Raw genomic sequence first — 72,089 nt, 5'->3', positions numbered from 1 at the left:
TTTGCAAAGAAGTTATTTTGATTCTTTTTTTTACAAGATTTTACTGTAATTTTTTCCTGTTTGTTGAAAAAAGTTTTGTGATGTTTTTAGTTGCTTAATTTCTGTGTACTGGGAAACGACATAACACAGGTATGTGCTTAAGAAGATTCGATTGGCTCGACAAACGGAACGTTGCAGGAGATCAGCTCATCAAGAGGTACGTTGATAGTTGATGTCATTTATATTTTATATCAACTTGGTTAGAATGTTTGCTGATTGCTTCTTTTGATTCTGTTGTTTGGTACTTTTTTACCTTTTTGGCATCCTTAGCATTGATCTTTGAAATGTTGATGCTTCCTTGAGGTAATTCTGTTCGGTAATTGTTTGGAAATATCAATGTAATCACCGGATTTCTCACTTAGTTGGTCTTGAAAATGGGATTGATTCATCCTCTTTCATATGCTCGTGTGTATGAATATGATGCTTCAGTTATGCTGAAATGCAAGAGGGATCTTTTGGTTTGTGAATATGCAGATGGCCTTAATTGCTCGGTTACAACATCCATACATTGTTGAGTTCAAGGAAGCTTGGGTAGAGAAGGTAAGGGACATCGAGGCTTCTAATTTCTTGTTTAATTTTCCCACATATTGATCCAGTAAATATGAATTTAATACGTCATTTTTTCTACTTTACTCTAAATTTCCTAATGCTAATGCAGGGTTGCTATGTTTGCATAATTACTGGGTACTGTGAGGGAGGTGACATGTAAGTTTTACTCAGAATCATTAATCTGAAAAGTACTAAACAAAGTTTCATTGTCCATTTCTAAATGTTTACCTACAATAGCGCCGAGTTGATGAAAAGAGCCAATGGACAATACTTCCCTGAGGAGGTTTGAGTTCTTGAAGTTCTTTGGTTTTTATTTGCAATATTTTATGGTATACATTTATTTTGTTTTGATTATGTAGAACATTCTTTTTTTTCTGCTCGGTTTTTGTCTTCTCATTAAGTAGTTCAATAATGTTAAATTTTGTACAATGTACAGAAACTATTGAAGTGGTTCACTCAACTACTATTGGCAGTGGAATATCTGCATTCCAATTTTGTTCTACACCGGGACCTTAAAGTGGGGATCTGAATACCGGGGTTATTGTTTGTTTAAGTTCATGTAGTTTCTGAACTAATTCTGCTGACTGATCCTATTCCACTTTCTTGGCAGTGCTCTAACATCTTTCTTATGAAAGATCAAGATGTTCGACTCGGTGCGTGTCACTTTTGGTTTTTTTTATATTTGTATATCTTCATTCAGTGTTTGCTTCTGTATGAATTAATTGTTTTCTTACAATCCTTTCATTTGAGCAGGTGATTTTGGACTTGCTAAAACTTTGAAGGCAGATGATTTGGCTTCTTCGGTAAGTGCTTGGTTTTGTTTGGTTACATAAGGTGTTTTAGAAAAGGGCTTTGTAAATTATAAAAACACTTGAAATAGCTGATCGGGTAAACAAAAGTTGTAGCTTTTAGTGCATCTACTTCAATTTCTTGAAAAACATGAAGTGGTTTTCTACTATCATACCAAATGATAATATTGTTTCCCCACGTAAATAGTTGTGTTACAATAGGGTTTAAATTTTTTGACATTCTTATCGCTGTCTTGTTTTTTGTACGCAGGTTGTTGGAACTCCCAATTACATGTGCCCTGAACTTCTTGCAGATATTCCCTATGGTTTTAAATCTGATATATGGTCCCTTGGTACTCACACTTTTCATTTTTATGTTCTTTGACTAAGGATGGTGATCGTACTTGCTTTGTCTTGATAAACCTGAGATATGGCCATTGCTAAACACTTCGAAGTAGGAAAGTTCCTACATGTACTGTTACGAGAACACTGATCAAACAAGGAATCACAAAAAACAAAGAGAGTAATAAAACTCAGCCATGGAACAAGTCCTTTACAGTTTACAGGAAGAAAGAGTGAGAGACCAACAATCCTCTTGCCCCTAGCACAAGCTAAGCCTAACAACAAAATGATCCAGAATGCCCTCTTCCTAACAAATCCTTCTCTATTTATTCCCTCCCCCTTCCTAGATTATTCCAATAATTTGAGATATAGGGGCCTTGGGCCCTTCGACATATTTTGGTCTAGGCCCAATATATTTCGGTATGTAAGATGTGCACAAAGGTCATAGTTACTATTATAACAACAACACAAAAGTCTTTATCCCACTAATAATATATCTCAACATATTTTTACGTGTACAGTGCTGTGATGTTGTATTCTAGACTAATAATTCACAAGAATTTCAGCTTTTTGCCATTGTGTAGTGTATGTAAGGGTTAATGGCTGAATCACATATTGTTCAACTTACTCATTTATTCTGATGCTCGTTCTGTCATTCAGGCTGCTGTATTTATGAAATGGCTGCTCATCGTCCTGCATTCAAGGCCTTCGTAAGTTTTCCCATATTTGTTTATTTATGATTCTTTGCCACAAAGACCTAACTGAAGAAACACTTATGAGAAAATCATTGCTGTTGAAAACAAGTTACATATTTCACCTCTCTCTCATTCATTTTAAAACTTATGTTTTTGTTTGCTCTCTAGACACTTGGTGACACTTTTACTTGCATTTTGTTTTCCAGAAGTTCACATTAGTGACTAATTATTTAAGTATATTTTAATGCTCTTAACAAGTCCAATACATCTTTCAGGACATGGCAGGCTTAATAAGCAAGATTAACCGATCTTCAATCGGCCCTTTGCCTTCCTGTTACTCTCCAACTTTGTAAGTGTACTGAATCTTTCTATAGTGTGTTTGCTTTTGTTTACCTAATTACTCGGGTATTTTCTTTCATTGTGGCACGCCTTTTGTTTGGGCTTTCTTTTCTGTTTTTTTGAACTGGTCACATTGATTTACCCTTGAACGTCTAAAAATTTGATATCATTTGTACTATGACTCTATGAGAGCTATTTATTACTGAATAATTCGTCGTAAGAAACTACTGCCTATGACAAAATCTGAGTTTGTTTCATAATCATGCATATTTTGATGTATATGGAAATGATTAAAGAAATTATTGATACAACAGGAAAACACTTATCAAGAGCATGCTGAGAAAAAATCCCGAGCATCGGTTGAGTGTAAGAACTTCTAGAAACCAGTTCGAGTTTCATACACATTAGCATTATCCTTAATCCGCTTAACTCAAATTTCATCACATGTCAGGCATCTGAACTTCTGAAGCATCCATATCTACAGCCCTATGTTGCTCTGTACCGTCCATCCTGTAATCCCGAGAAACCTTTTGCCACACCTTGTGACAGTAGAAAGAACTTGGCTGAAAGTCAAATTAGCAACAGTTCTTGTAGTGATAGAGACAGCTTGATCTCGTGTGAAAGGAGTGTGCAGGGCATAATGGTCAATTGCGACCATAAAGCTACTGATACGGATTCGGCTTCTATTGATGATGATCGTGGCTTGAGTGATTGTATACAACAGGTGGAATTTTCATTTAAACCACCACGAATGATTAAAAACATTATGATGGCTCTAAAAGAAGGGAAAAACCGAGAAAATTGTTCTCCAATGAGAAGCAACTCTGTGAAAGTTAACCAAAGAACTCACATTGATGCGTCTCCTAGAATCAGTAGACTAGTCCCTGGCAACTCTGGTCTAAAGGCTAATGCACCTCCTGGGGCAGCAACAAGGGTGAATTCCGATTCTGCTAAACGAGCACAGGGAACTAATTCTTTGAAGCATCAGGTGGTAATCATGTCATTGTACTCCAAATGTGTGAGGCTTTTGCGGTTTTCTATTAAAACTCAGATGTGGTCTCTATAATATTTTCAAACCATTTATTTTTCTCAATTTTAGTCGTTGAATTTTGCAGTTACCTGTTACAGAATGTCCTCCGAAGACCAAAGCTCGACGTGAAGGGCTCCCACCTTCTGGACCAGTAAAATCTGCAGCAGAAGATGTAGTCTCTGTAAAGAATAGACTTAAAACCCCTCCTGGTCCGCATAGACAACCATCATTTCCTGCACGGATAAGGCAACTGGGATGTGACCCTCCTATTGTTGTTAATTATAATGAAAATATCGGCCTCAATGATGCTCCAGGACCTGAAGCTTCGAAAATTTTGCATACTCCAAGAGAAATTATGCAGCAACTTCAGAAAGAGAGCTGCAATTTTGCTTCATCTTCTGTGTCAATTCAAAGTCTTGAGATTTGTGATGTTTTGAAGACTCCTTTTCCAAGCTTGTCAAAACTGGCAACTCCGAGTCGTGGGCAAGCTATGGAGATTGAAGTTGTCGATTCTTTGTTGCCAGTAGAAAGGATTGAAAATTTCCAAACCACTCATCAGCAAGAAACTGAGATTGATAGCAATGAGTCTAGACCGAGCTGGTCGACTTCTTCCTCATCACACTCAGAGAGACTAGAAAATTCTTCCAAGAACGGCGATGGGAATAACTACAAATCTATAGTATGCTCCACAGGAACATTTGAAAAACACTCTGATCGTGAGAATACGAATTCCAATGTAACTATGGAAATCTCGTTGTCTAGCTCCAAAAATTTACTTGCAGGCAGAGAAGATGCTTCAACTATCAGTCCTAGCTGTATGGCTGATCGTTTGGCCTTGTCAAATGTCATTTCATCACCGAGTGGTGATGATAAGTTCATGGTGAAGGAACTAAATTCATCAAACCAGAAGAATTTGCTGCCAGGAAACGGAATTCTAGTGCAAAATGCAGTAAATGAAAAACAAACCGGTACTCATCTCCCCCCAGCTTTTGATGAAGTGATACATGTGATACGTCACAGTAGTTTCCGAGTTGGAACTGATCATACATTACATGAAAATGTCCAGAGCAACATGGATATAGGTAAGCTGATAAATGTGGTAAAAGATGAGTATGATACGAAAGATCCATCTTCTTCATCACCTTCAAAACCATCTATTTTTTCGGAGAAAGTGGCGTATCCTGAATATCATCAGATTCCTAATCCAAGTCTCTCTGAAGATCCAATCACCAAGGAAATAGACATGACTAACATGAATCAAGATTCTTTCGAACCATCAAAACTCAACTCTTTTCTGACACTGGAGGAACCACGAGCCAAGGAAACGTTAGATGTCAATTCTTTCAGGCAAAGAGCAGAAGCACTTGAAGGACTTCTAGAATTGTCTGCCGACTTGCTTCAGGAGAATCGACTTGAAGAACTTGCTGTTGTTTTGAAGCCTTTTGGAAGGGAAAAGGTCTCTCCGCGAGATACTGCTATCTGGCTGGCTAAAAGTCTTAAAGGGATGATGCTCGATGAGACAGGACGAAATTCTTGAATTCTGGTATTTGTCCTCCCTCTTTTCTCGTTCGACATCAAAGTTGGCGACTTGTATTATGTATGTACGATTTTCTTGATTCAATATTTTTGTAATTCTCAATGCAGTACCTGTATATAGCATGAAAATTCATTTCTTCTATGCCAAAATGTAAGAATACCATTAGAACTTGGTGAGATCAATGTCATGTTGAGATTCTTCGGAGTCTCAAGTTTAATTGTACTTTTGTACGTCTTGTTTGGCGCAAGTTTATCTAAGATTCATTAATTTGTCAATGCTTCTAAAAGTTTTGCTATTATTGCTATTAGTCTGCTTCATTTGTTCTTCCTTATGTAGAGTTATTTATTATCATCTTGTTCCAATCCAACTTACAATTAAGGGGTGGGCATCAGGCCGGGTTTCTCGGGTTCAGGTTTTTTTGGGTAGTGTACCCAAAAATCGGTTAGAATTTTTACTACCCAAACCCGACCTGAATAAATTCCCTACAAACTTTTGGGTACCCGAAAAAATTCGGATTGTTTCGAGTAACTGAAATTTTAGGCACAAAAAAAAAAATCCTCCATTACATGAAAACAACAAAAAACGTATGATTAAAAGCTGGGTAATATATATAATGTGGTCAATAATAGTCGGGTGCCATGTTATTTTCAAAAAAATATTGAATACATTATATTTAATTAATAATAAGTGTGGTACTAAATTAAAAAAACAAAAATAAAAAAATTGTTAGACACCTGTTACCGGATTGGGTATCCGAAAAAACGCGACACCAACATGAAATTAATAATTAGTTTTCTGATTTAACTTAATACATAATTTTATAAATCGAGTTCGGTCGGATAACCAATACCTAGGAAATACGCTCACCTGTTGATATCCAATTGATGGACCCACTACCCCTAGCCCATCCTTAGCCCAAATGAAAGGCAGGCCCATGACATGCTCATGTAGTCTCCTATAAATACCAGGTTTGAGCGTTCAATTCATATTTTCACTATATTACTTTTCTGCAGCACCCTTAGTTGTTCTCCCTTATATCCTCAGTCTCTAACTTGAGCGTCAGAGGAGCTACGTCGGAACACCTTCCCGGCCCTCTTCTAACGGTCTAGATCATGTTATTCCATGAAGAAAATAACTTTCAAGTCATTGTTTCGGCATACTTTGATTAACATGCTTTCTGCTCTTCTCAAAATTTCATCATCCATATCGATGCTTTTCATTGTTATCTATATTATATATAAAGATGGAGGTTTTTAGTGGTCTGATTTTGTGACACGAATTAGTTTTTATAAAAATATTTTATACATTTAGATAACTAATATTTTCATGTAATTTACCCAAATATAATTTAAAAATTAAAAAAATCACATATTATCACTATTAATTATATATTTAATATAATTTCATTATCGTTATCCAAATAATAATAAAAAATAACAAAACTTTATAAACCAACTCGATATATTAATGATCATGATTTATATACGTAAAAGTTATTATTTTACACATACATCGTGTGTACGTCGTTCGCTAGTGTGTATAATGCTTATTTATCTATTATTTAGCTATAGATAATTAAAAAATATATTAAGTAAAAATATGATTTAAATTGTAACAGTGCTTCCCAATTCTCCGTGCTTTTTACGTCGTCTTTCATGCTTTTCATCGGTGTTCTAAAACAAGTTGATTAAACATGATTAAGCATGAAACGTGAATAAAAGAACATTATTCGGGTAAAAGCGTTGAAAAAATAGTTAACCTAAGGTTGACAATATTATGCTTCAAAAAAAAGCGTGGAAAAGTGCGGAAGATATCGGTGTCACGCATCCATTTAAAGCATTGCAAGTTGTTACTCGGGAGAGGAAGTTGTTCTTCTCGCGAGAGAACAATCCACAATGTCGAAAGAAATTTGATTGAAGTGGGTCAAAATCGTATGGTGCCTATCAAACAAGATCTACTAATTGTGTTCATCATATAAGTGTCAATTAATATAAAAAAAAAAGTATTTGTATATTGAATACGTCATTTGTAAGATTGTAACGTTTAGTTATTAGTGGATTTGTTTGTTCTCTGGACATGACCGCATAGACGTAGGTCATATGACTGAACTACGCTAAATTTTGGTGTTTTTCATGATCTTTATTTCTTTCCTTATCATTCACATTGTCACGCTCCGATTCCGGACCCACGCCTGCGTGACTACACAATGAGTTCCTATAGCAACTACTTCGTATTCGTCATCGTTTTACAAAAATGATTAACTCAAGTTGCTATAGAAGTCCATTGTAGCACATTATAAACTTTTTTTAAATCTTTAATTTTTAAGATGTGGGACAATAGGTATCACAATCACCCCTCCTTCAGAACGCGACGTCCTCGTCGCGGCCTGACCACTCAATCCACCAACGTCGAGAATCTAGAGGTGGCTCCTACATGTTCAAGAGGTGGCTCCCATCATATAGTACTTTGTCCCGCAGGTTCAAGAGGTGGCTCCCATGCACGCAACACTTTGCCCCGCATAACACTTATTTCTCGATGTTCCGTGCCGGTGACCGGCTCCGATATCATTCTGTCACGCTCCGATCCCGGGCCCGTGCCTGCGTGACTACACAATAGGTCCCTATAGCAACTACTTCGTATTCGTCCTCTCTTTACGAAAATGATTAACTCAAATTGCTATAGAAGTCCATTGTAGCCTATTATAAACTTATTTTAAATATTTAATTTTTAAGATGTGGGACAAGAGATATTACACACATGAACCATATTTACTAAATCAGTAAATGAAAAGGAATATCGATCAATTGTGACTGGATGGACATCTCCAATCAAAAAAAACAAGGAAGAAAACAAGTTTCTCCTCGAAAAATGGAGCGCCAAATAAGAACATTTGGAGAATGCGAATCCAAAGGCGTAAAATGGTATACTTACAATAGATTGGATGTGACCTAATTCAAAATTATATCTACACGTGAATCAACTATAGATGTATGGAATATTCTCAATACAACCTATGAAGAAACTACGACAATCGAAGTTGCAAATTTCGGTCACTCTGTTTGAGGATCTCAAAATAAGAGACCAAATTGTGTGACATTGCGAACGGAGAATTTACACATGGTGCGAAATAGTCCAATGCAAAACTTGTTCGGAAGAAACTACTTTCGCTTCGAAGTCGATTTGATGTAAAAGTGGTGGTCATCGAAGAAGAAAATGATGTGGATTCGGTGAGGCTTGGCGATCTAATGAGGTCATTACTCACAATTGAATTAAAATTCAAATAGAAAAAGAAAGATAATGGGATCACTTTCACAAAATCACGAGGGAAGTTGTATCATTAGAAAATGATGAATAAATGCTTGATTCTTTTATCATAATTATAAAAAAATTTCAATTAAATATTTGTAGTGAATGAAAAAGCAAGCTAAATCTTTGAATGTCCCAAACAAAACTAGTTGTCAAACTTTCAGGAAAAAAAGAACATGATTGGAGGTGAAGAAAAATGAGAAACAAAGGAATTATATGCGGAGAATGTGGTGGATATAGACACTATTAGAATATTTCTATTACCCTAAGTTTTGATGATTGACAAAGTAACAATATCAAGATGTTACAGAACCAGCTGCTTGTTGTTTTTTAATTATAGATTTTCCGACAGTTGAATCGAGACTAACAGCTCAAGAAAACTCAAGTCGCATATCATCTGTTTTCTGACCTTGCACGCAATTCAAGTTGTCCAATGACTACTTTAAAATATGATTGCACAGTATCCTACTAACTCTCGAATAACAGAAAATTTCTTAAATCTTCTATGGTCTATCAACTTTTCAAAAGCTAGGAGCTAAAAGTTACAAAAGCAAATAAACATTAAATGAATACTTAATATTATGTACGGTGACAGAAAGCGACAAGACTATTCTGTTGGGTACCGGTACAGATGATTGTTGAAAAACATTTCCCGATCGTTAGAGATTTTCAACTCTAAATATGCAGACTCTATATTGATGAAAAAATTTAGTTGCATCACGACTACAAGCTTATATCTTTCAAGTCTACATTCATTAAAAATTTCTTATCAAACTTAAAAGATCACACTTCAAACTGCTTACTTATCACATGTATATAAGAACTTATTAGATCTTTCAAGGATCACTTTGTGCTACCCTACTAACTCAAGTCATTCAAGCTAACCGTTAGTTTTTGTGTTGTTGTCTGGTGAACCAAGCGTTCTTAAATACCCCTAGATTTTGTAAAGTGATAACTAAGAATTTCAACTTAGACATTGATACGTTCTAATTGAATAAGGTTGTTACAAGAAGTTGTAAAACAATGTCGTTTAGTGGATTCCTTCTTAACTGGAAGAAGAGGTGACATATGAGTATTTATCTCCAAACATTCATAAATATATGTTCCACTTACGTTACGCACTTTACATTATTGACTATCATTTAACTAACCGTTACTTGTTAATTGTTGTTTGCTTTGAATATATGCCTTAATATAAGTCAAACGGACAATTTCAACACTTAGTTATTTTTAGTGTTTGAGTGAAGCTAGTTGTTGAAGAATCTTTATTTTAACAGTCTAAAAATTGTTGGAACAGCTCAAGTTCAAAGAAAATATTTTAAAGATTTCATGCTTCAGATTTCTGTTGAGGTCTATCATATAGATGTACTCAAATTGGATCAATGGTCAATTTTTAGGAGCCTGATGGATGAACGAAGTGAAGGATGTACGTGAAATCAAAGTAGACGATAAAGTAGCTGAAAGACACGGAAATAAGGGCATCATTTCAAAGATTTTGCCTAGACAAGAACAAGGGGTATGAAATGAATTTTCTTGAACTCTGATAACTATATATTTAAAGTGACATCTTTTAACAAGATTACTATATTTTAAAAGAGGAACATAATGATTTGAAGATTCGTATGCAGGCACATTTGGTTGCACAAGATGATGATATGTGATATGTTATCACTGACGGTACAATAAAGATACTTAAATCCAATAAAGTTATGGCAGTGTCTGAGGATGTCCCGCAAATGGTTGAGAAACACCGGTCAAAATGGATTGCAAAAGATAAAGAGAAAGATAACTTGGACAATTACAAGACCCTTGACAAGAACATTTTCAGCAAGATGAAGACATGTTCAAATCAAAATTTTGATCACATCAAACTCCAGCCACCAAATTTAACTCATTGAATTTGACTATCTCAACAAAAATAAGGAAACTGATATTTGTATGTCTCTCAATAGTTTAGGGATAAAACTAATCGTGAGTTCACAACTCATTGTGATTCGGGTAAACATATTTACCTTATACGGGCTTACCTTAACTAGCCTTATTCTATGTATCAACGCATTGATCATAAAAATATCGAAATTCATTTCCACCCATTGAATCATAATAAGAGCGTCTAGAATCATTGCCTCGTGATTCTGTAGATATCACTGATATTTCCTACAAGAGCCAATCAATTTTGGTTAGGAAACAATAGAGTCTCTACATCACATATATCCCAACCGAATCTGCAATCATGGGCTCATTGAGGGTTGCAAATGAATTCAATAATGATGTAATATATCTTTGAGCAAACATAGTTTTGTCGCATGTGTAACTAGGAAAACCCTTTAAACTAATGAACATATAATACTCATGTCAGAAATTGCATACGCTATTATCTCATCAGATCACATAGGATATCTAAGCTCGTAGACGAGCGAAGAATTCCCACCTACAATGCATTGGAACCTACATATGTTGTAAATACACCCAATCTCACCACGAATTACCCTCATGGGTCGGCCCTGACATGTAGAGCTTCAGTGTTGTACCGGGTCATAAGGACTAATGGTGTATAACCACAACCATACAAGATGCATAGATAAAGATCTTGAATATACTATAGTACATGAATATGAGGTCTCACATATGATGGTGAACATGAAACACATATGTTAATTAATGTATATTCTAAATTGTATTCCTAGTCAATTGTGGCACTCAAATGAAGGATAAAGGTCGCTCGAACTCGAGACTAGAATTTTTGATGTCGTGTACCACTTTTTATTGGTAGGGACATATAGATGTTCAAATATATAGATGTGTGCTAACATGACGAGTTCATTAAATAACCCCTCCGACGAGCTTTCCAAGTTTTTACCATTAATCGAATGGATAAGTTTGTGGTCATATTTATACACTATTAATCCTTATGACTTGGGACAACATTGAGGCTCTACATTCTAGGTTTGCACTTTGACTCGTTTTTTACTTCGTAAAGGTCATCAGGTGGCGAGGTTGTGTGTAGTTGAGATACATGTAGGATCAAGTTCATTGTATTCGGGGATTCACCGCTTGCTTACGCGAGTTGTACGATATGTGATATGATGAGATAACAGCGATTGAGATCTCTGGCCAGAGTATGATATGTGCTTTAGGTTAAAGGAGTTGCGTAATTTCACATGTGATGCCACTATGTATATTAAAAATATGTCAAATGATTATCAAATTCATGTTCAACCGTCGATGAGTCAATGTTTGCATACTAGATCCAGATATATGAGATAAATGGGTTGCACGTACGCTAATTATAACTTATTAGTTCTTGCAAACATTATCATTGATACTTAGGGAATTATGAGACAATGCTACTAGGTGCTCTTATCATGATTCAATGGGTGTAATAAAAAATGAGCTATGACATTTTTATGATCAATGGGTTGACGCATAGAATGATTCTTATTAGAGTAAGCATATATAAAACCCACATCTGGCTATATCTCTATATCATTGAAGGTAACACAAGTACTAGTTTCCCTTGTTCCCATTGAGATAATCTAAATTCAAGGAGTTTAATTTAGTGACTGGAATTTGATGCGATCAACGTTTTAACTTATAAAGTATTTTATGCAATGTTTTCATAACCGGACCAGTTTAACTTGAAAAGGATTCAACCGGCTGCAATGTTTTCATAACTAGATCGATGATCGAACCGGTTTACCTTGAAAAATGGTTCAACTGCGGGCTAGTTGAACCGATGGTCGGACTAGAAAACCGTTATATTATATAAAATAATAATATGTTGGAACATTTTATGTTCGCAATCTTGATTTTGATGTTAACGAAACTTGTTATTTTGTTTCTAATGAATTTACCTAAGTGCTCAGAAAATTGAAACTGATCAGGTTTCGAACTGATCAGTTACCGAGCCAAAACTAAAACTATCGAGACGCAAACTGAAAGTGCCAACTGATTGCCTAAAATGAATCAGTCCAACTGAAATATCAAAGACCAGTTGAACTGATTGTTCAGTTGATAGGGGGTTCAACAGAAGACCTTCAGAAGCCCGGTCAGCTGATGAAGAGCCCAACTGACATATTCAACTGAAGCAGTGAAATCAGTTCAGCTGAAGAGCCAACTGATTTCACCAAAACAGTTCAAGACCAGTTCAGAGCATCAGTTAGGAATCAATCAGTTTGTAGAACACGACAAGCTTATCTAATGGAATTCAGCTGTGCACAACGATATAAAAGCAAGTGTACTATCAATAGTATGATAATGGACGTTGCAGCAAAGCTTAAATCCAAAATGTTCAGAATGGCTGTTGAAAAATTCGAGACACAAATTTCAAGGAACGCATTCAAGCTGCAACGATCACATTTGATGAGTCTTGGTGTACGGTCGCATTGCCTCTATAAATACAAGACCAAGACCATCAACAAAACAAGGGTGTGTGCAGAAAAACACACAAGTGTGTGAAGATAGAATAAAGGACATGCATATTGCATATCAGCTTACAAGAAGCAATCAGCCCAAATTTGAGGGAACACTTCAACGTATTATCAGCTTATACTAGAAGCACAATTCCCTCAGTGTGTGAGAACACCTTTGTGTTGTGTTCATAGATCAGTTCTCACACACACACACACCAACACTCACATATACAGAACTAAAGAGCATATCGATCAATTGATTGAGTCTTGCACAAAGACAATAAACTTTTGTATGTAGTCTTTAACACACAGATGTAAAAAAAGTGTTGGCTAGAAGGTGTTGCCTTCAGTCTAGCCTAGGAGTTCGGTTAGGCAGTAGCGTAAGTTTTAAAGTAAGTGGGTTTGTACAAAGTGTTGTATAAATCAAAATCTTCTAGTGTATCCTACCCGAGGAGGTAGAAGGGGTGACGTAGGAGAAGTTGAAGTCTCCGAATATCCATAAACATATCTTGTGTGCTTAATTGTTTAACTATCGTTTTCAAACTGATTTGATCAGTTCGAGCTGTAATCAGTTCAGTTCTCACCATAACTGAACTTATATATGCTAGAATCGATCTCTTTTATTTCAGTCATTCAGTTCACACAAGTTAAAAGGCTTTCAAATTTAACAGCTTTCTTAACGAAGGATTACTTCGAGTAGTTTTTGCTTGGTTTAATTCTAAACTCGATTTAATTCATCGGTGTTTACATTCTTAGAACACGAGCTATTGCAGTTCATTGAGAATATTGTGTTTGAAGCATCCATCATAATATAATATCATAATAATATATTTTTAATTGTGAAGATTTAAATGTATATATAAACATAAAAAAAATATTTACCAAAGTTTAAAACTTAAATAACTATATACATATATTCAAAATAACAATTATAGTTATATATTTGTTAAAAACAAAAACAATAAATTAAATAAATTATATTATTTATAAATAGTATTTTTAACGAAGTCCAAATTCAAAATAATCATGTATACATATAACAAAATATTAAATTTAGGATTTAAAAAACTAATTTGTCAAAAAAAAATCGAAAAACCGATTCAACACGTTTTCCGGTTTATAGCCCGGTCGACCGATTTTTGACGAGTTTTAACCAGTTTGACAACTAAAACAGATTTTTAGAGTGTTTCGGACCAGAACGAGAGACCCATGACTGGTTCCCAACGAACCGAACGCTCCGGTTCGGTTCTTAAAACATTGATTTCAAGAACAAATTCAATTTTTGGAAGTTCAAAAAATGAGCAAGACTGCTAAAACAGTGTGGAGCATGCATTTGCCTAAATCGTGTGGAAATATTCCAAAATAGGCAGTTGACATAATTAGAATCATTGGCGTGAAAAGTTTGATTTTTCATCACAATAACGAGTTATTTAAACTTATCATATCATCGTCAAAATCATGGATTTAATGTATGTGACCATGGGCTTGGTTAGACCAAGATCTTGTAGCAACTTAAGTGAGCCGATTAACTAATTATAAAAGAGCTAGTATTTAACCTAGCCTCTATATCAGACTTGAATCACAAGTTTTTCTCGCCCTCATCTCTCTCTCAAGGACGGATGGCATTCGGCCGCTCCAGCCTAGTGCCACTGCCGCAATTCTTTATCTTGTCTCAACGCAAACTTATTCTAGTGTGAATTAGAATACGAACTTGGAATCTGGTCATGGACTTGATTTTGAAGATCAAAATTTGAAAAGATATGTCACGTTCGAGTTCTACATAGAAGAGTTATTTTCGCTTAAAAACATGAATAATTGGATCTAATACTTAGTGTTAATCACTTGGAGATAATTTTTCTAGAACACCCTATGCTTGTTTAGTTATTTTGATCCATACATGTGCCCTAAAAAATTTGTATGACAATTTTAAATTTCTACTACTTCTTGGACATGAGAACACGATACACCAAAAGATACAGACATTGTTCCAGATTTTTTTGATCATCTGGATTTTAAATATTGCATTGCATATTCATTCACTCAATAGATATTATATCATATATGTTCTCTTGTTGTTATCCTTTACACTAAATTTTCTATTCACTCGGTTTTCTGATTGTTGTCTTGTTTTGTGTGTGACCAGGACAACATTTAACATGTGATAAGGTTCATCGGATAGCAGTTCAAGGAGAGGAAAAGAAAAGTGTTAGTAGGATATCCGGATCCTAGGATTTTATTGTGTGTTATTATGATCATTTTTTATTATTTAAGAGTATTCATCTTAAGATTTATTTATCGTAAATGTATTTTATTTTGTCGTGTTGTCACCCAATATTTGGTTCAATAATTGTCCCTTGTTGGTAGTACGATCGAACCGTGGTGCTTGAGCTGCTGTACGGTTTAAAAGATTTGAGTTGCACCATTACCACTAGCTATAGCTTTTGGTAAAGCTGTAAACACTCGATTCTACACCCAATATATTGTATATGTGGAGCATGCTATTTTATCATATTGAGATTTCATGTTATGATTTCATTTCCGATGTTGTAGTTTTTGGTAATATCATTCTTTTTATTTTTGTAATTTAAATGAAATGTTGTCGGTTTTATTTTAGAATAGAAATGAACATGAATTTAATGGAATTAAAAAAATAAATTTAACTGCTTTGTTTCATTATATTAGCGATGTCGGTTCCAGGGTTCGACGACCCAAAAATTATAGATGTTTAGTTAGGAAATAATATCTTCATTCGTGAGACATATTAATTCTGTCTATATTTATAATAAAAAATAATATATTTGATATAAAAAAGTAATACTATTTCGTGAATGATACATATAGAATATCCATTTCACAAAATTGACCCGTGAGACCGTTTGACAGGAGTTTTTGTGTAGTTTTAATGGCTAATATTTGTCAAAAATTAAGATGAACACGTGGCCGTGAATGGTGCTCTCTCTCATGCAACTGTGGCTATATATACAGCCTAGCATAATCGGATTTAAGCCAAAAGAACTGTGAAAGGGAGCTGCTGAACATAGAGGAAATGGTGCAAAATAGATATAAATCAGAGGGAAATTTTGGAAAATTCCCAAGACGAACTCTCCAAAAAACCTGAAATAAATATTAAACATCCCTCTGTCACCCAGAAAACTTTGGGAATTGGAGGTATCGAAAAATCAGCAACGTAGGAAATCAAAGAACTTGAAGAACATAGCTGGGATTCATACCGAAGAGCAGTCATGTTTCGAAATCGATTCAAGTTCTGGAAATTGAAGAAAGGTTGTTTAAAATGTTTCATATTTTACATCTGTGCTGACCGATTTCCCGAAAGACACCGTACATGTAGTTTTTCTGACAAGAAACTATCAAAGTTTTTCATTTCACAAAATCAAAATCTAAGCAGAGTGAGTAATTTTGAAAAAATTTGCATACAAAAATTGTAGATAGAGAAGAGAAGAATCTACGAAGAACGTTTCAGCCGCGTGCGACCAGTTTACTACTGTTTTTCATTTGGCTTGTAATTTACAATAAACTTAAATAAATTACCGATTTATTTTTATCGATCATATCATATTGTGCATGTCATGTCATATTTGATTTTTGTGAATTTTATTGGTTTTTTTCTTGTTATCGATCAACTACTGATTGAATAATGACTGAATGATTGGAGTCCTGAACAACGATCAACATACCAAATTGCTAATCTTCTAGATAACGTGGCTTCGATCAGGAATGTGAATCCAATGAACAAAAGGTTATTAACTCGGGCATATGGTTCATTTTAACAATATGACTTCAGTCCGGATATGTGAGTTCACATTGACTCGTAAATAATCGATTGTGCAGATCCTACTTGAGTACGTGAAGAAAAGTATTACAACGAATGTTTGTGGAAGCCACCTCTTAAGCTCACAATATTCATTTCAGAGTCCTCAACAGTCACTACATTTCACTTGAAAAGATATTTCTTGACGATATGTTACTACCGATACATATCATCTCATATTAAAATAAATATACAGATGTTTTACCATATCACTTGTTATATATATGTTCAGACAAGAGCATTAAAAGATCGAGATGTTTTGAGTACTCAAGCTTCAAGATATCATATGTCAAACAACTGATAGTACATGTGTTCAAACCTTTGAAGATTCAACCGCACTGTCATCAGTCAAAAAAGAGTTATTTCATATAGGATATTGAAGTCAATCCGTTCAAACGTCTGCCCTATAAAGAATGATTTCACAATATCCTACTCACTTCAGAGTGACAGAAAGTTACTGATTTCGGACATGATGTGTCAGCTTTATGAAAACCAAGAGCGTAAAGTCGCAAAAACAAAAAGAACATTAAATAAGCATTTAATGATGCACACGGGGAATGAAAGCGATATGTCTATTTTGTCTGGTGATAGTACAAATGATTGTTGAAAAGTGAATCTGGCCGTTGGAGTTTTTCAACTATAAATATGCAGAAAGTTAAAAAGAAGACTACGAAATCCATCAACCTATATCAAGACTGCATATTTTAGTATCCTCGAGTACACCTAATCTTTCGATCATCAGTTGCTCACTTAAGCACACTCTTATCAGTTTATATCATATCATCAAAGATCATCTCATGCTATAAGAACAGCTCAAGCTGTCAAATCGAAAGTTGGGTTTTTATATCATTATTTGGTGAATCAAGGGTTTTGAGCATTTAAATTTGTAAAGTTGTCATTAAGTGTTTCAGTCTAGGCAGTGACAAGTCCTAACTGAAGTGGATTGTTACAAGATATTATAAAACTAAAGTCTTTTATTGAAAACCTTCCTAAGTAGAGGGGGTGACATATGAGTTTTATTTTCGAACATCCATAAAAATATTTGTGTTATTTTATTATGCATTTTATATTCTTGTTAAACTTTCAAATATATTTATTCACTGGTCAAGTCGGAGCGTTCCGCACTTACTCATTGTTAGTGGTCCAACAATTCTAGCATTTCAAGAATATTTTTTAACAGCTTCAAAATCATTAAGAACGGTTCAAAGTTTAGAAAAATGTAAAAGGGTTTATCCATCCCCATATATTATACGCCATGTTATACACTCATTAAGTCACCCCCCAAAACATAACTTTTATTTTCTTTCTATTTACTGTAAATCCCATATACAGGATTACAGGACTCCGAATAAGAAAGAAATTATGAACATTGAAATGTTGGCCTAGCAAAATCATGATATTATGAGATCATACATTGTATTAGTATTTTGGTATCTTTCATAAAGATCACATATTTTACAACCTTCAGCTAAGTATAATATAATAATGATTTTATAAGTAGGGGCTCACAGAGGACCCCATAAACACTAAAATTCTCGAATCACAATTGATGTCCAACCTCTCAAGTAGAGAAGCATCCATGTTAATGCTAACACATCACTGCCCAGTCAATTGAATTCTTAGAGCAGTTTGAGCATTAGAGCGACTTCATATCTACATCAGATCATCAAGGATATCATATGCTCATTGTAAGTCAACCAATTGTTGCGCCCCGTCTCAACATTCACATCAGTTAAACTCAGTAGTGGAAGTAGAATGGTTGTAAAAGTTAGAGTGGATATCAGCTAGTCATCTAGATTAGGAGTGTAAATGAACTGAATCAGTTCACAAACTTTTCGAATTATTCTAGTTTTTTGTATTCGAGTCAAACTTAAACATGTTCGAACCTTTTTCGAGCCAAAATCGAGACTAAATTATTCTGTTCAATGATTCGCGAGCTTTAATATTTTATTAATATAATATAATTATATATTAAATAAATAAGTTTCGAGCCTTTCGAGTACTTATTTTCGAGCAATAATTCAAATAGTTAGCAAACATTTTCGAATATTCGAGCCGAACTCGAGCTTTAATTCGAGCCAAAAGTTTTAAAACTTTTGAACTTCGAATCGAGCTTGAATAAAACTAATTCGAGCATTCAAATTTTTGTTATATTTGACACGATTTTGTTCGTATATACCCTTAGTCTAGATGATCAAATGGAAGTCAGTTGGGGCTTGTAATCTTGATTGAGTGATTATACTAGGAATTTTAACTTAGAGTGTGACATTAGTTAGATCGGGTTTATACAATAGAACTGTATAAATCAAAGTTTTATAGTGGAATCATTTCGATAAAGAAAGAATGAGAGATGTAGAAGGATTTTTTTTTCTCGAACTTCCAGAAACAAACCTGCGCATTCATTTATATGATTTTACACAACAAGTTCTTAAACAGACCTTTATCGATTTACATGATTTGTTCATCAGTTTGACCACAATATTCGCCGCATAAGATCGAGTTATTTATGCACTTTTATACAATTTACTCAAATTATCAATTTAGATCAAGAATAACTTCATCAGTTGATAACTCGATCGTGATTCAATTTTTGAAAAGTTCCAAAACCAATTCTAACAAGAACCTTGGACTTCCCAATCCGGTTATGATGATAACATCGAGGCTTATTCAGTTTTGGTTGTATATTCATTTTGTGTTAAATTATTATGTGTTATCGTTGTATCCTAGAAAACATATAAATTATTATTGATTTTTGTTGTTTTATTATGGGAAATAAACATTCTTCATCATTCTCAAAGTATATCTTCAAAGGATCAAATCTATTTTAAAAAAATTTTATTTTCATACAAATCTCAGTTTGTATTTAATTTGTTTGTCTTATCCAGTTAAAATCTTTACCTAAATTAGAATGATTCAGAAGAAATCTGGACAAAAAAGTTTATTTCTATTTTTTCAATTATATTTTTCATATGTGTGAAAAAATAAATAACTCTGTATATTTGAAATAAATGAGGTATAAACTTTTTTATTTAAAATTTCCTAATTAAAAACTTAAATATAGAATACAGAATTTGTATTTAATCGATGTTTTTTAATTTTGCAAGAAGTTGATATCATGAAATTTTTATAAAAAGAAAAAGAAGTTTGGAAAAACTAAAAAATATTTACATGCTGGATTTTGGTATACAGTCTTTAGCTTTTATGTATTATTTCAGAAAAAAACATAATTTTGACAAAAACTTGTGTGAGACGGTCTCACGGGTCGTATTTTGTGAGACGAATCTCTTATTTGGGTCATCCATGAAAAAGTATTACTTTTTATTGTGAATATCGGTAGAACTGATCCGTCTCACAGATAAAATTCGTGAGATCGTCTCACAAGAGATCTACTCATCTATAATTTTATATCAGGAAAAGAATTTATCAATTTAAGGAAATTGAATAATTTAAAAAAAAATATCATCTTATGAGTTAGCAAATTACCTCGGTTTATGTATACTAAATAATAAATACGTCCACCGCCACTCCTCCGTCCCATTATACCATCGGTTCCCTGCAACTGACACGCACAGTTTGGTTCCTCCGCCGGCACCACCAGAATCTTCTGTAGATTCAACATGGCTGACTCCAGTAGACCCGTCACAGGATATCCGGCCCCAAACCCCAACGCCAACGGTTACGCGGCCAATCGGCCCCCCTCCGGCACCGCCTATCCTTACGCCGCCCCAGCTCCGCCTTCCGACCCATATTATTACTCCAACAACCCCTACTACCAGCAGAGTTACCAGCCAGACTATTACTCCACCCGCCGCGCCACTTTCCTCCGCCGCGTCTTCGCCTTCGTCATCGCCCTTGTCGTCATTTTCGGCACCATCACCTTCATCGTCTGGCTCGTCCTCCGCCCCGAGCTACCCGAGTTCCGGGTCGAATCCTCCTCTGTCTCCAATCTCACTTTCTCCAACAACTCGCTCGTTTCATTCACCTCCGTGTTCCGCCTGACCGCGAGAAACCCTAACAAGAAGATGACCCTTTCGTATAATGAAATCGATGCCTACTTCTACTACAAATCGGATTTACTTGCAGAGACCAATGTCTCTCCGTTTTCTCAGGGAACGAAAACGGACACTCCTCTGACCGCGAGTTTCGCGTCTGCCGGTAGTTTTGTGGGTAGTTCGGCTGTGAATGGGATCAACTCTGAGAGGAATAAGGGAAATGTAGGGTTCAATTTGAGAATGGTTTCTAGAGTTGAGTTCGAGGCAAAGGCGTGGAGGACTAGGAGAAGGTTTTTGAAGGTGTTTTGTGGGGATTTGTCGGTCGGGTTTCCGAGCAACGGGAGCTCTGGAACTTTAACTGGTGGACCGAAAACGTGTCGCGTAGGGATTTGAGGTGAATTGGAATTCTATGAATCTTGAGCTGAGTGTTTCTGTTGTATGCTATTCTTTGCTTTCGAATGGATGAATTTGATTTGGATTCTTAAATTATATTTGTTGATGTACAGTTATAGCATATGGTTTTTTAGCTTTTTTAATGAATTACTTGTTCGAATTTGGTGATTAAAGAATCAAAATCTGTTCTTTATGGGTATCTATTTTTAGGATTGAGCCAAGGGGGAAATATTTTTATTTTTGCTAGTTAAAGTATAGGATGCCTTTGTGTGAAAACATATGAATTCTGGGTCATATTTGTTTGTTGCTACAGTAGTGTATGGTCCTGGATTCTTGAATTTGCTCCAAAAATCGATAAAATCATATGCATATATTTTTTTTTTGTGTGTGTGTAGACATCTGTATTATATGCATATACTTTGGCATACTGAATTTGTAAATTTTCCATTTTTAGCAGGTATCATTTGTTTCATATGAAACTCCTTTAAATTTCTAATGCTGTGTATCTTGAGGATTTGCATTTACTTTATTTTTGGTTTATATGATCCTTTAAATTTTTAATGCTATGACACTGATGAATTAGTAAATCCGTTGCTGACATTACTGAGTCTATATTTTGAGAATTTGCATTTACTCGAGTGTTTATCCATCACCCCCATATGTCCACAAACCCGGTGCATTGCGGTTTTATAGAAAAAAATGACATGTTTGAAATGTATATTGAATTGGTGCAACGGTTTTCCTAGCATTCTCTTGTTCACAAGCAATTCTTTGTTGGGGGTGACTACTGTGTATTAGGAGTAACCATATGTTTAAAGGAAGGTAGGTTATACGGTGAGGGAACTCGAGAGATAATAGTAGTAGAGTATGGAAACAAACAAGTTGTCGTCGTCCTTCAGCATTGTAGTATGGTACATTTTTGCTTTCCATTGGCGTTAAGTGTGGTGATTGATTGTTGTTTAGTAACGATTGAGATCTGGTCTAGTGGCTTGTGTTTTTTGGATTTGGTTTTTTTGAGATCTCCTCTAGTCTAAGTTAAAGATATATTGCTAAGCAATATTTTCGAAATATCTTTATGTGGTGCCTGTGGCTTGTGTTAGTTCTCTTTTCTTATGGTTGTTTTTTTTTTAATGAAAGCAGTAATTTACTATGCATTTGTTTTATAGTTGATCAATCAGAATCAGCGGGTTACAATTTCATCAAAGATTCATTTCTTGTTTTTGAAATTTCTATACTTAAAACTTTATTTTTAACTCATCTGAGTCTTCTTAACTTGCTCTGTACCTTAGATCATGTTTGGGAGGAACACTTTATGCTGGTATAACAATCAAAACGTGATGCTTATGTCATCATGCAATTTGAAATTATAGAGTTATGATTTTATCATCAAGGGTAGCTATATTCGCACACGTACGCTTGGTTGTCCATATTTTATCTCTTTCCCATGGGCAGATTCAAAGGAATGAGATCGAAGTAAGGTGTTTCGATGTGCTTACCACTTACCCTTTCCTCCAAGTTTAAGCCAAAGTCCGTTGTGGCAGCCTTGTTTGGTATATCTTGTACTATCCGGATACCAAGTGTTGGCATCATAGGGACAACAAGTTTGGTGTCATAGTCTCTTTTTTTCTTAAAAAAAAAAAATCATCATTTGAACTAATTTTCACAATTATGATATGACTTCATTTGAATATACCTAATTCAAATTGTAGTATGCCATTTTATTAACTTTTTACAATCATTGTATTATCTCAATTTGAATATAAATCAAATTTGTTATAAAAAAAATTATACAATCACATAACGTGTATTAAAGATGACTAGTAATTATGATGTTTTGGCCTTTCTCTTCGGGGCTATCTATGATTGAATGTTCTATTAAAGATGACTAGTAATTATGGTGTTTTGGCCTTTCTATTCGGGGCTATCTATGATTGAATGTTCTACTTTTCTTGATGTTGAGACCTGTCCAGTCGAATAAGTTCCCGACCTACCCCCCACACTGTTAGGAACATGAGTTTGTGTAGGGATGGCAATGGGCCAGGGTGGGAGCGGGTTTGCCATCCTTATCTCCGAATTCCATCTCCACCCTTATATCCGCCATAATCCATGCTTTTTCGGCTTTGGGGAATCTCCAAACTCGAAATTTCGTGGGTCAACTTCCCATCTCCGCCCCTATCCCCGTTTAAAAAATATTAATATGGTAAGATGATGACGGATTCGGAGATTTTCTTAAACCAAAACTTATTATTATCTATTATTATTAGAAATAATATTAATATCTATTAATAATAACAATATTATTTATTATTATTATTATATTATCAATACTAATAATACTATTATTTTATTATTGATATTATTTTCTGAGGAGGGTTCGGGGATTTCGGGGATGAGGATAGTAATTTCATACTCTCCCTGAACTACATCGGGGATTTAAAAACATCATCGAACCCGAACCCGAATCCAAACCCGAAAAAATCGAGAATCTCCATCTTCCTTTTGGATTTTATCCGTAGGACTTCAAATCCGTGGAGAAAGTTATCGTCATTAGGTTTGGGGCAATCCCTAAGATTGTATGGCGGAACCACCGGTACTATAAATCCGGATGCAATTATAGTCTATCAGTACATAGAATTGATTCTCATTTAGTTTTCATCTTATTTGTCTAGTTCCTTCAATCTATATATATATATACTAAGGTTTTCAAAATATTAAAGTTATTTTTTAATAAATTGGATAAGGGTTTAATAAAACTCTTATTTTGTTGGCTTTCAAAATATTGAAATAATATTATTTTTTAAGGGAAAAAAAGTTCATTGGGAAACTAAAGAGTTGAGCGAGGGATAAAATTCAATTCACGGCTGTCATTGATTGTTTGAATCTACCACAATTGATTACACCCACTTGATTGAACGGTCACATGTACGGAAGAAATATGATGTATGCCAGCTTGGGCATCTCGTGACGTGCAATTAATGCTTGTTCATCGAACTATTATTTATACTGTATTTTAGGGTAAAGGATCTTAATGTGAGATTTTTTTTTAAAATTTTTTTCAAAAATATTTTTAAAATCAAACATATATTTAATCCTTGCCTATTTTTAAAATCAATCACAAAGAAAAACCGAATTCTTTGATCGGAAATATATATGTTATTGTGTTATACAATAAATAGTTTATATTATTTAAATATGTGTCAACTGATAATGATATTATCTTCCATGATTTTTGCTATAAAAGTAATTCTTTCATATATTGGTTTAAGATTTTTGTGGTTTATTTGCTAAATTTTTTTCCGACGAACATTATTTTTTGTTACCAATCACAAACTGAAGAAAGTTGATTTATTAGTCTAAGGATGGCAACAGGACATGGCGAGGGCGCGGGNTTTAAAAAACCAGGGATCACCGTCCCTGTTTCGGGTTGGAGACAGCGGGACAATCGTTACACCATTCGTGCATGTCGCTACTTATGCGATAGGTAGTTCAGCTTGAAAACTCGAGTTGTTGTATTGAGCCACTCTTTCAATTTCAAAGTTGGGATCAAAACCTAGCATCAAATCCTTATCTTCGCTCTTTCTCGATCCAAGGCAAAAAGAAGAAAAATGGAAGCCTTTCTCTCTTAAACTAGCTCGCGGGCGGTAATGGACTCTTGGATTGCCATTGGCCTAATTGAAGGCAGTCTAAAAAATATCTCTTCGAACATGGTTTAACACTTTACTAGGGTCTTTTTCTTCTGCAAGATCTCATGCCTATTTTCTACACAGACCCGAATCCATGGAAAAATCTCCGAACCCGAAAAAATCGGAGATCTCCGTTTTCGTTTCGAGTTTTCTCCGTGAGGGTTCAAACCCATGGAAAAAATTATCATCCCTATTTATTACTGTCCAAAATGTTAAAAATTATGGTAAAATTTTTTTATGACGAGTCATGAAAAATGCGTCGGCCCTCTCTGTGTATTGGCATTAAGAAAAATTTATCCTTTTCTTTTTATATATTTGTATAGTGTATGTTGTGAGCAGGATATTGAGGAAAATAACCGTTCACTCCATCAATTCAAATGTCCATAAAATTCAAACAAAACATTAGAATTATTTGGGTTGGGTTGCGTAAGGCCCCAAATTTTAGCTCTTAGAAACAAATGAGACGTGAGATGAAAATCGATACAAAACATTAAAAATATGATATTAATATATGACTCGAACCATGCATCTCACTCCATTACTCAAGGCAAGTGATGTTCCATCCTTTGACACCGATTGAATCAATCATATTACAAAATATTTATATTAAAATTTATGTCCATGATCAACGATTTGATTGTGGATTTCATGGGTTATATTTTTTATGAAAATCTTCAAATTTGAGGATCTCTTTTGAACATTTTTAGAAGTATAAAATGATATTGAGATTTAAGGTGATAATTTTCATCGAAGGTCAGTATGGTAAATTGGATAGTTTTCTTGTATGTGATATTTTAATGTTCGTGGTATTCATCGGAATGACTGAAAACTATATATTTTCATAAATTTAAAAGTGCTTGTATGACTTGATCATGTATTGATTGTTATAATGAAACAAACTTCTTGAATATTTAGATACACTGGGTTCAATTGGTACAGAATGGGGGTGAAACCCCTCTCAAGTGCACGTACTCGAGCCTTTCATTTTTCCGCATTAAGAGATGAGTATGGGATTGGAAAATAGTTTAGACAGAAAGTGAGTGAATGAACTTATTTAAAAAATTTTGTAAACTCGAGCTAGCTTTAACAGTTATTAGTTGTTAATTTATTTTCTTGAATGGCTAGAAGTAACTGGATCACTTGAAAGAATTTGAGTATGAAAACGATCCGACTAGACTACTGATGTAATAGATTCAGTGTAATTAAATGTTTAACAATGCAGCTAGATAAGAACAATAAAGCATACATAAATATAAAACGCGTTCACATATTAACAACACATACGTCACTCCTTCTACTAAGGAAGAAATTCACTAAAATACTTTCATTTATACAGCCATTGTACAAACCTACTTTGATTAGATCTTATCACTATCTAAATCAAAAACTCTTAGTTGCAAATTAAACAATACCTAAATCTCTGGCTTCATTTGAAACCCTTGATTCAGATAGATACAACACAACAACTCAACATATAGCTTTGAATGACTAGAGTTCGTGAAGTAGCACAGTTTGATCTTTGATGATCTGATATGAAATGTAAGTGTCTGCAAGTCAGTAGATTGATATTTGAAAGAATAAGAATATTCGAAATATTGTACATCACATATTGTAAAGGCTTTAGTCTTGTTAATTCTTCAATCTTGAATATGCATAATTATACTTGAACATCTCTTATCGGCGATCATATGTATTAACATCAGACAAAGATGGAATTGTCAACATCTCCTCATAGTACACTGTATTTAATGCCTATTTTATTCTTCTTTGTTTTTTTTAAGGCTTTGGCAAATTTGGAATCTAAAAAGTTGACAAATTCTTTACATATTATGAAACATTCTTATTAATCGGAAGTTGGTAGCATACTGTGTATGATATGTCAATGTACATTAGCTGATAGATTTGTCCAGCTAGGATCGATCTACGACTTGATCTTATTAATATGGTCAGGTTGGATTGCGACATAAACTGGAACGGCTTGATATAAGCATTCCATCAAGAGTGCAATCCGGCTTGACTTCATAGTGTCCAGTTAGAAATTTTTGAATACATGCATATAGCAGCTAGACTCTGAAACAACTCGAAATTGTTTGTTATCACCAAAACTTAAGATATTTTAAATCTAACAATTATTTCTTTTTGGTGATGAAAAAAGTTGCTAGACTAAGTAAAAGTGATACATATAAGGATTTTAATATAAAAAATAGTGAGAACAATTAATTTCATCGAGTGGATGATATTAGAATGTTACAAACAGAAAAAAGGCATAAATTCTGTTACACCTACATAAAATAAAAACTTATCTTCTGATACTTGAACCCCCGCTTCCACTTCCAGTACATCGTTTTCTTCTGGCTTCATCTTCATGTCTTCATCCTCTATCTTCTTCGGCTCTTTTGCCCTCTTAGCGCTTAGCATTTTCAGCCTTAACTGGTTGCCCAGGATTGTCTACAAATGATCAAGCTGTGGATCTATATGATTCTGAACTCGTGTTATTTGAACTGAAAGCTCGGACTTCATATAGGCAGTTCGATTCTTCATCGTTGTTTGTTTGATGCTTAAATTCAGGAATTACTTCCCAATGAAGCTTATATCTTAGAGAACTTGTTTCTTAAAATGATCAAAATCAACTGTTTGAGTGAGGTGCTTTATCGTAAGGTAGTTTACTAACTGACACATCTTTAACTTTACCCAACAGTTGTTGTGGAAAATGATCTTCTTCAACTAGGTCATTGAGATTAGACAAATTATAATGAGAATTCAAAGAAGCGTCTTGAGCCAATCAGAGAGGTACTAGTTGGGGATCTAGAAAAGCAGTCCAAATCACAAGTTCTCCACCGATCAGTGTTTGAGGAAAGAGATCCTTATCCATCGTGTTCATATGTTCAATGGGTGGAATGATGATTGGGGAAGTGGGAACTTTTGCTTCTGATTGTGGCTTAGACAATTCTTCCATTAGCTCAGGACCGGTAGGACCTGCTCAAAATCAAAATTGGACAAAATTTTCACAACATCATCCACAAAAATAAGTGAAACTTCTGGAAAATGTTGCATTTGAGAAGAAGACGGATGAGAAGATGCATTATCTGATCCTCCGATTGGCATCTGGACGTCCAATGGGAATGTATCAGCGGATAGATTATCAGAGTAACCAAATAACTATTCAAAGGAAGGAATGTTGACCTCTCGCTGGGCAGGAGCTGATGCAGCTTATCTTGTACGGAGTTCTTCCACATGTGGATTCTCAACAACCTGAGTGGTTGAGTGTCCTGTTGGAGTTTCTGTTAGAGTTGATGTCCTGCAACTCAACGGTTGGCTAGAGAATTTATTGACTCAAGTGAAATAAACAATCTTTATTTTAATATAATTTAACTTTTCATGGTTTGTTATTTCTTTATATGTATACCCATGTAATTAACATAGATAAAGACCTTGATTATACCTTAATACAAATGAATCGTAATTCGATGTTGAAATTCATTTATAAACACTGTATAATCTAAATTCGTTCCTAGTCGATTCAACCGCCTGAAATAAGAATAAAGGTCGCTTGAGCTTGAGACTAGCATATGTGATGTTGTGTACCGTGTTTCATGGTAAGGACATAGAGATGTCCGATCGTGCAGATGGGTAATCATACGACTATTGTACCGAACAACCCTCCCTTGGATTTTCTAAGTGATTATCATTCATCGAGAGAAAAAGTCCGTGGTTGTGATTGTACATGATTAGTTCTTACGATCCGGGACAACACCGAGGCTCTACATACTAGGGTTTTGTTTTGACTCGTTTACCGACTCTGTGAGGGTCACAGGGTGTGGATATCCTATATGATCTAACGAAACAATGCATTGTAGTCGCGAATTCACCGCTCACCTACGGGTGTGGATATCCTATATGATCTAACGAAACAATAGTGCATGAAATCTTTGGCCAGAGTGTGAGATGTACATTAGGGAAAGAGTTCTATAGTTGTACATGCGAAGACACTATGAGTATTTCATGATTGTATCACATAGCTATCAAATTAATATGCAACTCTCGATGAACTAATAGTTGCAGATTCGATCGGGATATATGAGATGATTGGACCGTACTATACGTTAGTCATAACCGACTGGTTTTTGCAGGCACTATCAGTGATACCTATGGAATCATGAGGAGATGCTACTATACGCTCTTATCATGATTCGATGAGTTTAATCAGAAAATGGTTTTTGACATTCTCATTATCAAATGTTGGTGCATGGATGTGGGCAAATTAGGGTAAGCCCGAATAAAGAAAATGGTCTTGAATCACAAAGAGTTGTGAACTCACGGCTAGCTATATCCATGAACCATTAAGGGTCACACAAGCACTGTTTACTTGTTCTCGTTGAGATAATAAATTCAATGAGTTGAATTTATAAGAAATAAGTTTGATATGATCAATCGATAAGCTTATAAATAAAGTTTATAAAAACTTATAGAAATTTTGAGAGTTTGACTGCTGACAGTCAAAGATAGTCAAAAGGAGTGCATCTACCTTATTTAGACATTGGTCCTCTCGAAATTAGAGTGTGCATCATAATAACAAACAAGTTGAAATTCTCACATCGATGATATTGGATCGTCGATTGTGATTATGATGAGATTAATATAATGGGAGCATGGATCATGGGCTTGTAAGAGTATAAGCCCATCATGCTAATTTATTAAAGTCTAAATGAGCTTTAATAATTAAATTATATTTTAATTGAGTTAACATATGGCCCATTAAATTTTTATAAAATATGATATTGATTTATGTAATATAGAAATATTTATGATACCATAATTTTAAAAATCTTGCACACAAAGCAATATAATATTAACGCATGATATTCTCAAATTATATATATGCATTAAAATTGAGATTGGTCTAAGATATGGCATGCAATTTGAATCTATAATTAACTTAATTAATCTAATTAATTAAGTAAATGATGTATTAGAAAAATAATAATTTATTATTATTCTTTTGGCATGCAAAGGCATTCGACAGTTTGGTTTTTCTGAAAACAAATAAAATTGCAGCTCTCGAAATTCTCTCCCTTATTCTCTGAAAATTCTGCCACTCCAAGTTTGAGGGTTGTGCCGGATATTAGTTTTCTATCTCTACACAAAATATCTTCTATTTTTCTAGTGCAATTTAGAAGAAAAATAAATATTCCAGTCGTGGGATGGATTAGTATATCGAATAAAGTTTGTAGGGATATACAATAAGAGCTACGTCCGCTTATACCGGAGTAGTTTGAGCCAAGTGAAAATTGTTCACTAAAGGTATTTACCAACTCTTTATGAATGTTTTTGTTTAATTTAAACCATATGAGTGTCCAAATATTTTGAATGTCAAAATAAAATTTAAAACTTCCGCTGCGTTTTGGACACGAGAAAAACGGTATCCCAACTGTTTCCACTGTAGGTGTCTCAACCTCTATTCTTTGTGGTATTGCGACTTGATTACTCATCATTTTTTTTGCCGCATCACTGTCTGACTGACCTTCAGCGAGAGTTTCATCTTCAAAGGCAGCTTGAGAGTCTTCATCTTCCTCAACTGGAAACTAGACTTGTCAAATTGGTTCAGGTCCGTAGGGCCGGCCCGCCCCGCTATAAAAATTGAGCGGATTGGGTTGATAAAATAGCAGCCCATTTGGAGGCGGACCAAATGGGCTGAGCCTGTTTGGGTTGCGGACCAAGACGAGACAGGCCTAAACGGGGCGGGCTGGCCCGCCAAATTAGAGAAGAATTTTATATTTTTAAATTTTATATAAAAATTATAATAAGTCTCCTACTCATTGGAATTCAACATATTTGATGTTGGAAAATGTCATCAAACATAAAAAGATATTTTCTTCTCTTCAATTGAATGATAATAATTATAAATATTGTCCTTCAATTGAAGAGTGGAAAGCATGAGGAAAAATATGTGAATTTCTTGAGCCATTTTATGACAATTTGATCTCCGGTTCTTCTTATCCTACATCAAATTTGTACTTCATGCAAGTTTGGAAGATCAAGGTTTTGTTAAATGAGAACTTGTCAAATGAAGATGAGGTGACGAGGGATATGTGTAAAAAGATGAAAGAGGAGTTTGATAAGTATTGGAATCAATATAGCGTGGTGCTTGCATTTGGGGTTATTCTTGACTCACGAATAAAGCTTTCAATGTTCTTAAGTATTTTATGAAACTATTTGACTGAAATATATTTTTCTTCTATGTTTACTGCGATACTGTTTAGCATTATTTTTTTAAAAAAAATATGCAGGTCGGCCCGCCTAACCCGCGGTCCAAGGTGGGTTGGGCTGAGTTGGCCATTTAGAGGCCCGCCAAAATGGCGGACTGGCCCGCCCCGCCCCGCCTAATGGTGGGTTGTGGCGGGTGACAGGTTGGTCCACCCCGCCAGCCCGTTTTGACATGTCTACTGGCAGCTTATATTCTTGCCTTTTCACCTTCACAATCATGGAAATGGACATTGCATCCATCTCCAGCTGCTGAATCACTACAACAATATCTCTTCTTTTTGGGTTGTGAGCATCAAAGTTCTCCCGCATTTTTCGGATAATTTCTCTCAGTACACTTTCTTTGAGTTCCATCTCTATGAATTCACGTCATTCCAGGGCTCCAAATCATATCGATCTCAGCCCAACGCAGAATCTTTCTTCCAGTTCGACGACTGCCTTGAGCTTTATCTCTTCACGTTTTGCTGAGAAATGGACCACGGGGCGATAATCAACCCCCATTTATCAAACATAAACATGTCAAATCTTTCTCTGACAATGTCATCAACGTGCTGCATGGCGATGTTGATAGCGGCTTGAGCGTTTGAAAGTTTCGTCTGCTAAACAAGTATGATTTGCCCTTATCTTTGTGGTCAATGACAGGCAGTCCAGATTGCGTAGAAACTTTTTCTCTTTCGACAATCTTAACTCCACTCAGACTGGGGATATGGATGGTTGGAACTGGTGCTGGGCTGAGGGGTTCGAAAACATGTTTAATTAACTCTATCTTATTCACCTTAGGCTTATCGGTATTTTTCTCTATCTATGCCTTCTTGGGCCCATCAAAAATTTGGGTTAAGGGAACTTTCTTACTACCCGCATCAGAATCTGAATCAAATGATAGAACAAGATTTCTCTTGGTATCTCTAGGCGGTGTCTTCGTCTTCTTGAGATTCTTCTTTGCAACCTCTTGTTCTTCTACCTTTTCTTTCTTGATTTCCAACTGTTCTACTCATGTTAGCAATATTCTTCTTCTTGGATATCTATACGTCGGTGGCATTCATCAGCTTGATAGGGTGGAGTTTTGGAACCCATGAATTGATTCTGATACTAATTCTAAGACTAAGCTTTTGTCGCTTTACTAAAAATTATAGTTTATGGTAACTGTACAACTCAAATATTTTAAATCTTACAACAGATCAAGTATCACGTTTTAATTGCTCTATCCACCATGGTCAATTATTCTCCCTTGATTATCATTGTTAAAGGATGCAGAGGGCTGTCATATGGATCAATTTAAATTATTTTAAGACCGGAAAATCATAAAAATAAGATCTATTATCATAATAATAATAACATAATATACATTAGAAATCCCGCGAAATATTTCTATAATTGAAAAAATAATAGTAAATATAATTTTTTAAAATAAAATCTGTTTTTTATGATTTTTTTATCTAAACACTGAATTTAACAATTTTTTAGGGTTTTAATTTATTAAATTTAAAATCGATTCAAACCTTTATCAACTAAAAAACAATCCAAATAATCAGTTAATTTGGTTCGATTTCTGCTCAACCCTTATGCCCACATTTATGGTACATGGAACAATTCTTTTTCCCTAGGTTACGATCGGATGAAATAATTTGATTTGAAGTAGATGATTTAATTTAGAGAGAGATTTGAATGAAGGATTTCAAATGATACTCATTTTCAGTATATTCAAATTCATATAACATTACATCTACACGAATTAGCAAGGTGGTGGATTTGATTTCATCTCTGCAACCAAATGGATTTCAAATTCATGACTTCGAATTCTTCCATCCAAAGATAACCTTTATGTATTTGAAGTTTATTTTATTTGATCGAATTTGTGTTTCTTGATTTTTTTATTTAATTTTAAATTTTTGGTTTTGTTGTTTTAGAAGTTATGGACTTTTCTAATTTGATGAAGATAATTTAATATAAATATCAAAGAGAGTTCTCACATTTATTAAATATTATATGATATAGATGAGCCAGTTTTGACATAACATATAGAATGCAACCTCTCAATACCAAGGCAAGTTAACTTGAAGCAATAACTCACCAAGCCTGTGAAATGTCTTTAAATAGATTTTAAAAAGTAAAATATAATTTCGACATTAAATTTTAATTTAAAAAAAGTTTGTTGAGAGTAAATCAAATTAATGGTATTTTAATTTTTATTATAACAAGATTCTCTTGTATTTATAACTATACAAAAACTCTTATGAGACCGTTTCACAATACATTTTGTGAGACGGAACTAGACCCGAATCGATTAATGAAAAAATATTTTTTTACTGTAGATATGAATCGAATCGATCAATCTCATAGATATATATATATTTATGTGACCGTCTTATAAGAGAAGAGTTATTCTTATAACTAATACATTCACACATTGTATTTAAAAAATGCAACCAAACATTTGATTGAATTGGATTAGATTAATAATCCTATCAAGCCAAACACACAACCTATAACATAGAATCGAAACTATTTTTTAAATTATCTTAACCAAAATTAAGAACTTATGGATCGCTTCCAATTTCTAAAAATAAGAAACTAGGATTGCATGGAACTGGAAAAAATGGTATATCAATTTTAAATTTTAAGATATTAAAATATACACTGAAAACTTATTTATAAAATCAAAACCACTTATTTTATATAAAATCGAATTGAACCATAATATTTATCTCTTTTTAAAAAATTTTAAAATTAAATATACATAATATTTGATGATAAATAAGTAATCAACTTTAAAGTTGCGTTTTGATTGATGAATTTCAAATGTATTTTTGTTATTCAGAGAAGTAAAAACATAAATTTCAAATCCAATATTTACATGTTTATATAGTATTTCACCTTAATTTGAATGAATTTCAAATTCACTTAATAATGGTGTCATTTGAAATTTATTCTACTTTATATTATTAACGTGTAAATAAAAAAGTGTTGACTTCGAGTGGTCAGAAGTTTGATTACCTGCCAACACCTTCTCGGACGAGCCTGACACACAAGGCTTTCCCAGTATAGTTTACCTGGCTAAAATGATTTGTAGAGTATTGCGTTAATCCGAGAGTTTACCCAATGCACATCAAAGGGTAGCAGTTGCAGGTTCCCACGTCATAAAAAATTTTTAACTTAAGATTTGATCTATTGTTTCATTGTAAACAATAAAACTATAATCGAAATATATGTATTTCAAATCCATGCCCGCACCCCCGCACCCTAGTAGTTTTACTGGAATTGTTTTCAACCTTTAAAACTTAAAGAAATAAATTGCAGTTCAGATATGATGAAACCACAAATGTATTTTGGGTCATTCCATTCCTATTCCAACTTCCAATGGACTGGAACAATCAACACTATATTCATTTTAGAATATTTTTTGAGTGAGGAGAAAGATTTGTTACAATGAGTCTCGAACTCGAAACATCGTCTCGGGATCTTAGTTTTAAATGAGACACAAGTCACCGGTTTAGAATTATAGTAAGACTTAATTCACACTAACTCATTTGGATGGTGCAATGAGTACTATATGCAAGATTCGAATTTATATACAAGCCAAAAATGTAGATATAACCTTTTGGCTTTTAAACGTATCTTTTTTTGGAGAAGGATAATAGAGGAGTAATTTCTGAAGAGTAACACTAACAAGAAATAACTTTATGATATAATCAAACTGTGAAATTGTAGTTCCAGTTACGTCTAACATCCCACCTTCAACAATTATCAAAGTGCAGTTTTTTTTTTCCTTTTTAAGGAATCACATCAAAACCAATTCTGGAAATGCCACACCTAAAGTTTGAAGTATATTTCATAGTTTTCCCTTTATATAACAGATTCGAAACCAGATGTTTGGCACATCATCGTAATAACAACAAATTGGGAATATTATTTACTTGAACAGATGTGCGAGGTCGGGGTCATCTAGGTCCAGGTCTAGCCATCCATTCAAACGCATGTATTCAATGTAGTGGTCAGGGGGCTTTATGGCACGAGAATTTCGTGGAGCGAAGCCATGGATTCTCTGAAGATCCCGGCTAAGCCAACGTGCATATGCATGATCAATGGGTGGCACAATCTTCAAAAGCAGCTCTTTCTTCTCTTGCTTTGCAGGTCTGTTTCCCATTGATAAACCTCAAAGTACAAAAACTCAGAGATATGTCAGTTTTTTTCCCGGTTATCATAAAAATTAGATTTGCACTGGCGTACTGAAAAGCTTTGAGACTGATATAGCAAGTGAAAATTTCAGTAGCAGCTCAAACAAGTCAAAACATTTGAAATAATATATGGCTGCCCGGGTGGATAAGCTCAAATGGGAAGAATTTATGGCACACAACAAAGAATGGAGACGACGAAATAGTTGGCATTTCTTTTAATTCCTCTGGTGTGATCACAAAACTATGAATAAACTTGTAAAAATAAGGTCCGAAGGTACAAAACTTGCGAGACTTTTGAAGTCCTCCTATGTAACTATTTTTACTCAGGGAAAGAACAGATGACTCGAATCTTGAACCTTAGTCTAGGAAACCAACTACTGCCACACTCAGATAATTTGTTAACCACTTTATTTTCTTGATTTTATGACCGCGCTGCTTCTTATCTCCACCTCATACCCTCAGCATGTCCTGAGTTTCACTACGTATGATCTTGCAAGCTTTGAATGCCTGTACTTTAGATAATGTAGTCTCTCTTTTGGGTTTTCTATTGCCAAATAAATTCGTATCAATATAATCTAAGAGGATTAAAATTGTAGAGATTATTAATGTGTGACTGGATGCAATGAAACTTCAAGGTTCAAATCTGATCACGAGAGACAACAATTGATTAAAACCAACCTTGATGATATGATTCAGACATGAAGAAATCAGATTCAATACCGAGTTTACATCTCGATATGATCCAAGATAATACAAATAGCGCTATGTTTTAGAAACCATAAACACAAATTAGATTACTCCAGCAGATGGAAACTGAGCAATAGAGGACAACACAACTTGACAAGTGCTACTAATTTCCATAATAACTTTATTACGAGATATATTCAGTTCCTGTTACACCAAAAAATGCAAGTCAATCTACACTTAAACACATGCAATTGTCACCAAATCAACACACCAGTGGGTCATTTGCAATACAAAACCTTTAGTAATGCTAACAGAGAACGCTAACCGCAAGCAATATTTAGGATGATGCAAAAACAAGTCAAAACAAAGTTCGAGCCTCTCTGCGGCCCGAATTCCCAATGTTAGTCATATCATCCTACACAACTTTATCTGCTCATTTAACAACTTTATCTGCTCATTTAACTAATCCAGCATTCCCAAATCACCATAGAGATTGCTAAAAACAGGTAAGAACACAGTGATGAACACAGGGAATCCCTTGAGGGAAGTGCCCCTCTCAAAGTCTCTAATGCTTAAAAACTTTTTCTACGAGAAACCCGTTTGAACACAATTGAATTTGACGCAGAAATCGTTCTAAAATGAATTTAATCGCTAAATCAAAAGTACATTCACGTTCCACGAAATTATCAATCCACCGTAAGAGGCATCAACAAAATCTGGCGCTAAGGTATAGAAAGAACTAATATGTACACATTCAAAGGAATCTACGCAAAACTAAACTGCATTAAGTTGAGACAAACAAATTGCAGCGTGTCTTCGAGCTCAAAGACGAACATAAACCCTAGTGCAAGAATTAAATTGAGGAGATTTACATTTTTTGGTAAAAAAAAAAAAAGTACTCACCTGCGGGAAAATCCGGTTCCTTTGCTTACAGAAGTGCTGATAAATTGAGGATAGAACTTGTGGAGAACAAAAATTCTAGTACGAGACTGGCTTAAAGAGTCTCTCTTTTTTCAATTAATTTAATTTGTAAAATATGTTGTATCTGAGACAGTCTCGCATCTCTTATTTGGGCCTATTTGCAAATTGGACATATTGTTGGGTACAAATGAAAACACAATATTCCCTTTTTATTCGATATAACTGGTATAAATTCCAATCTCACGGCGTCGATTCCTGCTCGAGCAATCGAAGATTCCCACTGTTTTCCAGCCGAGAAGAGGATAAACAGCACTCAATTCACCGTAATCCGATCCAAATCCGAAGATGAACGATGCAGATGTCTCGAAGCAGATCCAGCAGATGGTGCGATTCATCCGCCAGGAAGCGGAGGAGAAGGCTAACGAGATCTCCGTCTCCGCTGAAGAAGTATGCATTTTTTTAAGTCGATTTAGTTGTTGGATTCTTGCGTTTTGCGTAAGGTTTTGGTTTGGAGTGGGAAGTTATTTCATTGATTTGTTTGTTTTACAGGAATTCAATATTGAGAAATTGCAACTAGTGGAGGCTGAGAAGAAGAAGATCAAACAAGAGTATGAGCGCAAGGAGAAACAAGTTCAAGTTCGGAAGAAAATGTAAGCTATGTTTTTTATGTTTCGCTTCTTTTGATCTTTTGCAATTTCGTGCCGTGTATGCATCACTAGAAGTCGAATGATTCAATTTTGGGCTGTGTATAATACTGGGTGCTTGTGATTAGTTTGTCTCCTGCATGGTTAATTGATCGTGATTCCCAAAATTTGGGTCCAACAATGAATTTGACCAAGAAGGATGGAGTTTGGGTGAAAACTTATTGTTTTGTTGGAGAAAACATATTAAGTGTTTTATATGAGAGTTGGTTACCTCGCTTGCTCACAGGAGGTATGCTGCTGGCCTTAACAATCATATGTTTATGAACATAGAATACGGACAAGTGTTCATTAGAGTGCAAGTTTTTTATGGATATATTGAATTTCTGTCGACAAATGTTTATCTACAATTATGTTTTACAGTGAGTACTCTATGCAACTTAATGCCTCTCGAATCAAGGTTCTTCAAGCTCAGGATGATCTAGTCAGTTCAATGAAGGAGGCTGCGTCAAAGGAGTTGTTGCATGTGAGCCATGACCACAATAGCTACAATCATCTCCTGAAGGATCTTATTTTTCAGGTTTGTTAAAATTGAGTCTTGATACGTAGTTTATACTCTGTTTTTATTGGAAAGATTAACATCATTCATCTAAACTCTAGATCCATATAGTGTAGATATTTACAAAAATAAAGTTAAATTTTGTTTAGAATACATTTTTTTATCCTGTAGCGAAAAATCATTCATCTAAACTTTAGATCCATATAGTGTAGATATTTACAAAAATAAAATTAAATTGTGTTTAGAATACATTTTTTTAATCCTCCAGCGATAGCTTACTAGGTCTTTGAGTTTATCCATCTCCATTATTTTTGGATTTGGGTAGGACTGTGAATCTGTGAAGAACCTGATGAGCGCTGACAACATTTTAATGTGTAATATTAATTTCGCTGGAAGAGAGAAGATAATCCATGCCTATTGTTCAATATACTTTCCATTTCATTTGTAGACGTGGTTTTGTATTCAGTTTTCGCTAGGTACACCAAATTTTAATTTTTTGCTTGGATGACGCGACTTCTTACAAAAAACAGAATGTTGGTTTTTCGGCCGTGTCATCCATCTTTTTTCTTACAATTTTGAATTAAGATATTGCTTAATTTTTATCATTATTCTAAACAATTTGCTGACATTCCACTTTTCTAGTTGCACGAGGCTACAAAAAAAAGGACACCCTGCACCCTTGAACTATTTATTGTTACAATGTTGAAGCCCATGGATCAAGTTTGTGGCAGATTCCAGTTATTATTTATGTTGGAATTTGAATGATGTCAGAATACACCTTATATTCGTCGTTGAGATTATTTTTGTTATTCATTTGAAAATACCAGCTTCAGGCCTGAATCATTGCCACATCTGCTGTGATGTATTTTTGCATTTCAGAGTTTGCTAAGGCTGAAAGAGCCATCTGCGTTGTTGCGCTGCCGTAAAGACGACGTGCAATTGGTGAACTCTGTCTTGAACTTAGCAAAGGAGGAGTATGCACATAAGGCAAAAGTCCATCCTCCTGAGATAGTAGTCGATAATGTCAACCTTCCTCCTGCTCCTTCCCATCATAATGCACATGGTCCTTTCTGGTACTTACTGATAGATGCTGGTGTTACTTTCACAAATAGGAACTTGCAAAACAATGATTTGTCAGTGATATACTAAAGTTAACTGCAGAACCAATTAAATACTGATTACTGTCTCTGCTTTGGTAATTGAATATTTTGCCCAAGAAATAACTGATGTATTGTCTAGATTATAATTATTTCTCCTGCTTTCTTTTCAGCTCTGGAGGTGTAGTATTGGCTTCTAGAGATGGGAAAATTGTGTTTGAGAATACTCTTGATGCAAGACTGGAAGTTGTTTTTCGTAAAAAGCTGCCAGAGGTTATTTCTCAACTCTCTATCTACACTCTTATCTGCATTTGACGGCTATTAATATATCTTTGGTGTAATATACTTCTTATTGAAAGTTGCAAAACTAACCTATCTCTGTTCCGGCAAACCCTTTCTTTCACTTATGAATCAAATAATCTCTTTGTGCGGATTCCTGCCTTATGATATTATTTTTCTTGCATCTCTTTTGTGACAGTTTCTAGTTAGTAGGAAACAAGTAAGAAATCTGAAGGATAGATGCTAAGTAAGAGAGAAGGAGATGCTGTGGTGTCTGATAAATCTCTCTGTGAACTTGTTATGTTTCCCTGGGATTTTACTTTTGCTTTTTCCCTGTCACTAGAATTTACAACATTATGAATATGTTGGTTCTTTACTCTCATAAGGAAGCAGGGATTAGGCTGTCAAAAAATATTGATGGATTCAAAAATTCACGTATTTCTAAATAGTTCTATGTGGATTGATGGGCTTCTATCTTGTTTTGGAGGATACTAATTAAAGAATTGATTTGGAACACAGAGGACAGCAAAATACTATAAAGCACGCGTGCAACTTTTATATTTGCAGTATAAATGCTAAAACATGTTTTCCTCTGCTATAAACTATTTTAGATTTTGTCTTGGTATAGAACTCTTGTAAGATAAGGTGCCACTCTTAGTTTCTTTGTTTGCTGTTGTTTGTTATATGTTGCATGTAGTAATACCTTGTTGACTATGGTTTATTAATCAATATGCCGTATTCTCAAGCATGATCTTTACTTTATATCGTTACTTGTATGCAAATTACAGATTCGAAAGAGCCTATTCGGTCAGATTGCTGCCTAATGGGATATAATCGAGTTTGCATTGTCCTGAGATTGGAAACTTATCTTTATACTCATTTTGCATGTTGTCATTATTCTCATCTTCTTGTCAAGTACTTGCCTGGATTCTCATATTTATTCAGGTTTTTATCTTGAAGCTGATTCTGATATTTGGCTTTAAATTTGTGCAATAAAATCAAGATTCTCCGGCCTGGTATGTTACCAAGTCAGATTTTTTTTTTGAAAAGGCTTTAGTCTTTATATTCAGCAAGAATGCTCCTTTTTCTTCATTTTTCTACATGTGTGCAATTATGTGTTTTATCCTGGCATGGATTATTGATACTTTTAAGGCTTTTCTGTGATCTAGAATATCTTAAACCATCTTCCAATTTTGTGTAAAATTTCAATCAAATTATAACTTGTTTAAATTAGAAAAGTTTCAAATTTTATATTGTTACATTCAAATAAAGTATTGGTTGACGCATCTTAAAATGCTCTTAGTTTGTCATCCTCACGAGTGTTTTACGTATACGTCCCTAACTCCCTACTTGAAGCACAATTTAAATTTCAATGCACAAACAAACAAGTGACCAACCTCGGACGGATTATGAGAAAAAAACCAAATATTTGATCAATAACGAATATGTGACTAATGGTATTTTGATTTTTGCCTCTCAAGACCACCAAATACAACTGAAGTTTTGACAAAACCAACACATAGTCCGGTATTGTAACAAGAGAAAAGCAAACAAAAACAAAGGACAGATGATGAATAATAAACAAGAAAATGACAAAAATACAACTACCGAAAGCTCAAATGAATCAAATACTCATGTTAATGTTTGAAGACATGGGATTTTTAAAAATTCCTCGTTTCCAAAAACCGGCTTCCCGGCTAAAATTAAGCTCGTAAAATAATTCGAACTTTATCATTTTTAGAAAATTTTAATCATTTTAATAAGCCTTAAAAATATTTATTCTTGTCTTAATGGTCAATGGTCCCTGGTCTACTTTCCCCAGCCTATTATCGAATATTCGGATAAAATCTACAATTATCATGAAACCATGTCATATAATCGTTTAATTATGCAATCATGTCTTTAATCATATAATATGTATCATGCAATCATTTAAAATCAATTAGATAAAACAATCAAGCAATTCAAATAATTTGCATGCATGTGGTTTACGTAGGTTGGTTTTTCGGACGTTACAATAGCTTTTGGTAAAACGACAAGCACTCGGTCCTACACAAACTATATATATTGTTCAAAGAAATAAGAGTAGATAAACATATATGCATACAAGGAAAATAATTTGCAAGAATATATATCATTCAATAAAATGAAAAATCATTTAATTATAATTCCAAAATAGGGAACAAAAATAAAAGAAATAATGAAAACAAATGCTACGATGATCGTATATCAATACGTGATTGCATCAAATTTACAGAAAGGGCGAACATTCCAATGTTGCAGCCAATTTTCCATGCAATACACAAGATGTCCATGACCGCAATCCAGACTAGCAATCTTCTCCTTATGCTCATCCTTTTCGCATACCACGCATATCTTATCGACGTTTTTCGCGTAGTTATATGTATCCTCGTCAACTTCAGAGAACAAACACCCATTCACAAACTGATTTTTGGATTCGCAAGCAGCTGAGTAATCTTGAAGTATTCACTTGCACATACTCGGCATTTGAAGCACATACAAGCGGAGTCGCTGCTGAAGTATTGTGCTTTCTTACCCAGAAAGCTGATGTAGAAGAGAGGATGAACTCGTGGGATTCAACTCATCAATGATCTCCTGGAGGAGATAAGTTCAGTTTCAGCCTTTCAGTTGAAGGTTCACGCTTTCGACTGGATAATTATAAAAAGAAGTGAGGAAACCAGAGGATACAGTTCAGGAGCTCATGCCATATCTTACTCATTAGTTCAACTCATCGATGAGGCACTATGGCTGCCGAATACAGTAAAGCATTCAGTTGGGTGCATGTGTCCAGAAAGGTCGAACACAAATTTAAGCCACATCAGGGCAAGCACAAGAATAATCGAATTGAAAATAATCACATATCTTAACATGAATCTGATATTTAAGATAGTATAGATTAAGAAAAGGTTGGGGTAATTTATCAAGATAATATGAACCCAACCTTTTCCAACATGAATTGCCGTTCAAACGCTTTTGTCCAGTCAGAAATAGTCTGCAAGCACCTTTTGTTACCGGCATACTCTGCAAGATAATTTTTTTCACTCCTGAAAGCCACTACTACAAAACCCGCTATCGAAGCTGAGGATACATATCGATATTCAAAGCTACAAAGAAAGCTGTTAGGAGGAAAAACTTAATCCAAGTGTTGAAAATTACCAGTGTTTGCACTCGATCAATATTTGGAATCCAGCTATCATACTGAACAAACTGAATATTCACCCAGCAAAAGAAAGTATTGTGTTTTCTACAAAAATTAAGAGAAGTGAAACAATGTGGTCTAACTTCTGCTCCAAATGCTTGGATATGAGAAATTTAGTGAGGTACAACACCAGATCTTAAGATGTCAAGCACTCCGAGAAACGCAAAATAAATCTGAGACCAATGGAAGTTGTTGAAGATCAAAGACATTAATAAACTCTCACTTTAAAGATGCTGGGGGTGTTTTTATATCGGTAGCTCTTGACTCAAATTTCCACCATGCACTATCACTTCTGTTGGGCAAAAGAGTGCCACATTTGTCAGAACTAAGACATTCAATATCCGAGCATTCACTTTCAACTTCAGAATAATATTGGTTCTTCTCTGTCTTGGGGTCAAAAGTCCATTCCAACCTTTTCAAAACATTTTGATCCTTCCACTTTCCAACAACTGATCCAGCCTCTTTCTTCGCCTTCCCCCTCATAATCTCCTGCCACGAAAATGCAGCATTTGCGGTCCTTTTTAGAGCACAATCAGTGATGTCACCAACCACAACTGTCTTCAAACACCTCAATCTTGCTTCCCTCAAAATCTCCACAAAATCTGAATCATCTGACACAAGAATCACACATTCAACTTTTCTTTTATCCATCATATCCATCATATGAGATCTCAACTCAACATCAGCTGCCTGTGGCTTGTCTGAAACTGTCCTAACCCAAAACCCAGCTCTTTTTAACTCCTCTGCCAAACCATAACCAACTTTTGGAGTCAGAACATCTCTAGCAGCATTTCTATACTTATCCATCTTAATAGAATACCTCGCTACCAAGTTTACCCTCCTTTTCCCACGTGCAGACTCAATTTGATTCAATCGTTTCATCTGTTCACGCTCATGAATTTTCTTAAAATGATTTGTGAGTCTCTCGTTGGTGTAAAATCTCCTCCCACAAACTCGACATGTGCATGGTTCATGAGGCTTAACAACACCAACAGTTTCTAGCTCATTCAATGCTTTCCTCTCTCTTCTCTGTGCCCTAACTATAGTGGGGACATAATTAAATGCATGGCCATTGGCGTAAGCAAACATGTACTTAACGAACCCAAACTCTTGGGCAGCCTTCTTTAACCTAATGGCTGCTTCATATGGGGGAAATGACTTTGGTGGCTTGTTATCGAGATCCCAAAATATGCCAACATTGTTCGGTGTAACCCTTTGCTCTGATCTAAATGGCGAAATTGAAGAACTGAGATTCTGGCTTGACAATGAACAAAAATGACAACATTCGCATACTGCAAGAGTTGGAGCTAGAGTTTGAACCTTTATCAAGAACTCGACTGCATCAAAGACATGATGGAATTTGCGTAAACTGAACATATTCAGGCTTTCTAAAGCAGGGACCTATTCACAAATTGGATTAAAGGAATCATTACATGCTTCCACCTACCCTGCAACAAGTAAATCTCTTGATTATATTCACCAGATTCCGACATCAGGTCAAAGATTGCATTCATAGTTAAATTTTAATCACATCACAGCAAACAAATGCAGAATCTGAATCGGGTTCTTTTTTTGCCCAAAAAAAATGAATAAAAATCAAATTGGCTGATTTATGCTAATTATAAGCATCTAGAGAGCCCTTTCCACTTTCATAAACTTCATAAGAAAAAAAAACGCCCACTATCATATAAATACTCCATAATTTCACACAAAGGCGTTACCAAGATTTTGCATATGGGATAAACTAGATGCAAATCATAATTTTATCAAGTGAAAAAAATAAAAATAAAAATTAATGCATCAAGATACAACAAGAATTTAACAAATTATATGACATACGCTTCAATTTCAACCAAATAAATAAACAATTACATAAAAAAAGATATAAAATATATAAGACGTATTAAAACATAATCGAATGATTATACTATGCTTCAATAAATGAAAATTCTAATTAAATTCTTCAAAACAGAATTTGGGAGCAATTAAGTAGAATTAAACCAACCAAAAGTTAAGCTCGTATTCAAAGAAATGTAGGCATATTTCTGCCTTTTAATAATGACCTCTCATTCATACAACAACAATAATTTTAATTGTTGATGTTCTAAGAAATCCATATCTCTATTTAAAGTTACACAAATGTCACCGGAAAGAAGTACGCAGCAGTCTTAACGAATTTTATTCACCAACCGTGGTTCTGAATAAATTATTTCTTTTGGAATCCTTAAATTTTGATTTATGGATTTTGAATGTGATGCATAGTCTGGGAATTTTTTTTCACAAAAAGATTGGTATGCAGTTTTTTTCAGAATTTTGGGATTTAAAATAGAAGATTTCAAGTTTATGTCGAGATTCTTCAATCCAAACACGGACCGATTTTTAAAGTTTAAATCTACAAAGAATACTGCTTAAAATCTAAAAATAAAAAACACATATTACAAACTAATAAACTCGAATTAGAATATTCCATATCTTCCAAGTTTCACAACCAATATTTCTCTAAGAATCAATAAAATATTTCATCTTAATAGATACTAGGAAAAATCTTACACCAACAGATGGGGAAAAAAGACTGAATATCCACATATAATCACTTCAAAAACAAATTTTCATTCGGTCATTTGTTCAAACATGTTATTTGCAATGATAACTACAATAATTTAAACCCCTTGACCCATCAATGTCCGAATAGATGAATATTGTCCACGGTATTGAAGAAATTCATAGTACAAACAAAACTAGCGAGAATAAACAAAAGTTAAATAAACAGAGACTTCCACACCAATCTTGGAAAACAACTCAAAACCCAAATCCTTGAAGCAACAAAACCAAGAACCAGCATTTTGTGAAAACTCCAAGCTTAATTGGTAAAAAGAAACATACACAATAAGATTTCTTGAAACCTGGTTCGCAATCTACAGAATAAAATAATGTGTCTGGAGTTCGGTTGGGAAAAAAAGTCGAAACTGCCTTGATTCCTTTACTTCCTAGCTAGTTTAATGTGACAGGTGAAGGAAGCAAAACAACAGCAAAGGAGGAAACGGCAGAAGTCAATAAATGGGAGGTAGAGTCACATATAGCAAAAGAAAATTATTGATTCCTGCTATGGGTCGAAAAAACCGGTTTGGTTCAACATTTTGAATATGTGATTAGTTTTTAAATATTAATAAATTTATTTATTTATTTTTATTAAGTTTACTTATTTGTTGTACATCACTGGAAACAATACATTTATATTTACGTTAAAAAGAATAATTACGAAGCAATAAGCTAAATGACATACGAACAATGGACGAAATAAGTTATAAGATTCAGTATCTAACTTTCTAAATATTAATAAATTTACTATTAGTTAAATAAGATATTATAACTAATTTTTAATATTACACACGTGTGTGTATATATATATTTTTGTTGATGACTAGGCAAAATTGTTATTTCTCATCTCACATTTCTTTTTATATTCTAACAATGTATCAATAAATAACTTAACAAGTTCTCCAATATTTTCGGGAGAAATCATGCTCGCAACTTGTTTGTCCTTCTACTTCATCTAAAAAGTTCAATCATTAAAATTTTTATTCAACAAATAACTTAACCCACCACTTGGATTCAATAATCCAACTAAAATCTGAAATTACAGAAAACAAATATAATATCAAGTTCGGATACACAAAAATTACAGGCTCGAAAGCCGAAGAAAGCATAATAATACACAAAACAATAACTAAGATGTAAAAAAATAAGGCACCGAGCATAATACTAGAGTAAACCGTATATCAAATTCGAATATGAAAAGCAAAACAAGAATGTCAGAATGTTTACTTATATCAAATTCGAATATGAAAGGCAAAACAAGAATGTTGGGATGTTTATTTGTATGACCTGAATCATTGTATGATGAAAGGCAAAACAAAAATGTTGGAATGATGAAATGCTTACTAGAATGTCTTCATATTATTGATATAAAAGCATAAAATGATATGGTTAAAACAGGGTAACTCATCATAAATACAAAGGTTGAGTAACTCGTTGGTTTGCATCTTCAATCAGGCACATGCCTAAGAAACCAAACACTAATTGATAATATGAGTTTCACTAATAAACTGCAAAGATCCAAGAGTTTTCTTAACTGATTAACTGTTGTTTTCAAACTGATTTGATCAGTTAGAGAATCCGTTAGTTCAGTTTTCACCATAACTGAACTGATATATGTAACAACTGATCCCCTACTTTTCAATTTACGTAAGGTAAAATGTTTTCTAATATAACAGCTTTCTTCACGAAGTATTACTTCGAGTTTCTTCCGCTTGGTTTTAAAATCAAACTCGATTTAATTCATCGATGTTAACATTCTTAGAACACGAGCTATTGCAGCTCATTGGATAATGTAGTGTTTGAAGCATCTTCGAAGGTGCTAGCACACACGGTCCTTTACTCTGAGATATGGGTTATTCATATATGTGTAGTCTAGATATGTTTTGTGAAATTTTGGGAAACTATTTGCCATTAAGTCCGGCCCATAAAACTCTTGTATTGTTTCTCTCACCATTTTGGGATCGACCAATGCCATATTTCTCAATGGGAGGGTATGAGGATAGTAATGTGCTCCCTGAGTATTCTAACCACCATCAACTGCCAGAAAATCAAGATGTGTAGTATCTTCATATGCTCCAGGTTGATAAGCAGGATTGGTTAAATTATATATTTTATTCACTGACTGTCATGAACTCCTTATACTGTTAGTACATGTATATGAATAAAATTTTCACTTGATAGCTTCTTCTCTTCTATGTGGTGGTGCATACCTTTCTTTATGTTGATTAGGAAGTGCAAATATAGAGCGGTGAGAATCGTCTGCCTTCGAACTCCCCAATCCTTGATCAAGTTCCTTAAGTTGATTACTCTCCTGGTTTTCTATCTTCCTTGTAATTTTTGTTTTGTACTCCTTGGATGTATTGGTTCTATTTACCCCATGAAAGTCTTCATGCAACAAGAGCAACATCAAACATTGCCTTGGGCATTTCTTTGGACATCTCATCCAACTTCATTGCAGTCAACTCCTCTATCAACGTGTTTGAAACTTGAGCATATGCAGTTGAAATATGATCCTAATAAGGATCTAACTCCTCATTTGATTACTCATCAGTAGGTTGTTATGGCTGTGAAATTTGAGTCTCCTCCTGGTTTGGTTGAGAGACGCTCCCTTGATTGACATTCTTTTTTCTTCTTGGCAGCATATTAAGGGTTCCACCGGGAGTACTATTTTTTGTTTGTACAAAATTTCGAGATTGCGGGCGTGTCAAGTGCAAGTACACCAACTTGTATAAAAATGTAAAAAAATCTAACTTCTTCAAATCTTATGAATATGAATCTCAAACTTAATCATTAGTTCAATTCTCTTAAGAAAATATGATTCAAAAAACAAAAGAAAACAAAATAATCTGGATATTCAAGATATATACTTCTATATCATGCCCATGCACGATCTTCTCTTGCTTGGACGCTATTTGATTTATTCTATTGTTTTTGAATTGATGAGCTTCTTGTAATCTTCTCACTCTTCTTGGGGCTTGAGTCCCAACAAATCTGGTTCTACTTAAAACTTATTTCCAACATAGAGTAATTTTAAGTAAAATTTCGTCAAATCAATTAAAAGCTAGCTAATATAATTATAATTTTAAATAAAGTTTCATCAAATCAATTAAAGTTAATTATTATAAAAGACTCAATAGTAATTAAATAATAAGATAAATTGAATATGAATTGGGGAGATAATTTATCAAAGTGCAAATGCATAATTATTGTTTTTAACTATTTGCAAATACTACTTAATTAAATGTGTTTCTTGACGAAGCCAACAATATATATATACATTCTCTCTCAAGGATCGATAGCTCGATTTCGACGAGTAAGGAAAAGATACATATATAAACATGATGAGATATATATGACCAAAATGTTTCAAGAAATTAAAGAAACGGATCATGTCAAGGTGTTATTTCATACACATAATTAACATAATTATAATATATAATTAACACCAACATTGCAATTTAAAAGTAATCCTCAGTCCTTCCCTTGAAGCCAATTTGCCCAAAAGTGAGGCAGAGGAACAACCCAAGGTGCCAAGTAATCATCCACAACCTATATATCATAGAAAGCAGGAAAAAGAACACTAATTTCAATATATGAATAATAAAATTATATATTTCACTATTTTCAAATCTTGCATATATAGTGTGTTTTTTTTTTTTTATAATAAACCCAAAATGTTCGGCTCGATAAGCTTAACGAACGATCTCAAACGAGATTTTTACCGACTCGAACTTCGAATAACTCGTGAACGACTTGATTCTTTTATATCTCTAAGAGCTAGTATAAAAAAACAGATATGGGGCTTTTATGTAAATGTAATTGTATTTAGTTCAGTAATTTCATTGAAAATTGATAAATTTTAAAAGTAAGATATATCCCAAGTTTACCAGAATGGTGAAGTGAGGGCCGGGCCGGTGGGCCAGTGAGCGAGCTCAGGCCCAATGCTGGAGAAGAAAAGCCCAGTCAAACTGTTGCCGTTGATGATTGGAATGCTTGATGGTGCTAGCCATCCGATCAACCCGAATCCGATCACATTAAGATCCGTACGTAGCCAATCTCCTCGGAAACTTCACAATTAAACACTTATTATTAGAGTTTTTTTTAAATATTAGTTATACTCGCAGCACACTAACGCAATAATTCATGTGTATATATTTTTAAATTAATTAATTATTTTTATATTTTAATTTATTAATTTTGATGTACTTCTATGAATGTTAAATTTTAATTAATTGATCATTTAATTTTACCATGTGACTTTTCCACCGGAGGCTTTTGCTAGCTTTAGAGGGTTCCGGGCTGGCACCGGTGATTTGATAAATCCTGAAAATATAAATTAAGAATTAATTATATGGCATAAAAATATAGAATTTATTCACTTAATTCATATTTTGGGGGGAAAAAAATTCCCAAAAAACTTGTTCATATTGAGAATTTTTATAATTTTTCTTCAACCATTTCAGTGAAACAATACTTCCAACAATTCCATATTACTGCTGAATACAAGAACCATATTATAAAGATCATAATATATATTTTTTTTACACCAAAAATTGAATAAAATACATATATATTTCGTTTTCAATTGTACATTAATTAACAGATTATTTAAATATAATCACATTTATGTTGTGTTAGGACAGAAAGATTTGAAATCCATAATATATTTTCATTAATTGTTTAGATAACTTTCACGTGAAAATTTCAAATTCATCTCACTATTTATTTACATAATAATTATACTGATCATAATTAAAATTGGTACAAAAACAAAAAAGATAAAAGGAGAAGAATTTTTTAGTTTTTTTTTTTTTAAAATTTAACTTAATTAAAATATGATTTTGAATAATTCAACTCAAATGTGACCTTAGGGAAATCAAATTTAACAGAAGGAAAGGTACGTAGTTACCGGAGGTGAGGTTAAGTCTCCTGGGGGAAGACGAGAGAAGGGCAGAGCCCAATCCGGCCACAGTGGACGAAGTCGCCATGCTCGCGGCCATTTTTAGCTTCTTCTTTCGCAAGTAATTTGATGTGTTTTGATTTTAGGGTTTGGATCGGAGAATCTCCATTAATGGTTTCTGATATATGGGTACGTGTGGTGACCGTTGAGCATGGGATTGCGAGGGATTGTTGTGGACTAATAATATTTTGACACGTGGATTTTAAGTGGATATGATTTGGATATGGGGTGAGGATTTGATTGCCTGGTGGATGTGCTGAGTGGAGATTTGTTGGGCTGACTTCTTCGTGTATATTAGTTACTATGCATATTCAATGCGTATGTGTACAATCTTTTTTATTATTATCGATAAATTAAATTGAAATTTGACAAGTTATGGAAGGAGTAAATTGATATTTGAATTGTTGGAATAAAAATAAATAAAAATAAAAGTGTGTGTTGAAATTAAAACAAAAACAAAAGTGTAATATTAATTTCATATAAGGGCAAAATTGGAGGTGTCTTCTCTAGGTAGTTATTATCATGTCCTCACACTTAATATAATAGTATAGATATATATATATGATCCTTGCGTTGTAATAATTGATTGATATACAAGTATTAAGATTTTCAAGAGTATTTCAAATTTAATTTTTATACATTAGAAATACACAATTTGAAAAAGATTATGTTTATTGTTAGACGATATCACATATTTATATTCGTGAGACGTATGGGTCGATTCGGTCCATACATATAATGAAAATTAATATTTTGACATAAAAAATCATATTTTTATGAATCATGTTGAAAATCAGTCTCACAAAATTAATCCGTGAGACGAAAAATTACCATAATCTTCTTCTAAGTCAATATCAAAACTTGATCATTATGCCTTTTGTTTGGCCCTAATTTTTGTGTATTTTTTTTTTTTTTAAAACAGAGGACAGACATGATTTTGGACATATCGACAATGTTTATTTTCACGTCAACAAGATATCAATAATCTTTGACGTGGTCGCGCCCAAGGATGGAACCATGTTTACGTATTTAAGGGGGCTAAACTATGTGGAAAAAATCATTGATAAAAAATAAATAGATAGCTTTTTTTAATACTAGTATTTCTAATAATGATAGTGTGTGTGTGTGTATTGAAGTTTGTCTCTAAATTTTGAGAAAATGTTATATTACATTTAAATAATTAATTTTTGTTTTCAAAAATTTATTTTGTGAAAATTTGATTGTGTGAATAAGAAATTTCTTTTTCATTTATTAAATAACTTTAAATGTTAACTTATTTATAAGATTTTTATAAAAGGATTGATCATTGCTCAAATTATATATGCTGGTTATCTGGATGCTTGTCCATTTATAAAAAATTCAATGGAACATATTTCAAAATATGTCGAAAAATATTTATTTTGCATCTATGTTCTTGATTATAATTTGGGATAAATCACCAATTTATATTACACTTAATTTACAGATGGATCAAATAATCCCTGTCAATGGAAGAAATGATAAATTATTAACAAGATCCAAAACAGCTTCGTGATCAGTTACAAACACATGTTTTCTTCGTCCAAGGACCACCACTTTTCAATTTTCGTGTGTCATCCCTTGACGGGGAGAGAGACGTCTTCTTTAATTTTACAATTAAAGAGAGGATATATTGAAGGCGGACGAACTAAACATATACAACGTTTTAGATTCGACGTTTAATCTTATTATACTAACACTAGTATTTTCAACGCGCTTATTTCCTTACAAACATGCATCATGAGAAACTTTCCCAGAGGTCATACATCCCGAAATTTCCCGAAGTCAATCATGCTTAACTTTGAAGTTCTTACCTGATGAGCTCCCGAAAAGAATATGCATCTTGTTGATATGAGTAATACTTATCAAATCTTTTATATCTTTTATTATGGTGCATGATCAGTTCATTCATGCTCCTCGTTGCTCAGTCATTGGTGGAGTTTCCACCTTTCAGGTATTAATTGCACATATTATGGACCATGTACCACAATGGGAATTTCGGCGTCCGTGTGTCACATGCCCATAGGCTTCTGCTTGTTTCGTTCTCGAACTGCACCATACTAGGATAAGTCAGACTCTGATACCAACTGTAACACCCGAGATTCGATGACTAACCCAATGTGCCAACACAAATCTTTCTAGAGCGCTTATGACCTCTCTCACACGTAACTTGATAAACTTCCAAAGTTTTAGCCATCCCAAAATTACCCCAAAAAAACACGCTTAACTTTGAAGTGTTAGAGAAGCTGCCCAGTGAACCAACTTGTGGCTTGAGATTTATTGACTCAAGTGTAAAAAAGATCTTTATTTTAATAATATTTTACGGTTTATCCAATTATAATATTCACTGTATCTGTATATTCATGCAAGCTGTATAGATAAAGTCCTTAAATATATAATAGATACCATGAGGTCTGCCTCTCAACTTAGGATCATTAAACTTATTAGGAAGCGTACCATATATTTTAAATAGGATCATAGTCGAATCAGCCGCTTAAAATAAGGATAAAGATCGTTTGAGCTTGAGACTAGCATCTGTGATGTAAATGTCATGTTTCATTGGTAAAGAAATAGATATGTCGATTCATACAGATAGATGATCATTTGATTGTTCACCGAACAATCCTCCGTCGGAATGTCCAAGTGGTTATCATTTATCGAGTGGAATAATATGCGGTTACGGTTGTACACCATTACTCTTTTGGACTCGGGACAACGTAGAAACTCTACGTACTATCATGCACTTAAACCCTTTTACCGACTCCATTGAGGGTCATCAGGTGGCCAGGTTGGTTGTAGTTTCGAAATACGTAGTAGCAAATGCATCGTAGTCGGAGATTCACTATTTGCCTATGCGTGAAGATATCATATGTGATATAATGAGTTAATAGTACAAGGAATATCTGGTCAGAGTAAGACATATAAATTTTGGAAAGGTGTTTCCTCAGTTGCACATACCATGTCACTATTAGTACACAAAGATACATCGCATCGTTATGAAATTCATATGCAACTCTCGATATACCAATGGTTACATATTCGATTGAGATATGTGAGTTGAAAGGACCATATTGTACGCTAACCATAACTTAAGTTTTTTACATGAACTATCAGCGATATCTATGGGATCATGAGACGATGGTGCTAGACGCTCTTACCATGATCCAATGCGTGCAATCAGAAATGAGTTTTAACATTCTTGATCAATGTGTTGATGAAAAGAATGATGCTAATTAGGGTAAGTCCGGACAAGAATAAATGTTATTTTGAATCAAAAGAAGTTGTGAAACCACGACTCGTTGTATCCCTGAACCATTGAGGGTCACACAAGTATAGGATTCTATGTTCCCGTTGAGATAGTCAAAATTCAACTCTTTGAATTTTGCAATTGTAGTTTGATGGATATCAAACAAAATACTTATAAAAGAGTTTATAACTTGATTCCATATGATGTAACAAGTGGAAGTTAGCTTAACTTCTAATTAAGTAGGGAGAGTGGACTGTCAGTTTTGGTAAAAAAGTTCACAAAATTGGCACATATAAAAATGGATCAGTAGAAATTTTGATCTTCGAAATTTTCAATTTTCATTATATGAAAAAGATTTGTATCATCGATGTATCGACGCTATCAGATCGTCGATCGAGTATATATATATATATATGATTTATATAGAGATATAAAGACGTGTATATAAATATATCATGCATTATCAAGAGTTAATCAATATATGATATAATAGAATTCTATTTACTGAAAATAAGGAATCTTGGTGGGAGTAAGATTATGAATCTTAATAGGAGAAAGACTCATGATGTGATCAAGAGTCAAGATCTATAAATGTTTCATTGAGGGTCAGATGAAATAAGATTATTTTTTGCACACAACTTTTTTCACCAACATTTTTATCCCTCTCCTCTCACACACAATTTTCGGCCACTTGGGTTTTTTCACAAGAAAAATCCACGGCCATCATCACTACAAGATCTCTGAAATTTTGGCGATCCAGTCTCAACGCAAAGTTTGTTTAGGATCTCTAGTGCGATCTAAATAAGGAATCCAGTCTCCGATCGTAGACTCGATTAAGCATGCTCTATGTCATCCAGTCATTGACGGATTTTTCATTTTTAAGGTATTAACCACCCATATTGTGGACCATGTACCATCCTAGGAATTTCAGCTCTAGGAGTCGCAACATATTTTGAAAGTTCTTCTACACACTTGGACGTCAGGAGAAAGGTGATATTGATGTCCAACAAGTTCGTTTTTAGTGACAATGTGGCTGATTTATTCATAAAAGCATTACCAACGTTAACATTTAAGAAATTGGTGCACAAGTAAGGTTGCATAAATTATAGGATCTTGGATATTGAAATTAAGGGGAGTATCAATTGTTGTTTTTTTTTTTCCTTATATATATATATATATACACATACACAAAATGACAAGATTGTATGTCCATAACTAGGTTTTTACAATCTCTCACATAAATATTTAATTTACTTAATTAATTTCTCCGTTCTCTAAATTTAAATGTTATAATTTTTTCATCGGTCACAAATTATATAGTTTAGTTCAAGCTGCATTCAAGACTCTAAACAGACAACATCGAAAGCTCAAGCTACAAATTTTTTCCTAGCTGGTAATGCTCGCTCAATCAAGTCTATATGTCTGCATATCAGCTCAATTTTATAAGATACTTGAGACCAATCAATGTGCATTACCTAAGATCTACAGTTGTCAAAATTGTATCATAAAAAGACAATAATTTTTTGCATAGTCTTTCTCTCAAGAAAAAGACATTAATAATAAAAAAATTATTAAGGCCAGCTCAAGTCTGAAAAGTAAATTTTAAAGTGTTTATTCATCTCTTTTAAACACTTTTTAGATCCTCACAAGTGGTATCATATCGAGTTTTTCTTGAACTCTGATATTTGTATATATTCAAACAATATTATTTAACAAGATTTCAGTGTTTTCTAAGTAGGTTTATGATGATTGTAAAATTCGTATGCAGACACATATAGTTTAACATGATGATAATATATGTTATGTCATCACTGAGGTCTAATGAAAATCCTCAAAGCCAGCAAAACTATTGCTATATATGAGGGTTTACTCAAATGGTGGAAAAACACTTGTCCAAGTGGACCACTGAGGACAAGAAAAATGTAAACGTCGAAAATGTGGCTATGGATATTCTTTACAAAACTCTCAATAAAAATATGTTCAGAAACATTAAAATGTGTACTAATGCAAAAGAAATATGGGAAAATTGACCCAATTATGTCAGAAAATGATCAAAACATAAAAAATAAGCTCACGATTACAATCCAAAAATTTTATAACGATAAGATGAAACCCGACGAAGCATTAAATGAATTTGATGAACGTTTAGTAGCATTGTTATTAAGTTTGCCAATCTTGGCAAGGAATATTCTAACCGTGAACTTTCTTTAAAGGTAATGAGAGCTTTGTCCAAGGAATGGGACGTAAGACAATGGCTATGAGGGAGTCCAAGGACCTCAACAAGCTCGAGCTGCATATTTATTTGTAGATTTAAAGGTCTATGAGTTTGAACTGGGGATCTTGACATAAGAGGAGTCTTCCACCCCTTATCCTACCAAAGCTCTAGCTGCTAAAATACTTACATCAACCACTAGTGATGAGTTATATAGAAATGAGGCTATGTCTTTATTTTTTTAAGAATTTATGAGAAATAATCAATCTATATTCAATTTTTATCGCAAAAAAGATCAAACTGATGATAATCAACCTTATTTTAGCTGTGGAAAGAATGATCATTTTAATGCAAACTGTAACATGCCAAAGAAGGACGAAAAGAAGGCCTATGAGAAGAAGAATTCTGGAGATATCAAGAGGTAATTCAAGAATAAGAAGGACTAGAAGGTGCAAGTTGCAAAGGATAACAAAATCAAATAGGCTGATTCAGATTCAGATTCGGATCCTTTAAGCTCAGAGACCTCATCCAGCGAGAGTGAATAAGAGCAAGTCCAGTGCCTGATGGTCGATGTTGAGTTGGAAACTGCCGATGACATGATATTTGATTTTAGCTCAGATGAATTTACACTTGAATATCTTATTATTGCATTACATGACATGGTATATGAGTTTAAAAACTCTCACAATCATTTGAGAAAGTTAAGTAGAAACTAAAAGTCTAACAAACAAGTCTATGGATCTAGCTGCTTGAAACCAAAAGAACTTGACAGCTTGAGGGTGAAACTAAATCTGCTAGCAAGTGAGAATGATGATTTGCGGAGAATGTTCCAAATAACAAAAAATGAAGGCTTACAGTTAATGCAACTAGTCAACTCTTGTAAGAAGTCTTCTGCCTATATTATGAAAGTGCATGAGATGCAAAAACCAACCGAAGCTAGAATTGTCTTAGTGTTTGAAAATAATGAATTGAATTTTTCTTAAGCAAAAACTCAATCATGTTTGGACAAAGACAAGTTTAAAATGATGCACTATTTTCAATCCAGTACGATATATAAATATGATCAGCCAAAAGTCCAACTCAGTCGAACTGTAACTTATGAGAAAAAGGCTAAGCATAAAGAACTTGGCTATGTTGAACCTAATAGTTCTTAATCTAGCCGGACATGGCTAAAATGCATAAAAGGTCAAGATGGTAATGGTTACCATACCAGATTGAATTGGTCTCGCAAAAATCCAAGTCAAGATAGACATTACTCTATGAATGGAAAACCTAGTCGGTACTACAATTGCAAACCAGTTCAAAAGAGATATAGACTGAATGAGAAGAATAAAAGACCTAAACAACATCCGGTAATACAGAGAACACAACACAAAACTACACATGTTTATTAACAACCTAGCACTCTTTTGGATACACACATTGGTAGGTCAATTAGGCTAATTCAAGGGTATGTCCCAAAAAGGTTATTCTGATCAGGGTACCAAGTGTTTTTATTTCACATATTGCAGGTATTGAAAAAAAAATTGTCAAGGAATCTATCTGGTATGTGGCAGTAATTGTTCCAGACGTATGACTGGAAATGTCAATATGCTTTCTGAAATCTTTTAATGCAAAGACCTAGAATCACTTTTGGAAATGATTATAATGGTAAGGTTGTGGGTGAAATTAAGGTCATTCATGTCAAAGTAATAATTAAAATGTATTATTAGTTTAACATTTATGCTATAATTTGATTAACATCATCCAATAATATGATAATAAATATTATGTTGAATTCAACAAGCACACTTACACTGTCAAATCTGCTAATGGTGATATCATGCTAACTGGACTAAAAGAACAAAACATTTATAAAATTAGCTGGAATGATTATCAACTTGTTGCTCCTACATGCTTTCTCGCTATATATGGTAATAAAAATTGGTTATGACATAAGAAATTAAATTACCTAAATTTCAAATCTATTACCAGTCTGAGTAAGCAAGAGTTGGTTTCTAGATTACATAAAATCGATTTTACCAAATAGAATATCTACACTGCATGCCAGCTTAGTAAGAACTTTGTTTGTTGAAAACTTTGTGCATGTTATATTTGATAAATCATCTATTTTTCAAGTTGGTAAAAACAGTATTATGCATTATTTAAGCAATAGATTAGATGTTACTAATTTTGATACTAACAGTGATGATGAGATAGACTTTAGAAGAACAGTTGGAATTGTTTCCGAGATAATTAGTCCAACCCGACATGAAGAAGCCACAATCAACCAAGCTTCAGATGTAGTCGATCTGGTGAATGACCACCAACTAAAGACACATCAAACACCAATGAAGATCAATATACTCAACACCAAGATCAAAATCCCTTTAGCCCTATTCTCCGACAGAACAAGAAACATTCAGTCAAGTTGGTCATTTGAATTCTAACAGCACCTCTTAGAACTAGATAACAAATTTTAGATGAATTTATGCATGTTGCATTCATATCATAACTTTTTAACTTAAAAATATAGATGAAGCCCTATCATATTCAATCTGGATATATGTTATGCAAGATGAACTTAAGCAGTTTGAGAGAAATAAAGTTTGTCACCTAGCTCCCAGAATTTCTAATCAACATTTAATTGGAACTAGATGGGTGTTTAGAAACAAGCTAGATGAAAATGGATCTATTATAAGAAATAAAGCTAGGTTGTTAACCCAAGGTTATAGACAAGAAAAAGGTATAGATTTTGATGAATTGTTTGCTCATGTAGCTAGAATTGAGACCATAAGAATATTTATTGAATTTTATGTTTATAAATACTTCAAGGAATATCAAATGGATGTCAAATATTCTTTCATTAATGGCTTATTAAATGAAAAATTTTATGTTGAACGATCGCTTGGATTTGTTAATCATATTCATTCTGATTATGTGTTTAAACTTGATAAAGCTCTATATGTATTAAAGCTAGCTCTTCGAGCTATGTATGATAGATACATTGTCAAAAACTTCTTGATCATTACTTTGTTATTGGAACCGTAGATAAAACACTATTTAAGTTCACTAAAGGTGATAATTCTTCATTAGTACAAATCTATGTTGATGATATTCTATTTGGTTCCACTAACACCAAACTTTGTGAAATTCTCCCAGTTAATGCAGGACAAGTTTGAAATGAATATAATGAGATAATTAAATTTATTCCTCATACTGCAAGTCAAGCAGCTAGACAATGGTATATTCATTAATCAAGCCAACTACACCAAATTCCACCTATATGAGTTCATCAATCAGTTTAAACAAAATGAAAGTGGGATATTAGTTGATTTAACTATGTATAGAGGTTTGATTGGATCACTGCTATACTTTACTGCTAGCCATCCAGATGTATGTCTATGTGCAAGATTTCAATCAAACCCTAAGCAATCACAAAATATTGCATCTAAACGAAGTCTTAAAAATCTTAATAGCACATCTTGTATAGGAATTTGGTATCTCAAATACTCTAGATTTAATTTAATTGCTTATTCAGATTCAGATTACGCAGTCTGTAAAATTAACAAGAAAAATACTACTGGATCATGTTAATTCCTTGGAGATAGACTGATCTCATGGTTTACAAAGAAGTAGACCTATGTTTCTAACTCTATGGTTGAAGATGAATATATAGCCGCAAGAATTTATGGGGAATAAAATTCAAGCTGGTAAGATAGCATGTCGAAGCTGGTACACAACTCGGGCTGCTCCAGTTAGAGTTTGTGGAAACTTGACCTTACTATATGCTCTAAATGATTTTCTCTTCTAAATTATATCAATCTTTTTTAACGGTCCAATATTTTAAAAGTTGAAATTTTCGCAGATTTATTGCATATTCGGTTATCATTCGCATTAAAACGTTTTATTTCACGCGGATAAATATGAAACGCCAAAAGTTATTATCAAACTTTCCAAATTTTCAAAAAGAACAGCATACATTCATATACGTGGACTGACATGTTTGTCCGACCAGACCGTATATATCTCAATATTGAGCACTTAAAACATTTCTCGCATATTGTTATCTTGCTCTTGTGCTTTCTAACCTTGTATAGTTTAAACTCACACCATCTATTCACTTTCAAAATGATAAGCTACTCAATCAACATTTTGGTCTTGGATTTTTACTCTGTCTTGGACTCTTGGTCATGAAATATGAAGCCATGGTGATCATGTTCAAGATGCTGGAGACCTCCAAGCTAAGGAAATTATCTAGGCTGCAGCACGAACGTGTTTCATCCAGTTCTTAAGGAGTTCTTTTCTTCAGCTAAGGTGGATCATGGAGTAGTTCTCTGCACGGTTCAAGGAGTAAACTTCAATATTTTTCAGAAGCTCTTCTCTGAAACTTTTTAACTTCCAGCCGCTGGTTTGGTTTCATGTGCAACCCTTCCCGATGGTAATGCTGCTCATTAGAGGACTGAGTTCTCCTTATCAGGTTTTTCATTATCTTCCGCCTGCTACAAGAAATAGTTGAAGACAGAGTTCCAACTACTCACTGATCTGGTGGGAAATCATTTCTTGCCAAGGATGGTGCTTTTGACAAGATAACCATGGAGAAATTCATGGTGATGGTGTCTACTGCATCACACATCAACGTGAATTGGTCAGACAACTTGTTTTAGATTTTCAATGCAATGGTGAAGGGAGTTCCTCTATCCCATGGATTTGATATTCCTATTTGCTATATGCTTGAGCAGCACAAGGTGAACTTGGTGAATGTCCAGAAAATAAATCCCATCAATCTGATGAATGCTTCTTCTGTTGAGACATTCAAGAAGAAGAATTTGCCAACTGTATTTGAGTTGTTGGAACTAAAGAAAGAAAAAGAGAGAGCAAGAGACTAAGAAGAATCAACTCGAGTCGGCCAAGGATCTGGCTAGAGCTACAAAGACAAAACTTGTTATGTCCTCAGATTTTGATTCTGATGAGGACATGGAAAAAGGTTCCCCTGACCCAATTCTGTGGCGAGTCTAAGAAATCTACTGAAAAGAAAAAGAAGGCAGAAAAGCCCATAGTGAAGAAAATCAGGATAATAAAGCATGTGTCCGAACCGCTTCACCCAGCAGCCATTCCAGTCGTCCCAATCTCCAGCTTGTTGAGTGGATTTAAGATTTTCGAGCTAGATGTAATGAATACTCGGTCGGGATTGCCCACAATCGACTCCAGGAACAAGGGAAAATTCAAGCTGGTGGAAGTGTCTACCAAATCTCGAATGCCCAAGCTGCCATTGATGGGGCCATTCAAAGTATAGACAAGATTGTAGAGAAGCGGATGGGATTATTTGACCAGTGGGTTGACTATCAGACCATCGTCCATTTCTACTTAATCCAGAAAGATAAGAAACTCACCGTTGTGGCTAAACATGAAGATCAAATCTTGGATTGGGCAGAGATCGGACTTGTCTCCAAAGCTTTGTAACGTAGAGAGTTTATTGGATTGGAGCTTTGTTGAAGTATTTTGAGGTAGATTATCAGACAAAAGCGATAAATTTTCAATATTCACAGCCCTCGGCCCCGAGATGACTCAGCAGTCATTTAGCAGCTCGAAATGGATGCACTACCCATCTACCCCCATTCTCCTCATGTTTTAGAAGAATATGTTGTTGTTCCTCAATCTCCTCCGTACGCTTCAAAAAATCAAATGGGAACCTTTCCAGAGATGTCACTGATGTCTGTGGACGATGTCATGAAATCTTTGTCAAAGTTCTACTTTGATCGATCCAAGATGGCTTCTCCTCCTCATGCTCCTCTCATCTTTGCACCCCAGCCAATCTCTCTTCAGATGTTTCCGACTGGCTCTTCTTCATGGATTAATGATGATAATCTTTTTTATTCTGATGACCTTCCTACAGAAGATAGTCTGCTTCAACATCTTTTATCTCAAATGAAAGTCATTTCAAAGTCAGTAAAAAAAAAGCGGAAATCAAGCAGTTTTCCCACACCGTTGCATTTGATAATTTCAAGTCTCAGTTCCTCAAAGATCTTGGCTATATTGAGAGACTTTTCAAGTTGATGAACACCGATGAAATAACAATAAAGAATCAAGATGTCAATATGAACACCGAACTTTCAGTACAAATTACTAGAGTTAAAACTCATTTGGATGTGAGGCTTGATCATGTTCAATCTACGAGATAGTTTATATTTTATGTGTAATAGGTTTTATAGTACTTCAAATGTATCAAATATATTTAGTCTAGCATATTGGTTTTTTAATAAATAAAAAAAGGAAATTGTTAGTTTGAAAATACCTTAAGTTTTGGTGATAACAAACAGCATTGAGTTATTTTAGAGTTAAGCTGCTATTTGCGTGTATTTACAAATTTCTAGCTAGATACTATGAAGTCAAGTCGAACAGGGTCCTCTTCAATATTCAAGTTGAACTGTACAAGACTAAACATCCTAATTTCACGTTGTAGTTCTCTCTGTTTCAGTTCAAGCTATATTCAAGACTCTAACCGGACCGCATCAAAAGCACAAGTTGCAAATTGGTTTCTAGCTAGTAATGCTTGTGCAATCAAGTCAATCCGTTTGCATATCACTCAACTTTATAAAGTACTTTCGACCAATCAATGCACATTATCAGACATTTTCAGTTGGCCAAAATGTCTCTCAGAAGGACAACGATTTGTTGCATATCTCTTTCTCCCTCATGAATCAAATTTTCAGAAACCGTTAGTTATCATATTTGGATATATGCTAAGATGCATCAATTACGACGTACTATAAGGAGAAAGAAGAGAAATTCAACCACGTACTACATGCAAGATGCTCTACAAAATACTATTTCATGTCAGACGCCAGTACATATGATTGTTGGTGATCTTTTTACGTTGATATATTTTTTGTATAAATAGGCAGATTCAAGATTGAAGAAAGTTAACCAAATTCATTGATCTTATAAAATGAACTATTGTTTGCTAGATTTCAACCACTCTACATCTCTCAATCTCAAATCAATTACTTTATCACACACTTATTCTCTATATCAGACCATCAAAGATCAATATGTTTTGCATTTCTAACTCTAGCCGCTCAAGCTATTTGTTAGAAGTATTGATGTTTTATCTACCTGAACCAAAGGTACCATAGACATCTATATAGTTGTATTGTTATTGTGATGATACTAAGAATTTCGATTTAGACAGTGATAAATCCTAATTGAAGTGATTTTGTATAATGATTTGTATAAATGAAAATTTTTTAGTGGATTTCTTCCTAAGTGTAATATGAGAAGTTGTAGAAGTATGTTACCTTCGAACTTCCATAAAAACATTGTGTTATTTTCTTTAAGATTCTATGTGTCCTACAAAAACTTAAACTTGGATACCTAGATGTCATACTAGAATTTGAATGTTATTGAATGTTTTTTAAAACTCATTTATCTTTAAATTACCACAAATAAAGAAATTATAATTATCATACTTCTTCGAGTTCCCAACGAAACTAATGCACTACTTTATTTCGTTTTCTGTATTTAGGTTTTTTTTTCGTCTCAATATATATTATCTTTCATATTTAATATTATTTTCTATAATTCTTTACCAGTATAACGTTAATTAATTTACTCTATAATTCCTAATTTATGTATTTATTTATTTATTATTATTGTAACATTCATCAAATAATGATAAAGTTTCTGAAAATTACATACAGAAATTAAGTATAAATTACCGAATAAAGTATTTTATTCTAGATGGTCAGTCAAAGTCGCACGAAAAAGTAAGCGTTTGTACCTCAGGGCGTCACATTTTATTTATTCAGCCACTTTGGTTATTGATTGATGGTTGTTTGACCTTTTTTTATATTTTCTTTGAAGCAAAACTTTGAATAAATCACCCGATATTAATACAACTTGCTAAGTCTTTGTTTCTGTTAGGTATGTGTTAATATCAAATTAAATGCATAAATGGTCCAAGAAGAAGTGGTTTTACACATATTCATTTTTTTGGGGGAAAAAAACTCAATACACTTGTTGAATTATACACTCCACAACCCAAATGATAAAAATAATACTAACAAAATTATCATTTTTGTTATCATAATCGATGTTTTCATAATCGGATTGCTGATCGAACAGTTCAATCGGATTCTTAGATTGGAAAACTATCATATGATATAAAACAATAATATAATATGGTAAAAAAAACATATTTTGAATTCTAAATATCTTAACTATGTATATAAATTATAAAAAAAATATTTTATTAAGTTTAAAATCTAAACAACTCGTAACATACATATAATAAAATATAATTATATTTATATATATTTTTAAAAATTAAATCAAAATAAACTCTAATATTACTTAAAATAATATTTTAACAAAGTTTAAAATCCAAATAATCATATATATATATATATCTATAAAACATTTAAACTATAAAAAATATTTTTTTAAAAAAAATATAGGAAAATAATCAAATTTTAAAAAAAATTGATAAAAAATTAAAAAGTGATGAACCAATCGGACAGATTTTTAACCGGTCCGACTAGTCTTTACCGCTTCTGGCCAGTTTGATCTTAAAAACAATTTTTTGACTAGGTCCGCACTGGCCTTCGTGATTTTTTTTCATAATCTTACTTTGAGAGGTAGACTTCATGGTGACTAGAGGTTGATTTCAAATTATTCACATCTAATTGGAAGCTAAAATGAGTATAGCCTTCCAATTTTAATTCTACACTCCCGTAAATCATGAACAAATTCTTAGTTATTCTTAAGTACTTAAGAATATCCTTCAAGGTCTTCCAATGCAATGGACCGAGATTCAAATGATATATGTTTGCAACACTCAGTGCGAATACAATATCAGGTTGAGTAGATATCATATCATACATAATACTGTTAATGGTAGATGATCATGGTTTCTATCTCCTCATCGCATATAGAATTAGATAGAGTCGCACCATGACATAATGAGATATATCATCTACTGGACTCCTCCATGGTATCGATATAATTGGATTGGATGAGCCCTAACATCTTTTTTTATCAACTCCTATAGATCTGTATTCCTAATACATAGGATGCTTCATACATATCCTTAATAGAGAATTTATTAGCTAACCACAATTTAGTTGATTGCAACATCCATACATAATTCTCAATGAGTATTATGTCATCAACAAAAAGTACTAGGAATGTCACCGCACTCTCACTAACCTTCTTGTACACACAAAGTTTCTCAAGATTTTTAACAAAGTTAAACTCTTTGATAGTGTTGTCAAATTTGAGGTTTCAACTCCTTGATGTATGTTTGACTTCATAGATGGATCTTTGAAATTTTCATACTTTATGCTCATTTCTTACTGGTATGAATCCTTAGGCTGAAACACATAAATCTCTTCTTTAATGTTACCATTAAGGAATGTTGTCTTCACATCAATCTGTCATATTTCATAGTCATACCAGGTTGCTATGGCTAGCAGTATCTTAATGGACTTGAATATTGAGACTTGAGAAAGGGTTTCATTATAGTCAATACCTTTTCTTTGAGTATATCATTTTGCTACCAATCTTTCTTTGAAGGTTTTTACCTTTCTATTCGCCTCAAGTTTCCTTTTGTAAATCCATTTGCTTCATATGAAAACAATTCCTTTAGGTAGATCTAAAGACCATACTTGATTTGAATACATGGATTCCATTTTGGACTTCACGCTACAAGATATTTGGATAAATCAGAATCTGATCATAGTCCGCTTCAAGAAGCAGGCTCATCCACCTATGTGGCCTTGAGACCCTTTCGGATCTCTAGGAGCTTGTATCTCTTCAACTGCCTATTGGGGTGTAAGTTATACTATTTCAGGAATGGGATTTTCTGATATCTCCTCGAGTTTATCATGCCACCTTTTATATCTAATAGAAACTCATTCTCCAAAAAGACGACATTTCTTGAAACAAACACATTAGTTTTATTGGAATCATAGAAATAATATAAAACAATATTATTTGAATATCTCACTAAGTAGCACAAATTGTCTCTACTATCCAATTTTTCTCTCACCGTCTGCTTCACATAAGCAGGACATCCATGGTTTACTTGATTACATAACATAGGACTTTTAGCAGTATTCTACGCTCGAACGAGGAACGGAGACCGGAGACAATTAAGAAAAATATTTTATTAAATAATTATCTTTAGTTATTTAATATACGATGTATTTATTATGTAATTTTTGAAAATATACATTTTAAAGATATTTTTACGCGTTGAATCATATTTTAAACAGATAGGCGATTTTTAACAAAACGAAAGGCTTGTTGAGGGTTCGGGTAATATTTTCGAAAACGTACCAAAACGAAATATTTTACGTACGTGTTTTTGGGCTTGATGGGCCTGTTTCAATAGGAGTTTTGGGCCTAGGTCACTAACCTCTTTTATATCAAAACTTGGCCCATTTTTTTAATTTCTTTTCATCATTTTCTTCACTCTAGCCCTAGCCCTCTCACCTCTCTCATGTCCAGCAGATGCTCACGCTCATGGTTGGCAGCAAATTTTGATCGATTTTTCAAGGCAAAAGTGAATGGTAATCATCACATCCCTCCAATGTTCGTTCGACGTATCGTTCTTGAGATTTTTCCAGCGTTTAATCGCAAAGACACGCCCGTTACCTTCTTTTTCTCGTCTTTCACACCGTAATACGTGTTTTGGATTGATTATGCATGATATATGTCGGATCTAAGGCTTCAGCTCGGTTTTTACACGCTTTACTTCATGTATATGATTCTTGCTTGAATGTATATCACGTTTTTGATACCGTTGAAGGAGATGCCAGGGTTTGGGTGCATAAGAGTCAATTTACATAGGGTTTAGAGGAGTTCTAAGTGTTAATGTTGCATCTGTATCGAGGATGTATAAGAGCCAATCGCACTTCCTTGTTTAAGGGCAAATGATGGCTCGATCGGATGAAGGTGTGTGGGCAGCATGCATGGGCTCGATCTGGGCCATACTCCAGACCCTGGTGGGTCTGAGTCGGGGTTTGGGATGTTCCATGGGCCGCTGGTCGTATGGTTTGGTTTGGATCGAGTGGGTGAATCAAGCTAGGTTGCGGTTTGAGTGAGTTTGGGGTAGTCCAGCGGGCAGGGGCTATAGACGTGGGTTAAGTCGGTTCAAGGGAGTCCAGTATGGTCCTAAGTGGTCTAGTCAAGGTTTGGTTCGATCCTGGTCCGACATGGTTGGGTGTGGTATGGAGTTTGCTTAGAGGTTGTATTTTGGGTTTTGTCCGCGCACATCGCTACCCATTTAGCACCGCAGTGCTCGAGCTTTGTCGCTTGTAGCGCCGCAGCGCTGGTGCATGGCGCCAGGTGCTTAACAAGAGCCGCAGCGCTACGCAACCAGCGCCTAGACGCTAGTCCATTACATGAGAGTTAATGTTTTTAGTGAGCATGTCTTGTTTTGGGTGTTGATATGTCGATGTGTCCGAGGTTATTGATGGTTAAATTGGGTCATATGGGGTTTGGTTAGTATTCTCTCAACTATGGTTAAGTTTCGGGTTGACTCGGGTCAAAATCGGGAATCCAGTCTAAGTTTTTAAAACGAATTATAGAAGTTAAAGCGTGAGCTCGAGTTTACTTCTGGGAAATTATTAAAAATATGTTTTTAAGGCGTTTGATGAATTTGATTGAGAAATTTTCATTTTGCACCGAGTTAGGTTATCAGTCTTGGCAATGCCCTGACAACTAATAATGCATATTTAAAATGTATATGTTGATTATGAACATGGAAATTTTTATGTTAATGCTGGGAAACACGTTGCATGTTTGGTTTTAAGGAAATTTATGTATATGCATGAATTTTATAAGTGATGAATACGATTACATATTTTTGAAGAAGGTGAGTTTGTTGTGATTAATACGAACATGAACATGTAAGGCTAAGGCTCAGTGGACGGGTAAAACTGTCACTGATGTCCCCGCCGTCGGGTACCACAGTTATATGTAGATGGATCCATCGATCTAGAGCTGATACGAAAGTCTCAAATAATGATCTGAATTCAATTAAGGAAATGAATACGTATATGATGATACGATATGTCATGATTTGATATGAATATGTTTATGTTTATGTTCATGCTATTGAAGATCACAAAAGTTACTTTGTTTACAGTACTTTTCACTGTTGCATGTTATGTATATGTACTTGTTACAACGGTTCAGGTGTGTTAAGTATTTAGATTCACTAGGTGTGATTGATGCAGGTGATCATGTGGATGAGGAGACTGGAGGCGTTGAAGACTGAGTAGGCTGAACTGGGGGTGCATGTGAAAACCCGAGTACCTTGCATTTCTTCCGCATAATATGATTATGAGACATGGGTCTAAACAATATTTTTAAATGTTTTTGAATATTTTTGTACATTGTTGATTTGTCAGACTTTTGGTATTATGTTCGAGTTTTCTTTTAAACCAGTAGACTAAGAGATTGAGTACGTTTGAGATTTTTTTAACTGCAGTTATTTTTATTTAGTGGTTTGATGGCCTTTTAAAATGCATGGTTTGACTTATATATGTATATGAGTGTGTTTATTTTTTGTCATAGTTTAAAAAAATTCAGTAGTAGTTTAGCAGTAGACGTTTCAAATATGATCCGAAATCATGGGATTTCCCCGTAGTTCACATCAAGTATGTCAGTGGAAGTCACAACTTTCTAGCGTTCAGGCCTCTCTAATATATGAGCTAGACATTGATCGCTAATAGCGTTCCTTATGCAACCACCGTTAATGAAAGATAAGAAAACATTAAACTTTATTTTAATTTTTATTTTAATTGGCTTGATATAGATTTTGGATCTTATCTAAAATGAGATGTTTTAATTTTGAAAAAAATTCTCATCATTAATTTTAAAATCTTGTGTCATGTTTTTTTGTTTGTTTGTCGGATTCATGTAACTCTTGTTATTATATTAATAATAACGCACATACTGATTATTTATAACATATCACATGAATTATAAATAATAAAAGTTGGCCAATAACCGAGAATTAATTAATCCATATGAGCCAAATATGGATCCAAATAAAAAAAATATAGGTAAATGCAGGGATGCAAATGCAATATTGCATTAGCTTTCAATATTTTATATGTTTTCGATTTCCAAAACTCTTAAAGATCTGGTCTCACCATCTTCTAATATTGTTCTTCCAATAAATATAATATTTACATTAAATTTTCATGACACATTGGGATATAAATATAAGAGCAGGGAAAGAGCCATAAACCAGGTACACATTTAAATAATTATCAAATAATTAAAATTACAACATATAAAATATCATAACATACACCTAGCAAATGATCATGGCTCTCTATCATCATTTTACCATATAATATCAAATATTATATTAAAATCATAATATCAAATTTCATCAACAAATTACGTATCTTGTAAATTTATCACCAACCGTCATAATTACAAATAAATTAATAAATTAATATAAAAAAATTATTCTAAGAGTAAATTCGGTCATATTTTCATAAAATATCAGTATTGCCCAAACTTTTGAAAATTCCAAAAATCGCCTTGTTGGCCCTGATACCACTATTCGTGTACCGTTTTCTCGCGCCCAAAGAGTAGCGGAAGCTTAAAAATTTTTGTTTCAACATTCAAAACGTTCTTTGGGCATCGTATGATTTAAATTATTCATAGGAAATATTATAACAGTTTACCTTCGCGTATATAATGATGGTTCCAACTATTCCAGATTTTAAGCAGAGATAGCCTTTCTTGAAAATCTCTATGAATTTATCTTCCTTCTTCTTCAATCATCTAATCAAGTCCATGATTAAAAACCTGATTCCTATTGTAGATCGTAATAAAAATCTAAACAAAATTTGCGTCGAGAGTTGATCGCCAGAATTTCAGAAGTCCGACAACAATGCGGCGGCTTTGCGGTGGCTAGGAATCGACATAATCCCTTAGGTATCACTGATAGTGCCTGCAAGAACTTTAAGTTATGGTTGTGGTACAATACAGTCTATTCAACTCATATATCTCGATCGAATGTGCAATCATTGGTATCGAGAGTTGCAAGTGAATTTGATAACGATGTGTTGTATCTTTGAGTAGTAATAGTGACGTGGTATGTACAACTGAGAAAACGTATTTCCAAAATGCACATGTCTTACTCTGGACAGAGATTCCTCACATTATTAACTCATCGGATCATATAGGATATCTTCACCCATTGGTGAGTGGTGAATCATCGACTATAATACATTGATTTCTATGTATTTCGAAATTACATCCAACCCCACCACATCATGACATTTAATGGAGTAGGTAAACGGATCAAAGTACGTGCTAGTACGTAGAACCTCCACGTTGTCCTAAGTCAAAAAACTAATTGTGTACAACCATAACTACAGACTATTTCACTCGATAGGTGATAACCACTTAGAAAATCCGTTGGAGTGTTGTTCAATGCATCATCAAATGATCATTCATCTGTAAGAATAGACATCTTTATGCCCTTACAAATGAAATATGACGTTTACATCACATATGCTAGTCTCAACCTCGATAGATATTTATCTTTATTTAAGGGACTGAATCAAATAGAAACCAGTTTAGAATATACAGTACGCTTCTTAATAAGTTTCATGATCTTACGTTGAGAGATGGACCTCATGGTACCTATGTATATTCAAAGACTTTATATATGCATGTTACATGTGAGTGGGTCTCATGTGAGACCGTGTCACGGATCTTAATCTGTGAGACGGGTCAACTCTACCCATATTCACAATAAATAGTAAGACTCTTAGCATAAAAAGTAATACTTTTTCATGGATGACCCAAATAAGAGATCCGTCTCACAAATACGACCCGTGAGACCGTCTCACACAAGTTTTTGTCGTTACATGTTATATACATAAAATAAATGTCATAATTGGATAAACCGTAAAATATTATTAAAATAAAGATTGTTTTTATATAAGAATATAAAATTCAAGTCACAAGTTGGCTCGCTGGACACCTACTCTAATACTATGAACATACCAACAATATTTGTCGCCAATATATGAGATACTATCTCGACACTTTGATAAAATAATACTAAAAAAACGAAAAATAAAATCTATCTTATTATACTATAACCAAAATTTAAATATTTAAAAGATTAAGATCTAAATTAGAAATGATCCAATTCAGTTTTCTCGAAAAAAACACATATCATTCATAAACGTGAAATAGAAGCGAGAAGGGGGATTGAATTGATGGAGATATCAGCTTATCTAATAAAATCTAAATATCAAGTTTTTTTATTACGTGTGGGAAAAATCATAATTATTATCGTGGTGTTTAATCAAGTGTGTGTGCCCCCACACACTTTAATTTAATTTAAAATACCAAACATCATTTAATTAATATCTTAGTCAAATTTTAAAACGTGTTCTTGGATATACTCGTACCTCATAATTATCATTGTCTAGCATATCTAACAATTTGGACTTTTGAGGTTAATGGGGGAAATAGTTAAAGGAAAAATATGTTTTGGGTTTTAAGATATAATTTATTTTTTAATTCATAAGGTATTATTAAATATTTGATTAGAGTTTTGTTTTTATAGACTTTTATAGAGATTGATTTTAGATTTGATTTGATATGATTAAAAGAGTTTATTTCATTATAAAATTCATATTTCCATGATTTGTAAAAATTTACTCAAAAGATCATCTCTAAGTCAAGATATCAATATGTATGCGAAGAGACTGCAGAAATACGTGCAGGAAAAAATCGACGATAGTGCGAGGATATAGAAAAATCTACAACAAGATTTTCAGAACATAACCGAGTAAAGATTTTGCATGATCGACTCACGTTGTTTGTTATGTTGTCGTGAAGTGTTGGAGATAATCGAAGACAACACTTGTGTAAAATGTTTGTTTAAGAGTTGTTTGTGGCTCCGGGTTTCAGCGATACAGTTGTTGCATATGTGGTTTTGCTTTTGTTTATTTGAGATTGACTTATTAAGGAAGATAGTTTCTGTTGTTTCACTAATATTGATTTTGTAGACTAATTATAATTTTCTAGTGGATATTTTGTTATGAGGCATCACACAAGTTTTTATACTCGTGTATAATTTATTCTGTCTTATTTTATTCATCAAAATTTAGCTGTGTTTAATTAATATATCCCGATGCATGTTGTGACTAGGTGTTACAACACATGCACACAATTATTTTATTCTAATACACATAATTTTAATATTTTTGTACTTTTATGTTAAACAATTCTTTTAATAGTCATTTTAACTT

General features: G+C 33.9%; 6 protein-coding genes across 11 annotated transcripts in view; 3 read left to right on the top strand and 3 right to left on the bottom strand.

Moving 5' to 3' along the window:
* The window catches only part of LOC140979570 (serine/threonine-protein kinase Nek5-like), a 6,060-nt gene extending 466 nt beyond the window's left edge, over window positions 1-5,594 (top strand). Inside the window, exons 3-15 of the mRNA XM_073445024.1 lie at window positions 130-196; window positions 514-579; window positions 698-744; window positions 826-871; window positions 1,025-1,105; window positions 1,199-1,241; window positions 1,342-1,391; window positions 1,648-1,729; window positions 2,379-2,428; window positions 2,689-2,762; window positions 3,067-3,118; window positions 3,204-3,740; window positions 3,868-5,594. Of these exons, the coding sequence (XP_073301125.1) occupies window positions 130-196; window positions 514-579; window positions 698-744; window positions 826-871; window positions 1,025-1,105; window positions 1,199-1,241; window positions 1,342-1,391; window positions 1,648-1,729; window positions 2,379-2,428; window positions 2,689-2,762; window positions 3,067-3,118; window positions 3,204-3,740; window positions 3,868-5,319 (2,647 nt within the window). The 3' untranslated portion in view covers window positions 5,320-5,594. The remainder of the gene's footprint in view (window positions 1-129; window positions 197-513; window positions 580-697; window positions 745-825; window positions 872-1,024; window positions 1,106-1,198; window positions 1,242-1,341; window positions 1,392-1,647; window positions 1,730-2,378; window positions 2,429-2,688; window positions 2,763-3,066; window positions 3,119-3,203; window positions 3,741-3,867) is intronic.
* A 14,777-nt stretch (window positions 5,595-20,371) lies between these two features.
* Window positions 20,372-21,417, top strand: LOC140978751 (NDR1/HIN1-like protein 10). Its single transcript, XM_073443965.1, has one exon. It carries the CDS (start codon window positions 20,484-20,486, stop codon window positions 21,249-21,251), a length of 768 nt encoding a protein of 255 aa, XP_073300066.1. The 5' UTR covers window positions 20,372-20,483; the 3' UTR covers window positions 21,252-21,417.
* A 13,441-nt stretch (window positions 21,418-34,858) lies between these two features.
* LOC140979568 (uncharacterized) lies at window positions 34,859-37,107 on the bottom strand. 3 transcript variants are annotated; one of them, XM_073445021.1, is made up of 2 exons: window positions 36,961-37,107; window positions 34,859-35,347 (listed from the first exon to the last, which is right to left on the bottom strand). In XM_073445021.1, the coding sequence occupies exon 2, from the start codon at window positions 35,337-35,339 to the stop codon at window positions 35,106-35,108; it is 234 nt and encodes a 77-aa protein (XP_073301122.1). In that variant the 5' UTR covers window positions 35,340-35,347; window positions 36,961-37,107; the 3' UTR covers window positions 34,859-35,105. The 3 variants fall into 3 exon arrangements, with proteins under 3 accessions (XP_073301122.1, XP_073301123.1, XP_073301121.1); XM_073445022.1 differs by lacking the exon at window positions 36,961-37,107 and adding an exon at window positions 36,724-36,949; XM_073445020.1 differs by lacking the exon at window positions 36,961-37,107 and adding an exon at window positions 36,049-36,717.
* Window positions 37,108-37,179: 72 nt separating this feature from the next.
* LOC140979567 (V-type proton ATPase subunit E-like) lies at window positions 37,180-40,573 on the top strand. The gene is made up of 6 exons (XM_073445019.1): window positions 37,180-37,425; window positions 37,528-37,628; window positions 38,043-38,199; window positions 39,058-39,251; window positions 39,449-39,548; window positions 40,343-40,573. The coding sequence occupies exons 1-6, from the start codon at window positions 37,324-37,326 to the stop codon at window positions 40,376-40,378; spliced, it is 690 nt and encodes a 229-aa protein (XP_073301120.1). The 5' UTR covers window positions 37,180-37,323; the 3' UTR covers window positions 40,379-40,573.
* Window positions 40,574-42,517: 1,944 nt separating this feature from the next.
* On the bottom strand, window positions 42,518-45,877 carry LOC140979566 (uncharacterized). 4 transcript variants are annotated; one of them, XR_012175771.1, is made up of 2 exons: window positions 42,732-45,877; window positions 42,518-42,619 (listed from the first exon to the last, which is right to left on the bottom strand). XR_012175771.1 is itself a non-coding variant. In XM_073445016.1 (2 exons), the coding sequence occupies exon 2, from the start codon at window positions 44,149-44,151 to the stop codon at window positions 42,994-42,996; it is 1,158 nt and encodes a 385-aa protein (XP_073301117.1). In that variant the 5' UTR covers window positions 44,152-44,222; window positions 45,658-45,877; the 3' UTR covers window positions 42,518-42,993. The 4 variants fall into 4 exon arrangements, 2 of the variants coding, with proteins under 2 accessions (XP_073301117.1, XP_073301118.1); XR_012175772.1 differs by having other exon boundaries at window positions 42,518-42,596; XM_073445016.1 differs by having other exon boundaries at window positions 42,518-44,222; window positions 45,658-45,877.
* A 2,824-nt stretch (window positions 45,878-48,701) lies between these two features.
* On the bottom strand, window positions 48,702-50,501 carry LOC140978711 (photosystem I subunit O). Its single transcript, XM_073443918.1, has 4 exons — window positions 50,282-50,501; window positions 49,623-49,695; window positions 49,260-49,439; window positions 48,702-48,921 (listed from the first exon to the last, which is right to left on the bottom strand). Exons 1-4 carry the CDS (start codon window positions 50,370-50,372, stop codon window positions 48,831-48,833), a joined length of 435 nt encoding a protein of 144 aa, XP_073300019.1. The 5' UTR covers window positions 50,373-50,501; the 3' UTR covers window positions 48,702-48,830.
* Window positions 50,502-72,089: the final 21,588 nt, after the last annotated feature.

Source organism: Primulina huaijiensis, chromosome 6 (genome assembly GCF_012295235.1).
Source record: "Primulina huaijiensis isolate GDHJ02 chromosome 6, ASM1229523v2, whole genome shotgun sequence".
NCBI classification, from domain to species: domain Eukaryota; kingdom Viridiplantae; phylum Streptophyta; class Magnoliopsida; order Lamiales; family Gesneriaceae; genus Primulina; species Primulina huaijiensis.
The sequence above is the reverse complement of the archived record's forward strand: the minus strand, read 5'-3'. Positions and strand labels throughout refer to the sequence as shown.

Excerpts from the sequence above, each read along its gene's own strand:
- LOC140979567 (XM_073445019.1), top strand. The coding sequence starts at position 37,324 with ATGAACGATGCAGATGTCTCGAAGCAGATCCAGCAGATGGTGCGATTC. Across the intron at positions 37,629-38,042 it reads GTTCAAGTTCGGAAGAAAAT|TGAGTACTCTATGCAACTTA; the intron begins GTAAGCTATGTT and ends TATGTTTTACAG. Across the intron at positions 39,549-40,342 it reads TTCGTAAAAAGCTGCCAGAG|ATTCGAAAGAGCCTATTCGG; the intron begins GTTATTTCTCAA and ends TGCAAATTACAG.
- LOC140979568 (XM_073445020.1), bottom strand. The coding sequence starts at position 36,070 with ATGTCTGAATCATATCATCAAG. Across the intron at positions 35,348-36,048 it reads GTCTGAATCATATCATCAAG|GTTTATCAATGGGAAACAGA; the intron begins GTTGGTTTTAAT and ends TTGTACTTTGAG.
- LOC140978751 (XM_073443965.1), top strand. The coding sequence starts at position 20,484 with ATGGCTGACTCCAGTAGACCCGTCACAGGATATCCGGCCCCAAACCCC.
- LOC140979566 (XM_073445016.1), bottom strand. The coding sequence starts at position 44,151 with ATGTTCAGTTTACGCAAATTCCATCATGTCTTTGATGCAGTCGAGTTC.
- LOC140978711 (XM_073443918.1), bottom strand. The coding sequence starts at position 50,372 with ATGGCCGCGAGCATGGCGACTTCGTCCACTGTGGCCGGATTGGGCTCT. Across the intron at positions 49,696-50,281 it reads GAGACTTAACCTCACCTCCG|GATTTATCAAATCACCGGTG; the intron begins GTAACTACGTAC and ends TTATATTTTCAG. Across the intron at positions 48,922-49,259 it reads GCCCTCACTTCACCATTCTG|GTTGTGGATGATTACTTGGC; the intron begins GTAAACTTGGGA and ends TATGATATATAG.